General features: G+C 46.0%; 2 pseudogenes; one reads left to right on the forward strand and one right to left on the reverse strand.

Annotated features, from left to right (window-relative positions):
• Nucleotides 1-13,529: 13,529 nt before the first annotated feature.
• LOC136460428 (putative laccase-19) lies at nt 13,530-50,296 on the reverse strand (annotated as a pseudogene).
• On the forward strand, nt 26,713-28,130 carry LOC136457987 (NAC domain-containing protein 20-like; annotated as a pseudogene).
• Nucleotides 50,297-63,660: the final 13,364 nt, after the last annotated feature.

Genomic DNA, 63,660 nt, shown 5'->3' on the forward strand with positions numbered 1-63,660 from the left:
TGAGGAAGCATCACTATCCCAAGTGACTACATATGAACCACCCTTCTTCTTCTTGAATGCCATCTTGTCCTTCTTCTCTTTCTTTTTCTTCTTGTCCTTCTTGTTCTTCTTGTTGTCATCATCATTATCGCTATTGTATGGGCATTGAGCTACAAGGTGATCTTTGCTTCCACACTTAAAGCACCTTCTTGACTCTTCCTTGTTCTTGGATGAAGACTTCTTTCTTCTAGCACGGTAGCCTTTCTTCACCATGAACTTGCCAAATCTCTTCACAAAGAGGGCCATCTTCTCTTCATCATCATCATCCAAGATTCATCTTCTTCACTTGATGTTTCTTGCTTAGCTTTGCCCTTGGATGATGTGGCCTTGAATGCCATACTCTTCTTCTTCTCATCTTTCTTTTTCTTCTTTTCTTCCTTCTCATCTTCATCTCTATATGTATCATCAGTCATGATGTCTCCCAACACTTGGTTTGGTGTCATGGTGTCCAAACCACTCCTTACTAGAATAGTGACCAATGTGCCAAATCTTGAAGGTAAGCATCTCAAGAACTTATGGGAGAAGTCCTTATCCTTCACCTCTTCTCTAAGTGCTTTGATATCATTGATAAGCACTTGAAGCCTATGAAACATCTCCGGCACACTCTCATCATCCTTCATCTTGAAGCTTGCAAACTTCTCTTTGAGGATATATGCCTTAGCACCCTTCACGGCTTGAGTGCCCTCAAATAATTCTTCCAACTTCTTCTAAGCTTCATGTGCCATCTTAGTATTCTTGATTTGCTCAAATGTTCTTTCATCAATTGCATCATGAATAGCACTTAGAGCAATGTCATTGTTTTGGAGAAGCACTTCTTCGACCGTGGTGGGATTCTCTGGATCTTCAATCTCAATTTTAGTTTCTACCACCTTCCACACCTTCCTTTTGATTGACTTGATGTGTGTGGTCATCTTTGACTTCCAATAAGGATAATTTGTGCCATCAAATTGGGGTGGCTTCTTGGTGTTGCTGATTTGAGCCATTTTTACACCGAAGGTTGTTAAGTCTCAAATCACAGTGACCTAGGCTCTGATGCCAATTGAAAGGTCCTAATGGCTAGAGGAGGGGGGGGGGTGAATAGCCTAATAAAAATTTCTACAACAACACTTAACAAAATGGTTAGACAATTATGAGGCGAAGCAAGTGTTGCGCTAGCCTACTCAAAATGCAAGCCACCTACCATAATTCTAGTTTAGATAGTATCTATTCACACAATAGCTAAGACACTACCCTATGTTAGTGTGCTCTCAAAGGCTAACTAAAGAGCCACACCAACCAAGCAAGCAAGCTCTCACAACTAGCTACACTAAAGAGCTTGACAACTAGTTTGCGGTAATGTAATGAGAGTGATCAAGAAGGTTATACCGCTGTGTAGATGAAGGAACCAATCAATCATAAGGATGAATAATAATGAAGATCAATCACCTTGGAATCAATGATGAACACAATGATTTTTACCGAGGTTCACTTGCTTGCCGGCAAGCTAGTCCTCGTTGTGGCGATTCACTCACTTGGAGGTTCACGTGCTAATTGGCTTCACACGCCAAACCCTCAATAGGGTGCCACACAACCAACACAAGATGAGGATCACACAAGCCACGAGCAATCCACTAGAGTACCTTTTGGCTTTCCACCGGGCAAAGGTCAAGAACCCCTCACAATCACCATGATCGGAGCTGGAGACAATCACCACTCTCCGCTCAACGATCCTCGCTACTTCCAAGCCATCTAGGTGGCGGCAACCATCAAGAGTAACAAGCAAAATCCACAGCAAAACACGAACACCAAGTGCCTCTAGATGCAATCACTCAAGCAATGCACTTGGATTCACTCCCAATCTCACAAAGATGATGAATCAATGATGGAGATGAGTGGGAGGGCTTTGGCTAAGCTCACAAGGTTGCTATGTTAATGAAAATGGCCAAAGGTGTGAGCTTCAACCGGCCATGGGGCTTATATAGAAGCCCCTACGAAATAGAGTTGTTGTACCCCTTCACTGGGCACAACGTGGGCTGACCGAACGCTCCGGTTATGTTGACCGGACGTTGGACCTCAGCGTCTGGTCACCCGACGACAGCCATGTGTCTCGATCTCAACGGTCACCTGAGTTAACCGGATGCTGCGCTATAACTGACCGGACGCTGAGCCACCAGCGTCCGGTGGTTTCCAATAAGGTTCCAGAAATGCATTTTGCCCACTGGACGCGTCCGGTCAAGCACGACTAGACCTTGCCATCGTCCGGTCAGAGACCCTAGCCTCTATATGCTACCCGACAATAGGACCTGACACACCCATCCAGCGTCCGATCGCTGAGTGACCTAGCATCCGGTAGTTTGGCCGATGCCAGCATCTCTGCTGTTACAACTGACCGGACACACCGATTCCTCTGGGACCAGCGTCCGGTCACCTTGTGACCAGCGAGACTAACTCCTTTTCACCTCTAACTTCTTCACCCTTGTTCAAATATGCCAACCACCAAGTGTATCACCTTGTGCACATGTGTTAGCATATTTTCACAAACATTTTCAAGGGTGTTAGCATTGCACTAGATCCTAAATGCATATGCAAAGAGTTAGAGCATCTAGTGGCACTTTGATAACCACATTTCGACACGAGCTTCACCCCTCTTAATAGTACGGCTATCAAACATAAATGTGATCACACTCTCTAAGTGTCTTGATCACCAAAAACAAAATAGCTCCTATGGTTTATACCTTTGCCTTGAGCTTTTTCTTTTTCTCTTTCTTCTTTCCAAGTCCAAGCACTTGATCATCACCATGGCATCATCATCATCATGCTATGATCTTCATTTGCTTCACCACTTGGAGTGTGCTACCTATCTCATGATCACTTGATAAACTAGGTTAGCACTTAGGGTTTCATCAATTCCCCAAAACCAAACTAGAGCTTTCAGCCTCGCCCGACGTTTGAGGGCTGGCTCGACCTTGGCTGACCCCCAGGGATGGGCTCTGCCTCATCCGATGTCTGAGGGCTGGTTCCGCCTCACCTGGTCCCTCGGGCATGGCTCCTAACGGAAGCTCACGCAGTCGCCAACCACTACTAGGCCATAAAGTACAACCCAAGGTCAAACTTCTGGCATCGTGTAGGGAGTGGTCACATCTCAACATGAACCCATCCCATGACATGTCATTCTAGGGAACTCACATCGCCCACAGTATTGGACGTGTGATCACTATGCTACCTACTCCCTGTACTGGTCGCTGATCAGCACGCTGGTTCGCCGCGTCACCCACCATGGCGGAGTGGGATGTCATGACCTGCTGACAATGCCAGGGCATGGCATCATCGGTGGACAGACGCCCAGCATGGAGCCATCCCTATCATGACCTGCCGTGTCAGCGAGACCCACGCAAAGGAAAAGAAAGGACCGACGACCCTAAAGGACTCTCTCTCTCTCTCGTTCTCCTCTTTTCTCCCACTGTAACCCATGCCCTCCCTTGGCCTATAAAAGGGAAAGCAGGGCGTCCCATTAAGAGGCATCGCACACCAGATCGGACCACAGAGCTAGCATCTGAACACATCCGAGATCAAACTCATCCGAATCGATCGAAAACTCATCACAACACACACCACTAGATACTTGGGACCAGTCCCTCTCTCGATCATTTGTAACCCCAACTATGAACTTTCAGTGCTAGTAACACGAGTAACAACAATGAACTAGACATAGGGACATTCTACCCGAACCAGTATAAACCTTGTGTCCTCTTAGCACACCATCCGGGCCAGACGCGCAATAATATAAATTTTCTCATTGGTGTTTACTCGAAACACCGACAAAGATGGAGAAGAAATATCTCCATAGCTCGAGGTGGGGCTCAATCCCTAGGTACCCCTCGCACATCATGATGAAGGCCACGATGTGCTAGATCCCATTAGGGTTCAAGTGCTACAACTTGATCTAATAGTGTTGCAGTAGACCCTAGAAGAATGGATGGGGTGGAACCATGAGTCCGCGCTCATGGAATGGTGTGAAGGAGACGATGTAGCCATCGGGCAGCATCGGCGCATCCTCATGGCCGGGCACAAGCCACTCCGCCGCATTGGTCCTCCCGCGGAGAAGACCACACTTGACAAGGCCCTCCATGCATGTATGGGTAACATCAGAGTGGTACCACGAATCCATGGAGGATGGAGGCGGCTGCGAAGAAGTAAAGGCAGCGGCGGAGAAGCGGAAGCTACAGATCTAGGGCTCCGGTGGCGGATTAGCAAGCACGGCAGATCCGAATGACGGAGGTGGAGAAACAAAGAAGGTAAGGCTATGGTTCTGGTGTGCAGAAACGTGAAGGGGGAGGCTGCTATTTATAGGACGGAGTGGGGTGAAAAGGTGAACTGTTCGCCTAGGTTCACGCGCCCGCTGTGCCATGTCATGTCACCTCCTCTGAAGATCATGCACACGCTATCTCTGGTAGTGCCCTCAATGGACATGCCGGATGATGGTTCGCCTGGTCGATGGGCCAAGAACCATCGCTAGTAAGGAGGGATACAGAGCTAAAAATGCTCCTATGGCCCATTTAGGACTAGGAGTTCGAAGGCTGGCCTACCGACAGGTTCACAGCCGCTCCAGGGCACCCTTAGAGCAAGGGGTGGAAAGGGATGGGCCCACTAGCAACCAGTACCTAGGCGCACTGAATGCCGTGGGCATCCCAGCCCATGTTCAAGTCTTGGTCGGTTCTCAATCCATGGTTTTTCCTTGAAGAAAGGCAACGAGCCCTTGAGATCGGCCGAACGGACCCAAGAACTATATGGATTGGCCACCAAGAGTCTAGAGTTGGTCACCAGCTGACCCATGCTAGGACCCCCATGAACAGGAAGCCGGGGCCCCACTCGGAATAGCCCATTAACAGCTCTCTGAGCACCATGTTTTGTCCATCGGGGAAAAATGTGGCACGGCTCAGCCTCTCCATTTTATCAAAAAAGTACTTGAGGGATGACGATCTCAAAGATGAGCCGACCCTTGACTGGACCCCTGTTATGCGCAGGGGCTCGAGGGAAGTTGGACTCGCAAGGAGACCGAACGCGCAGGTCACAGTACGACGGCGGGCCGATCGGATCCTAGGGGATCGAAATCAAGTAAAATCTTTCTAACCTCCTAAATCCTACGGTTACATGCCACAAGAAGACCGATTATGACAAAAGGGAATCGCCGTCCTACTAGGACACGCCACAGGCTACAAAAAGAAGGCCAGGGCCCTCAGAGTCCTTCCATCTAGGAAAAGCCTCCAAAGGAAGTTAGTTCCCACGCTACTGTCGGGTATCGATATTAGGGATACCCAAAGCAAGGAAGTTAGTGCCCACGCTAACTTTCCCAGATGGCTCAAGACGTATTAAAAGGTCTCGCCCGATCCCAAGGCCACGAGCTCTGTCTCGCCCGATCTCGAGGCCACGGGTTCCGTCTCAGCCTAAGGCCGCGAGCTCTGTCTCGCCCGACCTCAAGGCTGCAGGCTCCGTCTGGCCCGACCTTGAGGCCAGTGGGCTCTATCTCTCCCGACCCCTTGGGTGCGAGCTCCATGTTGAAAGCTCTAGTTTGGTTTTGGTTAATTGATGAAACCCTAAGTGCTAACCTAGTTTATCAAGATGATTATGAGATAGGTAGCACTACTCTAAGTGATGAAGCAATGGCGAAGATCATGACAATGGTGATGGCATGGTGATGGTCAAATGCTTAAACTTGGAAAAGAAGAAAGAGAAAAACAAAAGGCTCAAGGCAAAGGTATAAAATGTAGGAGCCATTTTGTTTTAGTGATCAAGACACTTAGTGAGTGTGATCACATTTAGGATAGATAGCCGTACTATTAAGAGGAGTGAAACTCGTATCGGAATGCGGTTATCAAAGTGCCACTAGATGCTCTAACTCATTGTATATGCATTTAGGATCTAGTGGAGTGCTAACACCCTTGAAAATGTTTGTGAAAATATGCTAACACTTGTGCACAAGGTGATACACTTGGTGGTGTTGGCACATCTACAAGGCGAGATTCGACACTTTCGGGAAAATTGAATGCCTATTTTCTATTGCGCCGGATGCAAAATTCTTGGTGGTTGGCACAATTGAGAAAGGGTGAAGAAGTTAGAGTTGAAATGGAGTTGGTCGAAATGATGCTGGCATCCGGTCTACTGACCGGACGCTGGGTCACTCAGCGACCGGACGCTGAAAGGCTACGTTCGGTCGAGCTGTCAGACGGCACAATGGCTAGGGTTAAGCACCGGACGCTAGTCTGTGTCCGGTCAAGGTGGACCGGATGCGTCCGGTCGAAGAATTACGCCTCGGGGAGCTTACTGGAAATGACCGGACACTGGGGCTTCAGCGTCCGGTCAGTTTTACCGGAGCGTCCGGTTAGCTTCGTAGATGTTGAAATCTAACAAACAGCGTTTGAAGTTGGTGACGCATGGCGTCCATCGGGCGACCGGACGCTGAGGGCCAGCGTCCGGTCAGTATGACCGGAGCGTCCGTTCAGAGCGCGTTTTACCCAGTGAAGGGGTATAACGGCTCTATTTGATGGGGGCTCTATTTATAGCCCCATGGCCGGCTCAAGGGAGAACTCTTGCACATTTTCATTGACATAACAACCTTGTGAGCTTAGCCAAAGTCCTCCCACTCATCTCCATCATTAATTCATCATCTTTGTGAGATTGGGAGAGAATCCAAGTGCATTGCTTGAGTGATTGCATCTAGAGGCACTTGGTATTCGTGTTGCACTACGAATTTCGCTTGTTTCTCTTAGTGGTTGCCACCACCTAGACGGCTCAGTGCAGCGGTGGAGGATCGGCACGAGTTGGTGATTGTTCGTGGCCATCTCCGGTGATTGTGAGGGGAGTTGTACCTTCCCTGGCGGAGCGCCGAAAGGTAACTCTAGTAAATTGCTCGTGTCTTTGAGTTACCTCACTTGTGGGTCGGTTCTTGCGGTGTCCAATCGTGTGGACGAGGTTTCTGAAACACCTCTTAGCCACCGAACCACCAAGTGTTGGTCGACACAACGGGGACGTAGCGTGTTGGCAAGCACGTGAACCTCGGGAGAAAATCAATTGTCTCTTGTCTTTGGCATTCTCCCGGTGATTGGCTATACATTCATCTTGTGATTGATTCATCCCCTACACGTCGGTATAATCACTCTACTCACTCATTTACATTCTTGCAAACTAGTTGATACAAGCTCTTTAGTGTAATTAGAATTGAGAACTTGCTTTATTATTTACATTCATCTAGTTGAGCTCTTTAGAGTAGCAAGGTTGAGAGCTCTTAGTGAGTAATTACATATCAAGTTTGTGTGCCTAAGTAATCATTGTAACTAGAATTATTGGATAGGTGGCTTGCAACCCTTGTAGAGCTAGAGCAAGTTTGCATTACGCTATTTGTCATACTAATCAAATTGCTCTAGTTGATTTGTAGATTTTTAAATAGGCTATTCACCCCTCCTCTAGCCATATTAGGACCTTTCACATGTCACCCGACCCCAAGGATGCGGTTTCCATCTCGCCCAAGGTCATGGGCTCTGTCTCACCCGACCTCGAGGATGCCAGTTCCGTCTCGTCCGACGGGGACCCATACCACCTCCAACCACTCTAGGTCTAAGCGTATGGGCCTAGGTTAAAACTATGACGCCAGGGAAGAGGCTGGCACGCCTCGATGTAACCCATGGCCATGACGGGTCATACCTGGGGATTCACATCAAGAATAATGTCGGGCGTGCCGGTGCTGTTCTACCTAATCCTCGTACGGACGCTGACAGGCAGCGTCAGTTCACCACGATGTCTGTCGGGACGGAGTGGAACGCCATGATTGGCAGATGACGCATGCGCATGGCGCCAGTGACGAACAGGGCCACGACATGGAGCCGTCCCTGTTGACATCTACAGGATCGGCGGGACCCACACGAAGGAGAAGGACCCGACAACCCTGAAAGCCTTCTTCTCTCTCTCGTTCTTCTCCTTTTCCTCCTCTGTAACCGGCACTTTCCCTTCACCTGTAAAAGGGGAAGTTGGGCGCCCCATAAAAAGGGGATCTGAACACAAGAGCACGCCACGAGCACATGTCTGAGCGGCAAGCGAGCTCTCAGCACCCGTTTACTCCTTTCACCAGAGAATTGGGATCCTCTTTCTCTCTCGCTTGTTTGTAACCCCTGCTGCAAACTAAGTGTCGGTAACACGAGCAGCAACGGACTGGACGTAGGGACGTTCCGCCCGAATCAGTATAAATCCTTGAGTCCTCCGAGCACACCATCCTAGCCAGACGCACAAATACAAATTTACTCGTCGGTGATCCGAAAACACCGACAGGGCCGCGCGCACGACATGCAGCGCACACGACGGGGCACGCAACAGCAGCGAGGGTAGTGCGTGTCCGCGTCTAGAACGGGGCAGTTGCAAGGCGGTGTGACAGGGGAGGAGGAAGCAGAAGTGATAAGGGCTGGATGATTTTTTTAATAAACTCGTGGCCAAAGTGAGCGGCGGGGTAAAAGTGCAAGCAACGAGGCGGTGGGCCTGCGGGAGCGTCTGACGATTAGCTCGTGTCGGACGTAAGATGCGTACCATTACCGTAAAGTATGTTAGGCATCTTCAACTATGACCAATGTTTAGAATTGATTGTAATCCCATGATAACCTAGCTTTATCATCCTTTTCCAAACCATCCACTCCTGTATAAAGTCATAGAGCTGAAGGTAAGAATATATAATACATATATATAATCCACATTAAACCGGGTAACCAAACCGGGTATATATATCCTACACTCCTCCTCTGCCGCTACAATCCTCGTCAGCAGCCAAACATACAGTCCTACAGCGTGTTTGTCTGGTCGTTTTTGTTTGATAAGTTATGGCTTATCAGTCCAACTGAATAGTATTTTTCTCTCATACCAAATTAATTAATAATATTTTAGCCATGACTTATAAGCCAAACCAGCTCAAATGAATAGAGCGCTGCTGCCTTTGCCATGGCCCACGCCCATGACAGCGGTAGGCCGTCGTAGCGTTGACGAACTTTGCCAGAATCCAAAACCGAGCTTATTCTAGTAGCGGTGACCAGTAAGAAGGTTGGTGGATTAACCATCAAGATGATGTTATATTTACTTCTTCATCATGCAGAATTTATACAAGATAAAAAACAATTCAAGAACAAAAAGATCATCTATGTAAACGCAAACCTTTTGTATTTCACGTGTTTAAATCAGAAAAAAATACAATAATCAATTTATTTATGAGTTCTACTCCGGTGGCCCCTCTTCAAAAATTTGCACGGATCTTAAAGCACCAGGATGAATTAATTATAATAAATTTCGTCTTTGATCTGAATTGGGCCCCTTGGCATACCGGAGCCCAGATTCGTGCAGTCAGCCAGTCACGCGACTCTGGTCATTTGTCTTAGGAACGGGAGGGCGGATGTTGGCACCAGCCACCTAGGTGCCTTCCGTAGTTCCATGCCTCGCATGTCGCATCCCCCGCTCTATCGCTGGTCTCGTAGAGTCGTAGTGCTGGCGCAGCTCCCATCGGCCGTCGTGACTCCAAGCCAGGCAGGCGCCCGCGACAACCGGCCCTGGCCCCGGCCCCGCGCGGCCACGCCCCCGCCGCGGCGATCCCGGCCATCCCCGGCGGCCGTGCCGCGGTCGCTGCCATGCTGCGCCGCTGCAGCCGGGCCTGCGCGAGTGGCTAGCAGGCCGCGGCTCGGCCGGAGGGCCGGCCCTAGGACCGCGGAGGCCCGTCGCAGCTCGCCGGCCGGCCAACCGTCGCCGCCGTGGCCTTCCCTGGATGGATAGACGCCGGCGTCCGCAGTTCGCACCGTGCGTGCGTGCGTGCGCCGCTCTGCTGAGCCGCCTGCGCACGTGGCCCGGTGGTCACGAGCTACCCATGGCAAGGCTCGGCCCACCTGCTGGTGCGGCCGAGCACCCCGCTGCCCACACGGCCCTCCATCGTCGTCGCCTGGCGACCACGTGGACCGAATCGTCCGGAATTGGCCCGTCCCCTCCTCTGCTCAACGCTCGTGGAAGAGGAAAAGAGAATTAAAGCTTTTCTAGGGTTCCCAATACAAAATCTCCTGACTCATATTAACAGTTGTTGACAATACATCAGAGCACGCTGAGAATAAGAAAAAAGTACAGAAAGCGTTTGTCCTATTAGGTTTACCTTTCTTTTTATTCTTTAAATCGGCTGAAAATTGATAAATGCATAGTAATTTATAGAAAAATCCAAAAATGACAAAACGAATTTTGTTCAGCTCGACATATGTAGATTCATGCAGTAAACACAAAATATCAAAATTTTTGTTGTAGATGCTTGCCTATGCTTTTTGTGTAAAATTGATATTTGTAGTTATCTTGCTCCAATTATTATTAAAATTTTATGGTAGCCTATTCATGTGATGCTTGATTTGTGGTAAAAAAATTTAGCTCCATTCGTGCATATCTCACTTAGTTACTGATTTACCTAGATTTATGCTTGCTAAATAGTTTACAATCAATTTAAGTATGAAAAAATAAAAAAGTTGCTTCCACTACCTTTGCATGATGTTGTTATGTCATATGAACACTTCATATGGCCACGTGTTCATAATCTACACACATATAATTGACATATCACATTTCATAGACTACAATATTTGCTTTCTAACGAAAAAAGGACCGGATAAAGATCCATAACATGTTCACTATGAAAATATAACAAAAACTATAAGGTACCCAAATCTTCACGACACAAAAGACTTCTGATAAAAATTAAAATTTATTCATTCAATCCGAGAACAATTTCCCTTTATTTTCGAAAAATACAAATGCTGCACTTCTACCAAGAGACAATAAGGAAAAAAAAACTTAGGGTCTGTTTGACAGAGCTCCTTCTCAGCTCCGGCTCTGGCTCATGCGGAAGAGCCCTGCCAAACGTTATTCCGAAGGATCTATTTTTCGGTACCTCCTCTGGAGGAGCCCCTCAAGAGGAGCTATGCCAAACACCAACTTAGTTTACAATTTTTAGAATCTAATCGATACAATGCAACTTGTACTACTATGACCCATAAATTTACCCTTAGAAAGTAACAATGCTAGGATACATAATGAACATAGACTGGTCTAACAAAACGTGAGTGATCCACTGGCACACTGTCCAATATGGGCCCAACACTTGAATTACAATCAATTTTGGGTATCCATCATTTTCAGAAGGTCAGAATCACATCGATTAACCTTTTTTAGTATCTATTTCAAACAGTCTGCAAAAAATAATTGTTACTACAAAGTTACTCAACTTTTAATATAAAAAACTGACATTATCATACATAGCAGCCCATACTCCTTGTTTCAAAGACGTAACGGGTGCCACGAGAAATGAACTGGCCCGATCTAGTATGGCGCGGCAAGGTCGTGCCTATGTTTCTAGTCTGTCATGGAATCACGCTTCACGCAAGCCAATCAGACAGTGACGTCGCCCGTCCTGTCGTGCCTTAACGCAGAGTCCACCACCAGCCGCCGCCGTCGGCTGCCGTCTTCACCGTCCACCTCGTCCGCCGCCGTCGCCATCCGCACTGACTAGGAGACTAGCGCCAGGGCGGGGATGCAGCGTGGGGAAGGCGCCTCGATGGCTCGTGCCACTACCTGCCCTACCGGCTATCGAGTTGACGACAGATCGAGTTGGCCTCCGCCCTCTCGAGAAGGCAGGTCTGTAGCAGAAATGCCCTGCCACGGGCAGATGAGAGATCGTCAGGAATCTGGGCTGTGGTAAGCGAAGCGCTGGGTTTTCTTTGGGCATGGATAGGACCGGCCCAATCCATATCTAAAACAAAATTAATTATAATTAAACACCCTGATGCTATAAGATTCGTGCAAATTTTTTTAAAAGGACTATCGAAGTAAAACTCTTTATTTAAAACGAGACTGCCTTGTGTCGTCACAAGAATTACTCAAAAATAAGGCAATTAATACAATAGCATTTCTCCAATGCAAGATACCTTAACCAGCCGTAGCGTGGATCTTCTTTTCATTTTAAATATAAATATGATGTCCATCTTTTCCAAACTTCCTCGAATATAAACATATACTAATACTGTATTACACTTCCTATATTCTTATTCCTTCTTTTTTTAGAAAAGACAGCAAAAGTTTTGCCGCGATTTTTATTAGGCGAAGAAAAAAAAGGTAGGTGCCTGTCCAGTTTTTTTGAATGAAAACTAGGCCTAAAAACTATATAACTGAGGAGAGTGCTCCACTCATCTTACACAACTTTAGTAAAAACGGACAACTATCAAAACTCACGCCACTAATTCCTCCAACTTGATCGAATCGACCCAACTAACAACTCAACTAACAACTAACAAGGACTGAAGAAACACGACGACCCGCTAGCAGACACCAAACAACACAGCTTTAGGCACAACCATGGCCGGATGGCAAGGAGCAACCGTGGAACTGGATTGCCTAGCAATACCTCCAAGGAGGAAAAAACGCTAAAAACGTCGACAAGGTAGTCCGCCAAGGGAAGGCTTTCACCTACAATATCCAGTACTGGTAGGAGAAGAGGTAGGAAATGACGCCTCCAAGAAGGGAACGACGTCCGCCGACAGTCGTCGTCCAAGCTTTCACCCCGACCTCAATCAACCTCCAAACACCATCGCGCCGGAGACCGAACCCTACCAGGGAGATATGGTGCGCTGAAGGATCAGCAACAGCCCCGCCCGACAGTCGGCCCTAGAGGCGCTGGCCTGGCCGCCAGGGGAAGCGCTGGGAGAAGGTCGTCTAAGAGTCCGCCCCTCGCCGGAACCGGCAAAGCCGGCCAGCAGCAAGCAAATCTGGTCGGCTCCACCACAGAAGCCAGCCCGAGGAAAGAGAAAGGCATGGGGAGAAGAGGGCTATGATCAAAAGAAGCCCAAGTCGCTCAGCCCACCAACATCCCAACCCCTGCTGAGAAGGCCCCGCATCAACCATGCCATGCGAGGCCTCCAGCAGCCTCCGCCGGCCCCACGCCGCCCACTCCGCCATGCCGCACAGCCACCATCGCCTCGTCATTGCGGGCCATGACCCCGGAGCCTGTCGCGCATGCAACACGACCGCACGCCAAAGCCGTTATCGGCCCTCGTCGCTGGCTCTGGAACTCGTTGCCGACGTTGCTGGCTTCCGCCAGCCTCCACCGGGCGCGGCACCCTTCCCAGGGGCCGCCAGATCCGGCCGCAAGGCACTGCACCCGGTGCCTCGAGCCTGCGCCGTGCCTCCACCATTGTCGCCGTGGAGAGCGTTGTCCATAGCCTGGGGGCGTCGGATCTGGCCACCAGAGCCTCGGATCCGGCTGCCCGGGCCTCGGAGCGGCCCCGGCCGGCCCTGCCGGTGTCGTCAGGGGCGTGGAGGAAAGAGGCAAACGGAGGAGAGAGGAGCTCCTCCTCCTCCGCCTTGCGCTTGCCCAGGTCCTGGCCGGTGCCGCCACGTGGGGTTGACGCGGGGGCAAGTGACACAGGGACGTGGACTCTCGAGGCTCACAAATAGCGGAGGACTTTTTATTCCTTCTTGTGTATGCACTTTGGAAGATCTGACAGTGGCTGGGGCAGCGTGTCTTCCGGCGTGGCTCTGTTTGGCCACCTCGAACACCATGGCCATGCCCACGGCGATGTGGAACTTGAAGTGGCAATGTATGAACCTTGCCCCGGGGTTGTCGGCGACGAACCAGACAACTGCCCATTCAAGCCTCGGCACCTGCACCATGTTCTTTAGCAGCGGATCCACCAGGTTGTAGCTCCTCACGTGCTTGACCGGGTCGTAGTTGCCATGTACCTGCACGAGCACGAAGAAGTCGTGCCCGTGGAGGTGCATCGTGTTGGAGTCGCTCTGCATCGTGGCCATGCTCTAGAACACGACCTCGACCGCTGGTACTGTGGGCGAACCACCGCACCCTCGTGGCCTTCCGCGTCGCCTCGATCTTCTCCAGCGGCGCGTCGGGCCGACCGGGATCGGCGCCGGGTCCGTAAAGCTGAACACGCTCGGCGGCCTGGTCTCGGCAGCTCCTGCACCGCCATGTCGTTGTCGCCGTACTGCCGCGCCTCCAGCAGCGACTCCTCGGGGAGGCGGAAGGAGACGTTGTTCATGTACGCCACCTCGATGGCCTCGTCGCTGCCTGCAGACAGCAGACTTCTTGCTGTTCAAAATCTTCAAATGCCCTGTTTATTTGGCTAATAAGTCATTGCTGAAAGTACTGTTGACTGATCTGTTGTGAGAGAAAAATATTATTCATTGGCTAAAAAAGTACGACGTATAAGCCAAGCGAACTGTGCAAAAATCGTGGGTCATCAGATTCTAACTCTTTCAAAATCTTTCCAAACAGCAGACTTCTTGCGACGTTTTCCACTAGGCTCATCCTGCAGCTCCACCTCTGCTTGGCCCCCCTCTTCACGATCATTTACCACTTCGATCGACCGGCTCATCTTCCAAGCTCTATACGCCCTTACAAATGTTGCATTGTTAGAGCAAAAACTAAAACTCTGCAAATATTTAAATAGATCTAGAGGAAACACGTGACCTTTCTCTCTCAAGTCTCAACTCTAGATTAAATATGAAAACAAAGCCTACTAATTAGTACGTATATTTTATAGAGCATAACATCGAAAGTCTACGAATCTACAGATGAGTTGAACAAACACGAACCCCACCCTACCAGTAAAAAAGTCACGAACACAACTAGATGCTGCTCTCACACGGCAGATCTGCTCGACTATATCCTACAAGTAAAAAACAATCTCGAGCACAGCCAGATGGAGAGGATTAGAGGGTTAGAGGTACGGTCGTACCTGAGATGAACGCTCTGCTGCCAGCTAGTGCCTCCAGAGTTCACGATCTTTTTCTTGGTGACTGCCTTGTTCAGCCGCCGTTGGAACGAGAGGCTCTCGGAGAGTGAGAGGAAAAGCGAACAGTGAAAACCTAATCTCTTCAGCTCTCATTTATACACCAGAGATAGTACTGATCGACTGTCTGTTGGGAATTAAGGCTATGTTTGGGACTGCTCCACTCCATTTTTTCTAGCTCTGCTCCAAACTTGGCTAGCTAAACAGGTCAAACTCCATAAACTCTGCTCCAACAAAAAGGTGGAGCTAGAGGTCAACTCCATGTTTTTCTCAGAGCTCCTCAAGGGGTACTCTAGAAAACAGCCTTTTGTATGTCCTCCTGGAGTTTGTGGGGAATTACCCACCACTGCCGCTCATTACACAAGAATACCGGTTCGTTCTGTTTCTCCCTCCACCGAGTCCCCGTCCACCTGCCTCCTCCCTCGCGACTTCTTCCATAGGGCCGTCCTTTCTTCCCCATGAACCCTAGCGCCACCACCCGCTATTCCGGCCACCACGACGAGCGTTCCGGCAAGGTGATGGATGGTACTGATAGATCCAGCGACGCTGCAGCGGTTGATATGCCTGTTGGGCCTATCGTGCTTTTAACAAATAGTCAGGTCGGGCCAGCCCAGCCCATTTTTTCCTCGGGCTATGAAAACTAGCGCCAACCCGTCTGGTAAGCAGCCACGGGCCGCGCTTAGCCTGATGGGCTCAGGCCGGACCGCCGGGCCGGGCTAGATTTGCTCAGGTATATATACTGCCTCCCCTCCTGCAGGACGGCCTTCCCCTTAGCAAATGGTGCCTTTTGCCGTGCGAGATGAAGAGGTGCTCGTCGACGTGGCCCTGGAGCTGCGGCAGCATGCAGCGGGTGGTCTTTTGTATGGTGACAATTGTATGTTACTTATATAATTTTTATACCAACATGAAATTAGATCTTGCTGATGAGACGAGTGCGCCAAAACAGGAAAAAGAGTGATGTCAAGTATATTTCCTGATACTATATCTAAAGTGTGGCTGCGGTAGCTTGTGTGGTAGTTGGGTCGATTTGTTTTGGTTGGGGCACTCCCATATGATGATTACAGAGGATTTCAGCCCCATTCAGGTTAAGCAAATTGATAAGCATGTGCATTTACGTATACACACCAAAAGCCGCTCCTGGATGAGATGGCACCCATGGGCAAGCACACGTTGCCCCTACTTTTCTAGGGAAAGCTAGCATGCCATGCCATTTTAATTGCACGTAGGCATGTGTCCTGTTTGTTTGGACTTGTTTGACTTATAAGCCATGGCTAAAAGTACTGTTAGCTTGATTTAGTGTGAGAGAAAAATACTATTTATTGACTGATAAGCCATGGCTTATAAGCCAAATATGACCCAGCGAACAGGCTGACTCTTGTCGTCTATATGCATGCACAATGTGTGACGAATCAATATGGATCAGAACACAACTTTACTAAATTAATTCCTTAGAAAGTAAGGAATTGAAAAGGAAAATATCCCCTGCATGCATGCATGCATAAATCAAGCGGTCGTTGCCACCTGTCCCTTGGCTGGCTCAATAACAGGCAAACTGACCATGGTTTCCAGGGCCGACGCGCTTGAACGCACACTAAATCTATGGACGGTGTTTGAGTGACAATGAGCACATGTTATACACACATCATGTCGTCCAACAAATAGATACGTCGGGGTGTGTCTACATACACACACAACCATAGACAGCACACTGCATCGGTACAATGCCGCGCGCGCAAGCGTTTCTCCATGCACCTGAAACTGATCGAGTAGTGAAGAACACGACGCTCCGGCGCCGCAATGATTAGCACCAGATCACGACAACCTATCACTGGCCTGCTTTTCCTCGCTGGTTGACTACATCTACAACAACCCCTGCACTGCATGTGAGACAACATGGACCCCGCGCCGGCCATCCTGTCCGCAGCCTTGCATCATGAAGGCCTTGTAGCATATAGCCGCAGCAGCCCTCATTCGATAATGCGTGCACATCTCCAGCCGTGCAGCCCTCTTCTCCATGCAGACGAGACGAAAGCCGAAGCAAGCCTACAAGCATGAGTGGCGTGCGGTGGACGCATACGTCCACAGGAATCGCAGGCCAGGGCAGGCAAACCGGAGGGAGGTCACCGGCAGTCTGCACGCCGCACGCAGGCAGAGACATTCGAGAACCCGGGCGCCTCTTGCCAGTAGCAGCCGAGGCCCTGGTGGGAAAAGCGAGCCCGGGTGAGTGAGGACAAGTGTGGCACAGTTGGAAAGAACAAGAGTCCAATGCCTAGTAGAAACAGACACCACCGGAAAAGAGGGGAGTCAGTCAGGGGTCCGAAGCTTCAGCGGAAAGGTTCTTGCGCAAACACGCCTCCTGTCTATTTAATCCGCGCTGCAGCGCCCGGCTCACTGCACGAAAACAACCCGTCCTGCATCCGTGACTGACCGGTAGGTCAAGAAGAGTTTGTGCATGTACGTATGCTTTATTTTTTGCAGTACTATCTGGAGATTGTTCCTTCGCTACGGGTGACGCGTGCTTTGGCGAGTGTAATTACACTCGGCAAAGAAGACTTTACCGAGTGCTGTACTCGGTAAAGAGCTGTCGGTATATCCCCTCACGATAAAGGCTTCTTTGCCGAGTGCCGCGTGTCAGGCACTCGGCAAAGGATTTCCTGAGTGCCACGACGGCACTCGGCAAAGAAAAGCCGCCGTGATGGCCAGGTCACGGTGACGACCCCTTTACCGAGTGCCACGCGTCGGCACTCCGCAAAGAAATGTGTTTTTTATTTTTTTTAAAAAAATGCTTTGTCGAGTGTCTGCATCTGGCACTCGGCAAAGCTTGTTTTCTTTTTTTTTGGATTTTCTTTACCGAGTGCTGTAGGTAGGCACTCAGCAAAGCAGTTTGTTTGTTTTTTTTATTTTCTTTGCCGAGTGCCTTGACCATGGCACTCGGCAAAGCTGGGAAGCTCAGTGTCCCAGATTCCCAGCTTGGTCATAACACTCGGCAAAGAAGTGAAAAAATTTAATTTTTTTTTGTTTTTAGTCTTTCATCGTTGCAAACAAGATATACATCATATATATAACACAACTATATATCACACACACACACACACACACATATATATATATATATATATATATATATATATATAATACAAATGTATATCACAATCCACCATAAACATAAACATAGCATACAAGTATCACAATCTCGACTCCCAAGTCCAAAGTCCAAACACACAAGCATAGTTCACAAAGTTCACAAGTGCATTATATCACAACGACTGCCATTTGAAGCTCACGGCGACGGTCCGGGTTGGGATGGCCCAAAGTGCGATCCCCGCGACCCTCCGATGTGGTTTGACGCCGCCCCTGATTGATGCTACACAAAATAGAAGAGATTGCACGTGAGTGACAAGAGAAGAGATAAATATGCAAGATAAATATCCGCCACTACCACCACCACCACATCACCGTCATCACCAACACTTCACCACCACCACCACCACATCACCATCATGATCACCACCACCACCACACCACCACCACCATGAGCACCACAACACCGTGACCACCACCACCAACACCACACCACCACCACCACACCACCATGACTACCACACCACCACCACGACCACTAGGTTTCACTAGGTTTCTCTAAGTTTCAGCATGGAAAGTAAAACTTCGTACTTATACTCACCGGAGTAGAATCAGGATGTTGTGGAGGTGGATCTAGAGCAAGCAGCGTCTGTGGGATCGCCCAACCTTGTTGCTGGCCAATTTGCTACATGAACTTGATCATCTCGGCCATCTGCCGCTGATCTTGCTCCCGCTGGGCCTCCAAAGCCTGTAGACTTTGCCGCTCGACCTCCCGCTTGGCCTGCAGTTCCTGCACCTGGGCCTACAGCATTTGACCCCAATTTTTCAATAATGCATAGGTAAGGTATGTAAAAGTCAAAGAACGATGAATGAAACAGGAATGCTTACCTGGAGTGCCGACACCGTGGTCGGCCGTTAGCGTATGGTCACGCTTGAGCTCGTGCTCGATGCTCGGAGCTGGTGGAGAGGAGGAGTAGAGGCCGTGTCGAGGACACCGTTGCCAATCCAGAACCGTCCATGCTTCTTGTCTTGCCCCACCCTCATCACGAGCTAAGGATCAAGGCGCTCCTCGGTTCTCGGATCATAGCCTAGCCCATGGACTGACCTTGCCACCTCTGTGTACGAAGAGAGGCGGGTGTGGACGCTGGAGTTGGTGTACGCCTCAACCAGGACATCTGGGTCATACTCGATGTCAGCCGTCGCCTTGCCCATGTGAGCCAGAGAATATGCCTTGAGTTGACCAACTGGCTGGCCACCGTGTGCATCCGACTACGAGAAAGACAACAACATGTGGCTAGAAATGATGCAGAATTGAGTGCGTGGCTAAGATTAGAGCAATGGTGGAGACTTACATATGCCTTTGCATATTTGCTGAGGCTGCAGGCTGCCCTGATGGTGAGGTACACCTGGCATCTGCAAACGCCTATCGCGGGCCTCCTCGTGCTTCTTCTGCCAGTCCCCTGTCCAACCAGGTGTTCCGCAATATATTCCCAGCAATTGGGGTGGGTGGCGCACCAGCTTGGAATCGCCTACGGGACATCAAGTAGACGACATATCAGAAGATCAAATTAGGCATACTTAATCTCAAAAGAAATGAATATTTATGTTTTGTATTTACCTGTATGTACTGCTCCCTTGTCAGCATCATCCGTCTTTCCTCCTCTTTGTTGACACGCCTGAGTAGGAACTTAGCATTGTAGTCTATGTGGGCCTAGATGCGGGACTCGTAGTGCAAGTCTGTGACATGCCTTTTACAGGAAGCGTAAGCCACCTGATACGCACTTTCCTCCTATCCCTCCTAGGATTCTGAAGAAGTCCTGCATAAAGACACGAGGTATCTATTATTTTATTTCAAGAATGTCCAATGAATGCGAGGAATTGAGGAATGTAGTGCAAGAAAGACTTACCCACAACTCCCTAATCACCCGATCTGCCTTGTTTCTACAGCGGATGCCATTATGATCTAGAGCATCCTGCACGAGGGCATAGTGGTCGAACGTCTAGGCTGGCTCTCAATCCTAATCTCCTTTCCTAACCAGGCCAGGGAAGTGTTCCTTGCACAGAAGTCCTAGGATGCCATTCACATTACGTGCCAGGGCCGCCTGGTCCACAAGCACCCAGTTCCTGCACAAGTGGTCCACAATAGTTATTACTTGTTATTATGATTTTTCAACATATCAAATAAAGAACATATGAAGTTACTTACTTATTGCCCTCAGGTGCAATCAGTGGGTGCCTCTCAACAGGTATCGGTCGCTTTGGGAGCTTTGCGGGACCTCGTTGGTAGGGCTTCGACGTACCAGAGGAAGTGGAACCCCCTACCGTCGCCACCTCCTCCGTCGCTAGAACCACCTCCTCGTCCTCTGTTCGTGGACCCTCGTCCCCATCCACCGTGTGCTGAAGGTTATCGTCGTGCATAGGGTTGCGTGAGGAGCTGCACCCATGGTCAGTCAACGGCTCCCGCCTAGGCCTGCCTCTCGGCCTCCTTGGCCTCTCTGATGCCTCCGCCTCCTCAGTCGCCACCATGTCCCTCCAGTTGGCGTAAACCAAGGGGCAGCTCCTCCTAGTGGGCCCCATCACCTGCAATTAAAAAGAGTAAACCAGTAAGTATAGATAAACGAGACGTACTTAATTAGAGATGCAAAATAAAGAAAATATAATTACAAAATAACATAGTATTACATGTATTTCTAATATTCTTTATGATTGGGATTATCTGGACGATAGGTATCGTCATCACTATCAAGATTGTCCAAATCCTCAACAGCCTCATCTTCATCGTTGTCATTGCCTAGTCGTAGTCCGTCAAGCATTTCCAAGTCCTTTGGATCATGCACCTCAGTTGCAGCGTCCTCATCAACAACCCATTCCTCGTCTGCTTCCATTTCGATCTCTCCGGTTAAGTCTATCTCAAGCATCCCTAGGTAGCCCCTCTTCTTGTTGATAGAACTCTTCGTCATGCGTGTTTGAGTTCAAGTTGTAATCATCAGGGTTTGGGCGAGGTAATCTACCGTGTGGTGATACCTTGTGCACAATATACCAACCCTGAAGATGTGGGTCGGTTTTGCAAGCATATGGACAATAATAAACTTGTGTGGCTTGTTGAGCCACAATATAGACATCTTCTCCTGGATAGAAGAAATCCTATCGAGTTTCGACTATCCCAAGTTGATGGGACTTTCTTGATACTGCAGGATCAAACCACTGGCATTTGAATATGACAGGATTAAGTGCTTTGGAACCACGGTAGTCGAGCTCGTATATTTCTTCAACTGTCCCAAAATACTCCTCTTGATCAGTGCTCGGCGTAAATACTCCGGTATTCGTGGTCCTTGGATTGGGACGACTCTGCTCGTACCTTGTTGTGTGGAAGCGATATCCATTCACGTCATAAGCGTTAAATGACAAGACCTTATAGTCAAAGCCATTGGCCACCTGTCGTAATTCAACACTTATAGACACATCCCTTTGGCACTACAAGTTCAAGTAGGAGAGAAATAAAATTAGGCAACTTGGAACGTCAAACTTAGTAAGAGCTAAGTTGGCCGGTACCTTTTTTTGGAACCATGTAATGAAATCAGGCGAACCATGTTGAAGAAGGGTCTCTCGTTCATGGTCAGAAGGTGGCCTTGAATGATGCCAGGATTCATCAAAAAATTCTCTACACCGACAAGGAACAATGTTGTTGGATGTACAAAAGTTACGGAGTATGTAACAAGTTCGTTGAGAACTTACCCCAGATACGTTTCCACTTCGTCAAGGTTGGTCAACACATAGAGCATGATCTTGCGCCACTCTTCATAGCTCAAGGTCTTTGTGGTCGCTCCACTTGCTCTCCCGCGTGGCCCTTTGAAAAGGCTAAGGGTCGATTCATTTTCGTCCTCATTGTACCGATCGGGTGGATTATGCATGCTAGGAAGGTTGTCATTATAGTATGTTGTTGTGAAGTTTGATGCCTCCTCATGAATGAATGCCTCAGCAATAGAAGCCTCAATCCTGCCTTTGTTTCCACATTTTTTGCGAATAGTCTTTAGACATCTCTCGATTGGATAGCACCAACGATTCTGCACGGACCCCCATTCATGCCTCCGACGGGAGGTGCAAAATCAAATGCTGCATCGATAAGAAAAAGCCAGGTGGAAAGATCTTCTCCAACTTACAGAGCAACAAAGGTGCCGCTTTTACCAACTCCTCAACCACTTTCACAGATACCTCCTTGCAACAAAGCTGGCGGAAGAAAAAGCTCAACTCTGCCAGCACCTTCCAGACATTCTCAGGGACGTAGCCTCGAACCATCGATGGAAGAAGCCGCTCAATCCATATGTGGTAGTCATGACTCTTCATCCCTAAGACTCAGGCCAGTCTATGGGTTTGCTCCCCTCCTCAGATTCGCTGCATACCCATCCGGGAACTTTAACAGTCTGCATCCATTGTATCACTTCCGTCCTGTGCTTCTTTTCTAAGATGTAATCGGCCTTAGGCCTTTTCCATGGCTTGCCTGTCTCTTGTAGGCAGCATCTCTAGCTTTGGTCTATCGCATAGCTGTTGCTAGGTCCACTCTAGCCTTAGGGTTGTCCTTTGTCTTGTCAGGAAATGTCCATGAGTGTTGCCCAAAGTGCTTCGGTGACTATTCTTCTCAGTGTGCATTACATCTATATTATGTGGAAGAAGAAGGTCATAAAAATAGGGAAGCCTCTCCAAGCTAGACTTATGAGTCCACATATGTTCGACACCATATTCCACAAAGCAATCTTTCTTTGGATTATCTTTCTTTTGACTATCTTTCTATGGATTGACCACGAGAGCATCTATCTGAGCATGAACCTGGGTACCAGTCATCTTCTGAGGTTCAGGGTCAGTCACCTTGACACCTTTCGTGAAGTTCTTGGTGTCTTGTCTGAATGCATGGTTAAGAGGGAGGAACTGTCGATGCTTGTCGAACGACAAAAACTTGCCACCCTTCTTCAACCAAATGAACTTCCCATGGACACACCAGGCGCTGAATATCCCATATGTCAGGAAGTCATGCATGGAGTACTGGTACCAAACATATATTTTGAAGTTTTTCTTTGTAGCTCGGTCGTAAGTCCATACCCCTTCATTCCAAGCACTGATCAATTCATCATAAACAAGCTCCATGTACACACCCATTTTGTTTCCTGGGTGTCCAGGAATTATCAACGTCACGAATATGTTTTGCCGTTGAAGGAGGACCCCGGGGGGGGGGGAGATTGAGGGGGATAGCGAACACGGGCCAACAAGTGTATGGGGCTGACATCATTCCATAAGGATTGAACCCATCTGTTGCCAGCGCAACACGTACATTACGGGCCTCAAGATCTTTGTCACGATGCTTGCGATTAAAGCTTTTCCATGCTTCACCATCAGCTGGATGTACCATCTTATCAGGATTGTATCGAATGCCATTCTTGTGTCATGTCATCTGTTTCGCGGACTCCTCGGTCATGAATAGCCGTTGGAGCCTCGGTATGATCGGAAGGTGCCGTAGGACTTTCATGGGGATCTCAAGCTGCTCCTTCTGGCCATCACCTTTGTCTACCTCTACATACCTAGAGGATTTACACTTTGGACAGTACTTTGAATCCTTGTGATCTTTCCTAAATAGGACCCACCCCTTCGGACAACAATGTATCTGCTCATACGGCATCTTAAGTGCATGAAGGAGTCTCTATGACTCGTAGAAGCTGCTCGGTAGAATATGACCCTCCGGAAGCAGCCCACCAATAACTGCCAACATACCATCGAAGCAGGCTCGACTCATGTTGTACTAGGACTTCAACCCCATTAGGCGTCTAATGGCATCCAGTTGAGAAACCATTGCCTTCTCATGTAGGAGCTTCTGTGCCGAAGACAACATTTGGTAGAACGCCTTTCCGGTTGGCTCTGGCTCCTCCTCCTCATCCTCCTTCTCCTCCTCCTCCGTAGGTCTTTCAGCGAACGTTGCTTCGTGAAAGTCACCTAACCATCCTGCTACCCTACCATCAGCATCAAACGCCTCCAAGCGTGGTCTCACCACCTCCTCTCTCAGTATGATGGGCTTCACCATGGAACACCCACCGGGTATAGTTTGGCGTAAATCCATACTTGCAAAGATGTTCCCCTATGATCTTCCTTGTTTTTCTTTTCCTATTTCCGCATTCGCTATAGGGACATAATGTGTCTCTCGCTCCATTAGTTGCCTTGCCAAATGCTTGGTTCAAGAAACCCTCGGTCTTGTCCATCCATTCAGGGGTGAATTTCAGCCTGACTTGGGCGGCCCGTGTACATCCACTCACTGGTTATCCATCCTCTAGCATATACATGAGCGAGTAATATAACCACCAATTGCATCTGAACGGCGTGCCTACTGTCTAATGGGTGAGGATAGGTCCTAATCCCACCCGCAGATGCGTAGATGAGGTTAGTTTACATGCTCTACTCCGATCCGAGATAGAATTTCGGTAGCACCTCCCTGTTGTTCTCCCGATACACGTCTTGGAAGGGAGAGTGTGTATCCGGAGAACAACAGGGAGGTGGTGCCGAAACTCTGTCTCGGATCAAAGCAGAACATGAAAACTACCTCATCTACACATCCGTGGGCTGTCCAAAAAAGTAGACAATCTGAAACAGATACGGTCTTAGATATGCTAAGATCCGCATACCTCCAACCGTATCTGTTTCGAACGGGAGACGCCTAACTAGGTTACACCGATCTACGACAACAGATAAGGAAGAGAGGTTATTTATACCTAGGGACTGGCGGTGGAGTCAGGCTAGCGGGGCAGTGGCGAGGCGACGCTGTGCAGGCAGGACCGTAGCACCGACGAAGACGATCGGGGTCGCCTACGTACTCCGGGTCCCCTCCGACGAGTCCTGCTCTGCAAAAGAAGAATTATAATACTATAAGTTAAAAATTTCGGTAGAACCTCCTATATGGGGAGGTTTCCAAAACCTGTAAGAAAAAAGCTGGCACGATGGCCGACAGCATATATACGGCACGAAGGCCCACACATCCACGTACGGCACGAAGGCCGTCAATGACATACAAGGCATGAAGGCCGACAACCGTGGGGGGGGGGCTTTATACCTTGGGTGGCGGTGGAGTCGGGCGACGCAGTGCCAGGGTCACCTTCGTCTCCAGTGAGGGGCGAGGACGACGGCGGGGACGAACGACGAGGGGCGTGGCCTAGGGGCCGAGGCTCCTCCTCCTCCCTTCTCCTTCTCCTTCTCATCCCTTCTCCTTCTTCCTTCTCCCTTCTCCTCTCCTCCACATCCCTTCTCTCCTCTACTGGATCCCCTGCTCCTCCTCTCCTCCACTCCGGCGGGTCAGGGGCGGGGAGCAGCCGGGTAGGGCACCACCGGTGGCGGAGCGGGGCTGGGGCGGGGCCGGCTACGGCGGCGGAGCAGTGGCGGAGCGGTGCCAGGGGCAGGGGCCGTGTCTGGCTGGCGGAGCCGGACCGGGGCGGGGCCGGCTGGCTACGGCGGCGGAGCCGGGGCCGGGTCGGGGTCCGGGGCGGGCCTGCTTCGGTGGCGGAGCGGGGCCAGGCGGTGCCGGTGGTCGCGCGGCGGCGGTGCGGGGCCGGGCGCAGCGCGGCAGTGAGGGGGAGTGAGAGAGTGGGAGCGGGCCTGGCCGACCCGCTAGGGTTAAGTGGGGCGGCTCTTTGCCGAGTGCCGAGATGCGGGCACTCGGACAAAGAAATTCAGGGATTCTTTTAATCCGAAATAATAAAAAAAAAATTTGAATAGTCTTTGCCGAGTGCTGCAAGCCTGGCACTTGGCAAAGAGGGTTCCTTTGCCGAGTGCCAATTCCGACACTCGGCAAAGTATTTTTATTTTTATTTATTTTTGTTTTCAAATTTTTTCTAGTGGCATTTATACTAGTACCTTGAAGCACATGTTCCAATTTGGAACTTTTCTATGACTTTTTGGTATATTTTTTTAATTTTGTATATTTACTTGAATTTTTCTCGAAAAAGTAAATTTGAACTACATGTGCATGAAATATTAGAATTTAGCGATTCAAAAAATGGTATTCATGTTTTTGAGTGTATTTTGAGGCCATGTGCGGGGACATTCATGAAATTTCGAACATCTTGCTCGCTAAAAAAACATGAATACCATTTTTTGAATCGCTAAATTCTAATATTTCATGCACTGCAGTTCAAATTTACTTTTTCGAGAAAAATTCAAGTAAACATAAAAAATTAAAAAAATATACCAAAAAGTCATAGAAAAGTTCCAAATTGGAACATGTGCTTCAAGGTACTGTATAAATGCCACAGAAAAAATTTGAAAACAAAAATAAAAAAATAAAAATACTTTGCCGAGTGTCGGAATTGACATCGGCAAAGGAACCTCTTTGCCGAGTGTCAGGCTTGCGGCACTCGGCAAAGACAGCACGTTTATCGAGTACTAACGGCCAGCACTCGGCAAAGAATGACGGAGGGGCCACCGGCGTCGGCTGAGGTATTTTGCCGAGGGTTATTCTTTGCCGAGTGTCTGACACTCGACAAATAGGACGTTTGCCGAGTGTCCCTCTTTGCCGAGTGTTTGACACTCGGCAAAGACAGCCTTTGCCGAGGGCCGGATTTGCCGAGTGCGGCACTCGGCAAACTGCCTCTTTGCCGAGTGCCCGTGTTTCGACACTCGGCAAAGCACCGAGCACTCGGCAAAGAGCGCGTCTCCCGTAGTGCTTGTTGCTTCATATGGTTGTTGGTGCTTCCTGGATCTGATATTCTTATCTCAGTTGAGGAGCAAGAGAGCCATGGCGGACCAGCAGCAGCCGCAACCCCAGCAGGACGAGATGAATGCTGTTCGTGCCGGTGGCCACGAGCTACCTCTAGGGTTTTGCTTCTACCCGAGTGATAATGAGATTGTGAGACACTACTTGATGAACAAGGTGCGCAACACAGACTTCACTTGCACCGCCATCGGAGAGGTCGACCTAAACAAGATTGAGCCATGGGACCTCCCGAGTATGTAACAAGCAGCCTCGATCTGTACATACATATACGCCTTGTTCTTGTTTGATCTGTGCATGCAGTGCCATGCTAGTGATCGACTAATATATGTTGCTTGATTCGCATGCTGCGGAGGAAGCAAAATGGGGCAAGAAAGAGTGGTACTTCTTCCAGAAGGACCGCAAATACCCGACGGGCCGAGGGTGAACCGGGCCACGAAGGCCGGTTATTGGAAAGCAACTGGCAAGGACAAGGAGATCTACAACACCACAGAAGGGGTGGTGCTGCTGGTTGGCATGAAGAAGACGCTCGTCTTCTACAAGGGCAGGGCTCCCAGGGGCGATAAAACCAACTGGGTAATGCATGAGTATAGGCTCGAAGGCAGTGACAGGATCTCCGGCCCTGCATCCGCATCCAGCTCAGCCGCCAACGCCGCCGTGGCCATGAAAGCTTCAGCTTCCAAGATGTGTGGTATTGGTAACAGCACCGCATGATGCATACATCCATATGCTACTTGCCTTATTTGCTTACCCTAATCTGATTTCAGTCTCGACTTACCTATGAAATTCACACAGGATGAGTGGGTGGTAAGTCGTGTGTTCCACAAGACCATTGGGATCAAGAATACGACTGCACCGGCATACCAGGTGCCCATGGCCGGCGCTGAGATTGATCAGAATCAGAACAACATCCCGCCCATCCTCATCCCTATATGCCCCTACAGCTGTCGCTGCCCGTGCCTGTGCCCGTGCCCATGCCGATGCAATTTCCCATCCTGCCAAACTTCGCCATGGACCTAGTGGCCCCCTACTACCCCAACGTTGGGGCGGGGATGCCGCCGATGATGCTACCTATGGCAGGCATCGATGGTGCCGGCGGGCTCTAGATCAACGGCGCCCTGTTCGGCCTTCCGATAGTCGTGCCGCCACAGATAAACTTCTACCACCAGATGGGCATGGGGGCTGGAGCTGGCCAGATGGACATGGCGGTAGCCGTTGGCCAGATGGGCATGGGAGTAGCAGTTGCCCAAATGGACATGGGAGCAGCTGGCGCTGGCGGCTTCGATGGTGCTGCAACAGAGAGTAGTCCATCCTCGATGGTGTCACAGAAGGACAAGGAGGCTAATGCCACTGAGATCTCATCGATGGTGTCCGTGACTGGCCCTGCAGGTTCCGCGACCACCACCATAGAGATGGATGGCATATGGAAGTACAAGTACTGAAGAAGTGAACATGGAGGGTGGAGGCAAAGACATAAATTCGCATAAATATGCATGTTATATCTATATCTGCATTGCATTTTGTGAAATAATGCATGGTTTGTATATTTCCATAATAACTATTCGGTAAGCTATATATGTGTGTATGCATGTACTAGTATATGCACCCGTTGCATGTGTGGTATATATGTGTTGTTTGGTCTTAGTAATCTGGGGCATGATGGTATGCATACCTAGATATATAACACCTGCTTGGTCGTGTTGATGGTTGTATTGTAAGAAGCATATTGGAGTTTAGTATAATATTATCGTGAACCTATATATATTATATATATCTATGAAATATGGTATGTTGTTTAATTATATAAACTTGATTGCCAAACTAACCATTAAACTGTATGCGTTTATATTGTGATCATTTTGTTACGGCTACTTACCGCATATGCAAGTGTTATCAGTTGTCACGTTTGCACACATGTGTGGCTATCAGATAGGTATCAAACAAATCCTGCGGTGCTGGCTCAACCTTATATTACTTTCCTATCAATAACAGCTTGCAACACGATTTTCTCTCTCTCTCTCTCTCCACCTCCACCCCCCAACAACCCCCACCTCTGATCTGTGCACTCCAGATCTAAATCGTTGGTGCCTCATGAGGTAACTTGTCCTCCTCTATATTTAAGCATGTCGGGGCTAGGGATCTTGTGGTTAGGGACTGCATATATAGTGAACTTCAAGTAGGCCAGTTCATTGGTAGTTGAAGAGGTGGCGTGAGGGGGGTTGAGATTTGAAGTAGTTTGTGTTGGTGTCGGAAGAGGCTAGCAGTGGTTTGCCGCTAGAGTACGTTGTTCGTGATCGAGTTGTGGTGGATTGCGGCAAGTGGTGAGCGGCCTCCTTGGTTAGTGGATTGGAGGGCAGTGTGAAGGGCCTATGGTAGGCGGTGGCAGAGGCCTCCAGCAAAAGGAATTAATGCCAAAAATGTTTCTAACAATACTATTTTTATCCTACTCATTTCTTTTTTTATAAGGTGTGCGGCTATGCGTTGTAGGTGTTAAGAATTATTATTTAGTGATCAATTAGGGATTAATTCAAAGAGTGTCTTTTCATCATTCTCTCTCTTTCAAAATTGTAACCTCCCACATGGGCCATGTATATATATACACACTGTTTACGAGGAACACACAGACATCATTTTGCATGATCGATTTGTCTCGCTCTCTCTATTGTTAACACGTTATTCCAGCTGGTTAGAGCGACCTGGCGGCACTCCTCAGGTACTGGGTTCGACTCCCCGTGGGAGCGAATTTCAGGCTGGGGTTAAAAAAATCCACTCGTCTGTCTCACGCCAAAGCATAGGTCTAAGGACCGGCCCACTCTCACAGACACTACCGGAGACTGTGTAGTTACCGAGTGCCCCGACAATTACCGAGTGTCAGAAGTCGGGGCACTCGGAAAACAGTATTTACCGAGTGTCAACACTCGGAAAACAAAAACACCCGGTAGTAGACCGCTTTACCGAGTTCACACACTCGGTAACTTAAGACAATCGGTAAAACTACAAGTTTACCGAAGGGGCGCACTCGGTAAAAACAGACACTCGGTATTGAGGTGCCACGTCACCTAGGATAGCAACCGTGCGCCGAACGGCGTCACGGCATGACATGTTTACCGAGTGTTATGAGCGTACACTCGGCAAAAATCACGGTAACAGCTCCGCCCGTAAAGCGCCCATAGCAAATAAAAAAGACCGAAAATGTTTACCGAGTGTCACTGCACAACACTCGGTAAACACTATCTTTTACCGAGTGTATTGGCGCAACACTCGGTAAAATTCAACCAAATTTCTTGTTTTTCCCTTCATTCTTTTTCCTCTATCCACATATGATATTTAGTACTCCATTCCAAAATATGGTGTTTATTTCGATTTATTTACTATATTTCACAAAATTTTCATTCTTTATGAAAATTAGGTACATATCGTGTAAATTTAATTGTAATAATTAAAATCGAACTCGATAAATCACGAGATTGGAAGAATTAACATTGAAGCATACATCTATGTTATAGAAAAATTTTCATAACGTTTTGGAAGTATTTTTACATTCGTCGCTGTCGAACCGGTACATCTCCCAAAGAGACGCTAAACATTCATAATGACGAGTAGGATTTCTATTAAGAGTGAAATTCAACAATATGATTTGAACTTGGAATTTTTTAGATAGTAAATAGATGACATGAAATAGTTCATGTGAAAGTTTGGTGAATTTTAGGATTAAATTGGCATTTTTTCTTTTTTGTTTTGCATGAAATAATGAATACTTTTACCGAGTGTGACCTGAAACACTCGGTAAAGGTTAGCCACGGCCCACCTGTCTGCCACAGTGGGCTGCCATGCTTCTGTTTACCGAGTGCCGTAGATCTGGGCACTCGGTAAACATGTACCAGGCTTATATTTACCGAGTGCCGTAGATATGGGCACTCGGTAAACATGAGTTTACCGAGTGCCGTACATCTAGGCACTCGATAAACAGAAGCATTCAACACAGCCGTTTCTCCCTCAAATCGTGCACAGACGCACACACACACACCGCACACGCCTCCCCACCGCCGCGGCCGCCTCCTCCCCTCCACCACCGCCGCCACCGGGCGGTCCCCCACAGCCGCCGCCACCGGAGAGACGGAGAGAGAGACAGCGGCACCGGTGCACCGGACGACGATCCCCTCCGCCGACGCCGCCCCGTGCTCCCTCCTTCGCTCCCGTTCCCGCGAGGTGGGGTGGGGTGGGCCCCAGCAGCAACGGCGGCGGCGAGCACTCTCTCCCCTCCACCACCACCGCCACTGGGCGGTCCCCCATAGCCGCCGCCACCGGGGGAGGGCGGTCACTCGCCGCCACCGCGGGACTGCTGCCGCCGTGGCCGCCTCCTCCCCTCCAAGCTCCGGACCTGCTCATCTGCTGACTGAAGCATTGCTCTCAAACGCTCGGTAATTTCCTTGCAATCGTACAATAGATCCCTTGCTTTTGATAAAACTTGGCCCATTGCTTTGATTCTATCCGAAGCACTGCAAATTAGAGAAGAGATAAATCAGTAGAGAAAGAGAAAATATTCAGTGGTTGATGGATGCTGTTATCTTGTTCAGTGCTGTTGCCCAATTGAATAGTCGCTTCACAAAACAAACTTCATGTTCAGATCCTCTGAACTGTAGGATTTCTATTTCTTGAAGGTTAATCAATGAAAGTTTCTCGATTTTCCAGTTTGATTGTTGAGCACAAACACAACCCGGTGGGCATGAAGTTTTACCCTGACAAGCAACATATTAGCATCATAAGTTTAACATATAACACCGTATGGAATAAAAGGAGAGGAACCTTAAAATTACCAGAATCCCTAAATACTTAGGCCCCATTTGAACCATTTGGATTCTGAGAATCCACATAGAAAAATTCCCAAAATCCTAGTATCTCATCAAACAGTCTTGATTTTAGAGGGATTTTCACTCATAGATATTTAAAACACTCAAATCCAATAAAACTGTTGTGATTCTTTTTATCTAGATTCTCAGAATCCGATGGGATTCAAACAACACCTTAGAGATGTGTCATCAAGACATCAACATCTGTGAAAAAATTCTTCTACTGAACACTCATCTTTTCTTGACATACATGGAGTGTGATCATGTTGTCAATAAGTTAACCGAAAAGCCTTGCGACCAAATCTTGCTAGGCATTTTGCTCCCATTTCTGAATTGAGGATCTCCAGCATGGAGTAGAGTTGTTGGAGCATGTGCTACAGCTGTGCTGTGCAATGTGCATCTGCATCCGAGCCGAGACTGCTTTGCGCCTTTGACTCCAAAGTCCAATGTCCAATGTCCAAAGGGGGCCAACTGGCCATAGTAGTATTAGTATTTAGGAGTACTCCATTTATAGTATATATAGTAATATAAATCCGGCATGCATCAGCAAAAGGAATTGGAGCAGCAAAGAGCCTGCGTTTTTTTTTTGACATCCATCACTATACATAGTAAGTACATGCATACGTACTCCTCCGACTGGCAGTAACCAAAAGGTTGACCACTGTTAGTCTATTACAGTAACCATCCGTGTTTACCTTGTCCAACCGAAATCATGAGACAGATAGGCACTCACGGATTGAGAAATGAGATAGGCAAGCAGCAGCAGCTTCCGGGCGGTACTGTCGGAGATCCCCTCCCCTACCCGGATGTTGACGTGACGGGTCCAGGGTCCCGGGTCCGTCCGGTCAAATGCGTGTTGGTCCATGAACATGGCTCCAAATGCAAGTGCAATTTAGATTTCAGGGACGTCCATAGTCAGCGAGGCTAAAGTTTACCTCAGGGCATAAGGTTATCAAATGAAACTGAGGAAAGCTTTGACAGAAGACATACCAAAATCTTACCTTTTCCTAACTTTTATTGTGATATCATGATTGAGCCTGCCCTGCTAAAATTCAATGAACTTGCAGTACAATATACCATATATTTCAAACAGACCGACTAACTAAAAAAGACGCTTATTTCCAGCACAGGTACTAGAAAAGAAGTGCTTTGATAATGAGATACATATACCATATGTTTACCACGGTTAAACTTTGAAACTAACAGTATGAAACCAGCACCTAGAGCAAATAACAACTCATCAGTCTATGGCATGGCAGGAAACGCAAGAGCATATTTCTTTACATTATTTATTTCCATGGCAGCTTCGTACTACCTGTAGTACCAAAAAAGTAGCATATCTTTACAGCTAAAAAGACGCAAAGGGGATTGTCAACCTGCTGATGCTCTACCTCAATCTTCGATAAATCTTGCTAGTGATGTTTGTGGCTACAAAAAAATTGGTTCCATGTATTCCTCCATCTACAAGTGACATAGCGGCCTTTCAACCTTAGGTAAAATCTCATCATCCAATCTAGCAAACATCTTCTATGTGAATCGACCAAGAACATGAATGTCTCTTTATCATCTCATATGGTTTTTCTCTAGCACTACTACTCTATTGCTCTAAACTGCAATATCGTCTATATGTTAGGATGGATGACCGTCAGTGGATGTACACGGGCTATCAGAAGAGGGGTCAATACACAAATGAATGGATTGAGAAGGCCAATGATTTCATGACGAAGGCATTTGCAAACGGACGGCGACATGCCTGGTGTCCCTGTAGGAAGTGTAAGAACAAGGCAATGAAAACATATGAGGAGATGACTAAAGATCTTGTCAACAATGGATTTGTAGAGAACTATACCCGATGGACCATGCATGGTGAACGCCATCGTGCGAGAGAAGAGGTCATGAGACAATGGATCGAGGAGTTTGATTCTGAAGCCGGGGTGGCAGAAATGTTAAATGACCATGACATGGCTTTCGATGAAGGAAGTGCAGAGCAGGAGCCAGAGCAAACTGCAAAGGCGTTTTACGCCATGTTGGATGCGGCACAACAACCCCTTCACGGGCGCACCAATGTTTCTAAACTGGATGCCATTGCACGTCTAATGGCTGTGAAGTCCCAGTTTAGCTGGAGTAGAGAATCCTTCGATCAACTGTTGACAGTAGTTGGCACCCTACTTCCGGATGATCACGTTCTGCCAAAGAACACGTATGAGTCAAATAAAATCCTTCGTGCACTCAAGATGTCGTACGAGAAGATACATGCTTGTCTGAACAGATGCATCTTATTCAGGGGAGAACATGCTGACGATAAGTACTGTCCGAAGTGTAAGGCATATAGGTACATTGAGTTAGAATCTGGTGATGGTCGGAAGACGCAAACAAAAGTCGGCGCAAAGATCCTGAGGTACCTTCCTTTCATACCGAGGATCCAACGGCTTTTCATGAGCGAGGAATCCGCAAAACAGATGACGTGGCACAAAACTGGACGTCGATACACTGACAAGATGATACATCCGTCCGATGGTGAATCATGGAAAAGCTTCGATCAGAAGCATACCGACAAAGCTGACGAGGCTCGTAATGTACGCATTGCACTGGCAACTGATGGGTTCAATCCTTATGGAATGGGTTCTTCACCATACACATGTTGGCCCGTATTCGTCATCCCTCTCAACCTCCCACCTGGCGTCGCCTTTCAACGGCAAAATATTTTCTTGTCACTTATAATTCCAGGACACCCGGGGGCTAATATGAGTGTGTACATGGAGCCTCTGATAGACGATTTGGTCCGTGCATGGGACGAAGGGGTAGTGACATACGACCGATTCACAAAGACAAACTTCAGAATGCATATTTGGTACCATTATTCCATGCATGACTTCCTGGCTTATGGGTTATTTTGTGGCTGGTGTGTTCACACGAAGATGCCATGCCCGATATGCAAGTCAGCTATGGAGTTCTTTCGGTTGGAGAAGGGGGGCAAGTTTTCATCGTTTGACAAACATCGACAATTCCTCCCTCTTGACCACCCATTCAGGAGAGACAAGAAGAACTTTCGAAAAGGTGTCATAGTGGAAGACTCTGCACCGGAAATGATGACAGGTGCCCAGGTTCTTGAGATGTTAGATGGTCTTGTGGTCGACAATGAAAAGGGAGGCTTCGTGGGATACGAAAAAGAGCATGCCTGGACACACAAGTCGTGCTTGTGGAAGCTTCCTTACTTTAAGGACCTCCTTCTTCCACATAACATTGATGTAATGCACACTAAAAAGAATTTCGCCGAGGCGGTCCTTCACACAATCATGGACTGGGAAAAGTCAAAGGACAATGTCAAGGCTAGATTGGATCAAGCAACGCTGTGCGATAGACCAAAGCTAAACATGTTGCCTCCCTTACGCGGGAAGTCATGGAAGAAGCCTAAGGCCGACTTCATCCTAACGAGGGCTCAAAAGAAAGAAGTTCTTCAATGGTTCCAATCATTGATGTTCCCTGACGGGTATGCAGCGAATTGGAGGAGGGGTGTGAACTTAAGTACCATGCGAATCACAGGGCTCAAGAGTCATGATTACCACATATGGATTGAGCGCCTTCTTCCGGTGATGGTTCGTGGCTATTTCCCTGATCACATCTGGCGAGTGATGGCAGAGTTGAGCATGTTCTTCCGCAAGCTATGTGCTAAGGAGATATCTCGGACCGAGATTGAAGAAATGGAAAGAATGGCCCCGGTGTTGCTCTGCAAGTCGGAGAAGATCTTTCCCCCCGGCTTCTTCAATCCGATGCAACATTTGCTCTTGCACCTACCATATGAGGCAAAAATGGGGGGCCCTGTGCATGCCCGTTGGTGCTATCCAATTGAGCGATGCCTAAAGGTTCTTAGAACAAAATGCAAAAATAAATGCAAAATTGAAGCTTCCTGTGCAGAGGCATCCATTGTGGAGGAGGTGTCATACTTCACAACAAGATACTATGCCGACAACCTTCCTAACGTGCATAATCCACCCCCTCGTTACAATACTGCCGACAATCAGTCGACCCTCAGCCTTTTCCGAGGGCAACTCGGAAGTGCAAGTGAACCTACCTTGAAGATGTTGAGCCTAGAAGAGTGGCGCTCTATCCAGCTGTATGTGTTGCGGAACCTTGAAGAGGTTGGCCCATACATTGCGTAAGTTTTACACAAACTTGTTTCTTTTCTTGTCAATATTTCGCATGCACCCATCCAACCCTCTTGTTAATGGCCATTACAGCAAATTTGTTCTCCTCTACCATCATCCATCACGGAGGGAACCCACCGAAGCGGAAGTTGAAACCCTTCTAAGACATGGCGCGGGAGAACGAAATCCCACTTTTATTTGTTGGTTCAAGGAGGAGGTACTGTTCAATTTCATTTGTTGTTTGTACTTAACTCTCAACTTGACAAATATATAACGAATCATCCTACTTGAACTAGCAGGCCAAAACTAACGTGTCTATGAGTGCCGAGTTGAGGCAAGTTGCCAATGGATTTAAATTTAGGGTCAAGTCATTCTCTGTGTACGATGTCAATGGATATCGCTTTCACACAACTAGGCACGAGCAGAGTCGGCCGAATCGAAGAACCACAAATACCGGTGTTTTCACGCCAGGCACAGATGGGTTGGACTACTATGGAATAATTGAAGAAATATACGAACTCAAGTTTCCTGGTTGTGTACCTCTTCGTCCTGTCATATTCAAATGCCATTGGTTTGATCCCAAAGAAGTGATAAAGACCCCTGAGCTTGGGTTAGTCGAAGTTCTAAAGTCATCCGTCTTGCTAGGAGACGACGTGTACATTGTGGCCCAACAGGCCACGCAAGTTTATTATCTCTCATACCCGTGCCAAACCAAAGACCGTCTTAAGGCGTATGATGTTGTGTACAAGGTATCACCGCATGGTAAAGTACCCGTCCCAAACGATGATGATTATAACATCGATGCAAACACATATGACGGAGAGTTCTTTCAAGAAGAAGGATTAGAAGGGAGTTTTGAGATTGTCTTAGATGTAGATCTCGCAATGGAAGTAGACAATGATACGGTCATTGTTGACGGGGATGATGGAGAGGAGGTTCACAACACGAAGGACTTGTTATTACTTGAGCAACACCATTCAGGCAGTGTCGCTAGTGATGAGACTTTGAGAGACGATCATAATTACGTCGACAATAGCGATGATGAGATTTTTGGCCCACCTATCGATGATCTTGATGATTATTTCTAGTACATGTAAGATCTGTAGTACTTATGGCAATTTTATACATGTATGATACATTTACTTATTTTGCATCTCTTTTATACATGTATGATACATTTACTTTTGTATATGTGTACTGATAGTTTATTCCTTTTGTTGCAGGTGATTGATGGTGGGCGATGGAATCAGGAAGATTAGGTCGGTTATGACCTTACTGGCTGGTGGCGAGGGGTCCAGCCAGGGTGGAGGAGGAGGGCGTGCACAGACTGAGGGTGGAGGGCATGCCTAGGGAGGAGGAGGAGGACAACGACGAGGGCGTGCCCAGGAAGGTGGAGCCCAGGGTGGAGGAGGAGGACGGCGACGATGAGGGAGTCGAGAGCTGACACCTCCTCCATAGGACGACGACGACGAGTTCGTAGCAGCCATGGAGGAGGATGAGGAGGAGGAGACTAGGGAGGAGATAGCGGAGGTGGTGGAGGAGGCACGAAGGGAGGATGAGGCCGAGCGGGCTGAGCGCGAGGAGGATGCCGACTTGCTGGCAGAGGAAAATGGGGTGCCTACGGTTTGGCTGCGAGGGTCGTCGCGCCTCCCAGACTTACCCATACAGAGACGGCCAGTGATTCGACCCTCCGGAGCTAAGTAAGTAATTTTTGCATGTTAACACTACTTCACAGGTTTTTAAGTTATAACAGAAACTAATATTCAATCTCAATAACTTTGTGCAGGGATTGGGAAATGGTGATACTAGGGAGTCACTCTCGCCGAGTAAACGGGATCCTGGGTCTTCTGTGCAGGGCAAACTACCCCGGGATGGTGAGGATCGATGGTGTTGTGCAGCCCGCCATGAAGTGGTCCCACTGGCACGCCGCCAGCGATCAGACTGATCGAGCTGGCAGGTGTTATAACAGCAAGGCCGACCGGGTGATGAAAGAGCTGTGGGTACGTGTTCATCGCACTATGCTAATAATAACATCACATTAATTGTATATTACTGACTGTATTTGCTTGTAGGATTACTACACCTTGGCAGAGGGAGTACGTAGGGAGGACGCGGATGACGTGGTGAACAGAGTCTGTGTTCACCGGGTGCAGGACCTCTTCTACGAGACAAAGCTCATGTGCAGAAGAATTTACCATGCCCGCAGAGGACATAGAGTCACCAGAGCACAGGCAGTGCACCTGCCCCTGACTAAGGAGCAATACTTGACGGTAAACATGAGATTACATCATCTGCGATTAATTGCACTGAAATTGATTTATGATTTGTCATGTGCTCGTGTACGTGCAGGTGCCTCCTGCTTGGTGTGCGGGGATGGACAACTGCTGGGAGGCCATTGTGGACAAGTGGTTGAGTGAGGAGTACGAGCAATATCACGCCGTACGCTCACGTTGCCGTGCGATGATGCAGGGTTCCTCGCACAAACAAGGCCCCACTACCCTCAAGGAATATGCAGCTAGATATGTACGTGGATTTCATTTCGTTGTTGCTATGCTAACTCCTGAATGCATAATATCTTATTGTTGTGCTTCTTCCTGCAGACGCGGTTCCACCCCGGCCAGGAGTGCGCCTCGTTCAAGGCATATGCCTTGGCACACAAGGGCAAGGCAAAGGACCCCAACCTTGTCTACAACGCGGAGGACCCACCCGAGGCATATAGCAACCCGAGCGTGCACAGGCGCCTCGGCGAGTACACGGCGATGGCGAGAGAGATCCATGGGTCAGAATTTGATCCGAGCACCGCTGACCTCGAGGGTGACATCGTCATGAGGTTGGGACCAGGTAAGCCACACGGGCGGTACTATATGGGCAACAGCACCATAGACACGGCCAACACTCAGACACTCGCCCAGATTAGAGCCCGGAGCACGAGTTCGAGTCCAGCCATACGCCCACACTCACAGCCCCAGGTGGTAGCACTCCAGGTTAGTTCTGTTGCATTCGTTGTCCATTCATTTTCTACTCGTTCTTTAGTTGCATTCTAACTATGTGATAAATAATTGTAGGCCCAGATTGAAGCCCTGTAGGAGTCACAGCAGGCCTCACAGAGCCAGCTTCAGGCCCTCGAGCTGTCGCACCAGGCCGAGTTGGCATAGGAGAGGGCGCGAGTGTAGGCCCAGCTTGAGGCCTTCCAGCAGGTGCACAAGAACTGGTACGAGTACATGGCCCGTTTTTCTCAGAGCATGGGCCAGCCTCCACCGCCTCCGCCGCCGCCGATGATACCGTTGGTGCCTCCACCGCCGCGCGACGGCACTCCTGTGAGTCACTTAGATGCACTTTTCACTTTCGTGTCATATAGAGCTACCTTCGACTTATACCTTAGTTTGACCTACCATAGCTTAGACCTTAGAATTTGCTTTGATCCAGATAACTCACATGTGCAATCTCATTCTAGGGACCTTCTACAGCTGGATCGAACAACGATATGCAGGGTGATCAAGACCTGGACTTGACTCCGTTTCTCCGTAGGCCTCCGACCATGTGACAGGCCATCCGACCTTGTTTGATGGGTTTGTATGTTGAACTGTGGACTTGGTTGAACTTTGGACACATGTTGATGGTGTTTGTGGACTTTGCATGGTGCTTATCGACATATGTTGGTTATTGTGAGTGGATGTGACATTTGTGGATATATATGTGATATATATTGGCTATCTGTCATGTTATTCTAATTTCCTGTGATTTTGTTGCTTATTGTGACTGGATATGCACTGAAACAAACAAAAAAAAAATTCTGTGGACATATTTTACCGAGTGTAGCACTCGGTAAAACAGAGATCCTGTCAGTTTTATCGAGTGTAGCACTCGGTAAAACAGAGAACAGAACCAAATTGGTTCTGATTCTGTGAATTTTGCCGAGTGTGCCATTTTTTACCGAGTGCCGAAACCCCACTCGGAAATATTTGACTACTTTTTACCGAGTGGGAACACTCGGTAAACATTATTTCCCGAAGTTTATTTGCGGAATTGTTTTAATCACGAAAATGGTTATTATTTTACCGAGTGTTAGGAGGTACACTCGGCAAACATTATTCAAAAAATTTATTTGCGGAATTGTTTTAATCACGAAATGGTAATTTATTTACCGAGTGCTGGTGGTGACACTCGGTAAAAGTCGCCGTTAACGGTCAGTTTGGAGGCTGACGACCGTCAAGTCATAATTGTTTACCGAGTGTCATTGAAGCACTCGGTAAATCCATGCTCCGAGTGCGCCGATATTAGACACTCGGTAAAATAACTTCACCGAGTCGTTGTTTGCCGAGTCCACTTTACCGAGTGTGACACTCGGTAAAGAATTTGCCGAGTGTGTAGCACTGTTTGACGAGTGTTACTCACACTCGGTAACTGCACAGTATCCCGTAGTGAGAGCGACGGTGCCGCTGTGTAAGAGTAGAGCAGGGGTTTAGGGGTTTTCTAGGTCTACATGGGATGATCTTCTTCTTAATGCAAGGGTGGTCGTACCCTTGCAGGTCCGGTTATCAGACACGTGCTCTCCGCTGATGCTAAGAGGAAGAAAGAAGAGCAGTGCGCTGGAGAAGAAGTTGCCGGTGTACTGTTGAAGAAGTTGCCAGCGTTGCTGTTGAAGGAGGACTCGCCGTAGTCGAGTTAGCCGGCGTCGCTGCCTCCACTGCAATCCACGCTGCTCTCCGCTGGGAAAGGCAGTTCGCCGGTGCAATTGCTGTGAATCAAGCACGGGATCGAGACGCTACTGGCTAGCTCTCCTCCGACGAGGATGAGGGTCGCGCCTTCACCGGCCTGAGAGCCATAAAGGGGAAAAGAGCGACGAGGCTCCGTGCGCGGGCAGGCGCTACTGTGCAGCCAGCGGCCTGCGCCCGGCTCCCTGTGGCCTCCGCGCTCCAGCGGCCGGCGGCCCCTGCAGCTGACGAGCCTGCATCCTGCAACCGTTGCCACCTGCGCCGCGGCCTCGCGCGGCTGGCGGTTCGCGCTTGTGGCCTTGCGCCGCAGCCGTTCCCGGTCCCGTGCCCAGCGGCTTCGGCTGGAACGACCCGAGCGTAGCCCCAGCGCCCGACAGAGGCGGCCCTGCCCCTGTGCCTCGCGCATAGTGGCCGGCGGCTCCTGCGCCGCGGCTGGCGCCCCTGCGCGGTGTCCTCGGCCCAGCACTCGTGGCCCTGGCGCAGCACCCACGCCCGCAGCCAGCCCGGCGGAAGGAGGCCCTGCGACGGCGGCTTCCCGGTAGGGGCCCCCGCGGCGTGAAACGCGCATGGCCCCGTCCCCGCACCGCCTGGCTAGTGCTCCCTCGGCGACTGGCTGGTTGTCTGCCGGCTGCTGGCGCCTGACCGGCGACCATGCGACGGCGGCTCTCGCTCTCGCGCGCTGTTGAACCATGGTGGCGGCGGCGCCCATACGGCATCAAGGCCAAGCGACGCGACGTAGTCTGGAACCGTCTTTTTCCACCATCGGAGGATAAGGTCATAGACTCATAGCCTTTTGTGTAAAGAAACTTATCATTTTATTCAAATCACATTGTACGTCTTTGTTGATCATTATATGCATGCTTTTATGTTTTAACTATCTTGTTTTAACATAAATTTTGTACTGCAATATATTGCATTTATACCTCATATAAATGCTAGTTTTAGACCTCATGACTAAATAAATGATGATGCAAATTATGGCCCCGTTCGCGTGCCCTTAAACCCGGCATGACCCGCTTCTTTTTTCATCCGAAACAGTATTTTTCTCTCACAAATTCCTCCAGCATTCCTCCAAACCATCCAAATTCCTCGAGAATTCCTCCAAAATTTTTACTCCTATACATTGTTTTGTTTTAGGACCACAAAAATGTTCATATATAAACATACATAGTTTGTCGATTTTATTATTTGGCAATTAGTCTTAATTTCAATAAAATCAAATTCTCTTAATTAAGTATTACTTAATTAATGATAGATTATGCAAAACAAATTCAATGCATATCTTGGATATGTTTGGGATTATAGCACAAGCGATGGAGTCCTAGACATTGGCTGCGCTTAATCAATGTCGGATTATTCGACCCAGAGACCATGCCTACGACAGCGATTATTCGCCCATTGCTGAGAGGTATACATCATGTTTATTTAAACTTGATGATTACTTACATTGTGTTGCCTCAAATAAGTGTTTTGGAAATATGTGAATGGTACACCTTTACGGTGTCTACCATCTTCATTATTAAAACCTACACATAGGTAGTAGAGCCTTAGGCATTGGCTACGGTATATTCACAAGAATATATAGCCCAGAGACCATGTCTATAGCAGTAATTTATTTACCTATTGCTGAGAGATCTACTCTATGTTTCGGACATAGAGATTATCTACAATGTATGTACCAACATTAATAATGATTGTTTGTGAGGTCTACACATCTTGTAATTATCTCTAATTGTTGTGAGGTTTACAATTTTGTTGACTACCTCCAACTATCCAAAACCAAGTGACAAGATATAGAATCCCCTAGAATTTTGCATTTGATATTATAACATTGCCATATTAATTTTTAATTTATCATTGTCGTAAATTAATTAAATCAATGGTTTGTCTCGTGTTGTGGATACTGACTTTAGAGGAGTATGATGAACTCGCTCTAGATGGCATCACTATCCCACATGGACAATGGACATTAATATTGGTTTTATCCCATGGATTAATGGAAGAATTTAATAAACCTTAATTAGGGGTTATTTGTTATAGATCAAAGGAAATTGTGCCTTACTGCCGTTAAGGTACTACGTCCATAAAGATTTTCGATAAGACTATCTTGTGGAAAGAAATGCACATCCTTTGTGGCTCACTCTTTAGGGGTATTATGAACAAAAACATGAACTCATATAGCTTGAGGCTAATCATGAGTTGATCATGTCGCTAGTTTTTCAAACCATGAAAGACTACGATCATATTGTTCATACAATTCACTTCCAATGGTGGAAGCAAAATGCCTAATGTGCAAATGAGTCATGACAATGTGAACACAAGAATGACAGAGTAATGTCATATATGTGGTTATGTTTAGCATAGCGCTACCATACTTTTAATTTTGCAACTGATCTATATCAAAAGTCTATAAGGGAAGAAACAGGACCCAAAACATAAGATATGAAATATGTTTCAATTTTAAATCTGAAGCTACTTAGAAGGTTTGTTGTTTTTGCTGGATCTTATGGGATCGTGTAACAACACTCCTCTTTTCTCCATAAGAGAACCCCAAATGCATGGACGACATGATCATCGAATATGATTCGAATGACTTGCTTTGAGATTTGGAATAATCTCATGGTCCATTGATATTATTTGATAATGTCTATCAGAATATGTTTTAATACTTGTTGTCAATGCATAACTATTGGGGGTATCATATTGATGTATTTGATACTCGATAATATTTATATACTTCTATATATTATACAAGAATTTCATTGAATTCTTGTTATATATAGATTGTACGGGAATCATTCCAATAGCTAATGATATGTGCCTAGTGGGCCCTTTGTACCATAAACTCTATAATTAGGGAAGCAAAATATTCTTGGTTCTTAAGACAAGAAGAGGGAATATTTTGGCCATCGTTGATGCGACGAAATGATAGTTTAGGCCTATGTTGCCACTATCATTCTTCCTATGGATACCGAGCTAGCAATTAAGGATATTTAATTATGTCCTAATTACACTCATATCTTACCAAATTATAGAGATATCCAAATGTGTTTTTGTATGGAAACAAAAAAAGACAACATTGGAATATGGTATATAAGTAATAAGATAAGTCTCGTTTTGGTTGTATTATGCATACAACCATCCCCGTACAACATGTTGCATTGTTGTGAGCTCATTATCCTAAATACTACTGAATTTTTGTGCCTACAATAACGATTGTTTGGTATAACAAGGATTTAGTTACATATCCAAAAGGATAAATGGAATCTATGAGTATGACATCAAGGTCATAGCAGGACCATTGTTAGTGAATTTTTATTTGCCAACTTAATGTCGGGGTCAGGCAAGATTTACACTCCTGATTTGAGGTTAACTGTATATCCCCTATATGCATTTAGTACTGTGGGAATCCATGAAGATTTTCTATTTGCGTAAGATTGGGTTACGTTGTATACGTACCAATCTCACCACCACAGCATACATTGGTTGGTACACATAGGACATTGGGGATCAATGTAAGATTTCAATCTCCGTCGATTGTTAAGTATCTAGAACCTCTAATGGAGGATCTATTTACGGCACTGTACGCTAGGTTTATTTTGATAATGAGCTTTTCCAGGCATTAGAGGGAGATTTGAAGTACCATATATAATGCCAAGAAATCATTTAGAATGCATAGGCGACAAATGATCTATGATGTTAGGCATCAGTCATAGAGGTAGCACCTCATTTTCAAACCGTCATAGCACCAGTCATAGATTCTGTATGCTGATGACAGTTTCAAAAACCATCATAAGGAAACCATCATGTATCAACAGGATTCTTGTAGTGACCTTGCGAGTAAATATTGGTTATTATCCAGTGGATGGATGTGATCCACAAACCTAGCTCCGAGGTGTGCCTAATATTGATGCTAGGATATCGGAAAGCTCTGACTCTCATTTTGGAAAGTCAAGATGAGTCATTCAGGGTACTTTGAGTTTTGATAAACTGGAGAACTATATGATAGAAAGGCTATATGTGTCGACACATACTTCTCTGAATAAATTATATACAACATTTCAAGTCATCCAGTGAATAAGACCAATGCAGAGTGCTTTGTCACTCTTACTGGAACTTGTTGAGTGATGTAATACATGAAGAGATAGTCTTTCTCACCAGAAAAGAGATGTTTTGGGGCTGCGATACCAACACCTTGAGGTATCTTTATTGTGTGATACAAAAATGTTTTCATCCTAGAATGGATTGGGAACAATATGATGGTGAGATTAAAGCAAAGACTAGTTGCACAAGGTGTTTATGCAAAGCCCAAGCATTGTTTTTCAATGCAAATTATTCTGGATAGTATGTGTTATAAATTTCCAATACAATCTTTTGATTGGCAGTACAAAAGCATCTATCTTTGCAGTTGATAGTTGATAGATATAGTGATTGCATATATTTATATGATCACTTGATTTGGTGTATTTGTGAAGCTTTCGGGTTATATGATGGTCAATAATCTTGACATCATTGGTGATGAACACATGTTAATAACATGTAGTAATCTAAAGACGGAGTTTCAGATGGAAGATACTGGACTAAACCAAAATTTCATTTTGTGTTTATGATCTAAACATCTTCTCCCATGATTTTGTATAAAAGCTATCTATATCCAGATCATATTGAGTGATTCAATATGAAGGTATCCTATGGTTGTTCTACCACATGATAGAGGAAGATTGTTTTATGCCATAGTGATTGAGATGAGATATTGGGACATGTGGTCCATTATCTCTGTGTTATTGATGTGCTACTATATCTTGCAAAAGTTCTCGATCGAATGCTATTTTTGCAATTATTTGCTATCTAGTAGCAGCGCTACTCCTGCCAAATGTCGGTGGATTGAAGATAAGAATATCTTTTGTTATCTTAATACCACAGGTGATTTTGGTGTTCAGTTTGGAAGAACCCATGACCCGATTGGATATAATGAATTCTGGTTATCTATTAGATCCCCAAATTCTAGATCGTTAAAAGGCTTAATGTATATCTGGAAAGACCATTTTATGGAAGTCTTTAAATAGACACTAATGGTCACTTCCACCAATCATTCTGATATTGTACTCTACAAGGCTTCACATGAATGTGTATACCTTGTCAGAATGATATATCACATACTGAAGTTATATGGTGTTGATTCTATGAATAAATGATCATTATCTATAAAGGTAATACAACTTGTGTTGTGTAGATGGAGACAAGTTATACTTAATGCAATATATTACACTAAGATGGTTCTGTTCCATAGGTAATATGGGCATATGAACATTTGCAAACTAAGTCTTGTGATAATCTTGCAGAGATATTCACAGAATCTACCATACTCCATATTTCTTATGTGTTGTGTGCATTGGTATGCATTTACATTGTGATTTGCAAGTATCAGGGGAAGAGTCTCTCTGATTAATAACTTGTTACAAACATTATATTGCACTCTTTTCTTTGTATGAGTTTTTTTCCTTTGAATTTCTCATATAAAGTTTTTAATGAAGCAATATGGACACAAGGTTATGTCATATTATCTATTTTTCCCTCACGGAGTTTTTGATTGACGATATTGGGACATACGATGTATTGTACTCTTTTCTTTATGTGAGTTTTCCATTTATGGTTTCTCATATAAAGTTTTTGATGAGGCAATATCAACACAAAGTTATATACTATATCATCTATTTTTCTCCATCGGGGTGTTTAGGAAGATGATATTTGACGCATATTGACCATATGGTTAAGGTATTTTTAGACTAAGGTTTTGAGTTTACCTCAAAGGGTCTAATAACATTAGTGATTGTATATGATCGTGTTTCTCCTTATTTTTTTCCACTGGGGTTTAAGGAGTTTTGCCTGGTATACGCTATTACTTTGGTTTTTCCCACATGGTTTTTCAAAGATTAATAATGATACATAATAGATGAATAGTGAAAATTACAAGGAGCTAATTGATCAAGGGGGAGCGTTGAGAATTATTATTTAATGATCAGTTAGGGATTAATTCAAAGGGTATCTTTTCATCACTCTCTCTTTCAGACTTGTAACCACACACACATGGGCCCTGTATATATGTGTACACACTGTTAATTGGAAATACACAGACATCATTTTGCATTCGATCGATCTATCTCGCTCTCTCTACTGTTAACAATAGGTACATCCATTATAGGAAAGGCCAATTGTTGGGGGTTGTCCGTTTTATTTGTTTGTCCTCCTCGGTCTATCTTTTGTTCCATTCGAAGAGATGTTGCAGCCAATGCCTATGAAGCGTTGTACGCGAACCGCCGCACCCTAGAAGTCATGCCCGTGGAGGTGCATCATGTTGGAGTCGGTCTGCATCGTGGCCGTGCTCTGCAACACGACCTCGACAGTAGCGTTGTGCGCGAACCGGCGTACCGTCGTCGTGGCCTTCCTTGTGGCCTCCAGCGGCACGCCGGGGCCGACCGCGATCAGCGCCGGGTCGGTGAAGTTGAACACGCTCGGCGGCCTGGTCGGCAGCTCCTGCACCGCTATGTCGTTGCCGCCGTACTGCCGCGCCTCCAGCAACGACGTCTTCTCGGGGAGGCGGAAAGGCCGAAGGAGACGTTGTTCATGTAGGCCACCTCGATGGCCTCGTCGCTGCCTCCCCTCCTGCAGGACAGCCTGTCCCCTCGGCATATGGTGCCCTTGCCGAGCGAGATGAAGAGGTGCTCGTCGACGCGGCCCCGAAGCTGCGGCAGCAGCGGGTGGGTGGGCAGGCTGGACAGGTTGCCGTGGAAGTAGAACGTCGTCATCGTGTCGTGCTGGTTGGGCATCTCCGGCATGGGGGGCGACCGGTCTCTGCACCTGTCCGTGTCGTCGCGGGGATGTCTGTGTACTGCACTATCCCTCTGGATATGAACACCGGGATCTGGGGATCCGGGGCCGGCGGCTGGTTGGCTAGCGCGGCCGTGTAGTAGCGGCAGGGCGGGGCGTCGGCGACCATGAGGACGTCGAACGTCTCGCCGGGCGCGACGTCGACCATGTCGGTGGTATAAGGTGTGTAGCGTGATGTAGTTGGCGACAGCGCCGACCTACCGTGAACTTGTGGCCGGCGACCTTGAAGTAGTACTCGGAGAAGAGCGCCCCGTTGACTAGCCGGATGAGCATGTACATCTTTCCATGCTCCACGTTCAGAACGAAGTTGTCTTCTACGTTTTTTTTTTTGAAGAGTAGTTGAATTCTACGATGCCTGCAGCAGAACAAGGCATGCAGACGTTATGTGTGTGCCTGTCTCTCTCTCTTTTTCTTCTTCTTTTGCTTTCTCATATATTTTATAAAACGGACTTTCTATAGATCCCCACCAGTGATCAATTATTCTCGCAGTGAATAGTTAACGTTCCAGTAAGTCCAACGTTGATTCTTTCGGACGTGTCAATTGGACAAATATGTCCATAGTGACTTGGATGAATATCTTGGCTACAAAAACTTGTAGTTCTCCTTGTCAATCCTCTGGGACTCAAACAACTCACTTTTCACCCATGTACCATTTGCATGGCGAATTGGTTTGATAAAAAACTTGAGCTCCATGGTCTCGTCTCACGTGTACATGAACATGACACGGATCGAGCGGTGAAAGCTTTTTTTAGTACTACGAGTGTATAACAGGATGCGGGATGTGAAATTTATGGGCAACCAGGCCGCCCTTCTGTGAAGGCAAAGCTTTATTTAGCTGGAAGTAGAGCTGCAACTTGGGCATGTGCCATTTGAGGGCGGGTCATGGCACGGTCTTTAGGTATGACCCGAAGCACGGCACGACACGAAATGTTTTGAACCATGCCGGCACGACATGAACACGAGGGCCGTGCCATGCCTAGGATCTCGACACAGCGGGCTACATGGCCAGGCCCGTATTTTGGGCCATGCTTAGGCCGGCACGGCACGAAAATGGCATGTAGATACTTCTACGACTATACAATGTAATTTTCTAGCATTTATTATACTATCTCTCGTCTAATTCTTGAATAGATTATGAAAATGATTAAAACTTTCATTAAAATAGTACACACAAAATATATATACTTCATGTCACGAGTGAAAAAACAAAAACTAGTAGATATATTTTGAGGGCCGTGCTTGGACCGGCACGACCCGAAGGCGTACTGGCGTGCCACGGGCCATGCTTGGGCTGAAGAAAAGATTTACCGTGCTATATCGGCATAGCCCGACGTGCCTCCCATGCCTAGAGAGCACGACCCAAAGCGGCACGAAACACGAGAGGGCCATGCCGCACCGGCCCGACCCGGCCCGAGTCCCACCTCTATCTGGAAGTACTAGTCTGTAGCAGGCGCGGTTGTGGTTGCTGCTGGTAAAGGAAGCGAGCTTTTCGTGTTTTGTTGGCATTGCTCTCTTTCTTCTTTTGGTTGAGATGGGTTCTGTCAAAAGATATTATTACTGGAAATGGTTATAAAGTAGTTTTTGAATATTTTAAAGGAAAGGATAACGACTTACCTGACATATTCTCTCGTGCATCTATTTTACAGGAACGAAGAAAGGAATGAGCTTCACTGGTGTTGAACATTTCACTTTTGGGCCAGAAAATAATCTAAGAATATTTCCCCCAAAATTCATACAAGTTCAAACCCAAAAATGTGGTACTAGATGATGTCCAAGAATTCATTTTGGATAATTTCTGGTATCAATATAAAAACAGAAGAGAAGAAAAAAGGATGCATGCTCTCAATATTGAACAACCTAGCTGAATATTTCAATATGATGAATGGAAAGATTCATATACCAGAAGAGGATAACCTGCCAGAGCATAGACCCTTATATTTAATATTTAATGGAAAGCAGCTAGGAATATATATGCATCATATGAAGAATAGTAGCTTTAAAATTAAAAGGAACGAATCAGGGAGAACTAAGTGTGGAAGAAATATGAAGATATCGATGAAATATTAACACTAGCAAGAAAAAAATGCAGTATGAATTATTATATAGAGCCTGCCTGCAAAAGAATATATGCAAAAGCATAGGAAATCTCAATTCTGAAATACCAGACACACTAATTAAATAATATATTAATATAAAATATATGGACGGGACTATGCAGGATCTATGTGGCTGGCGAATCCATCAAGACATGTGGTTCGTGCAGACGCAGTTGTGTTAGTCCTACTCGGTACTCACCATATATTTTGTGAGTCTATATTTTATAAGGAATGGGTTGCTTTTCCCTAATATTCTTTAGTCGTGGCACACTTCGATGATCGACTATCGTCTCCCCAGGCAATTCCACCCAAAGGGAACACTTCTCTACGATAACACTATGTCCGGCTATAACAAGAACAAAAACACATGAAGATGTTTCTCCTATAGGGTCCCTTACTAGCATAGAGACTCATCTCATGAGACCAGACTAAAGAACAATAGGGATTTTCAAAGATAAACTACTCTATTAAAATAGACAAGCTTCGCCTTTCCCTTTCGGGAGGCCCCAAACACAAGAACAACAAGAGCGGACTTACCTCACTACAGGCGAGGCACTGCTCCTGCTCGGGACTACAAAGATTACAAGTTGGAACAGGAAACTAGGACTACAGCACTCGCTCTCACACTCAGCACTGCTATCCTGGACTCTTGCTTCCTCCTGTGTTCCTGCTGCTCCTTCGTTGATGTTGCCTTTTATACCAGCGTTGAGGGGTTTATTATTGTTGTACACACCTGGTGAACAGCTGTCGCGCTCCACGGCACCACCGCTTGGCAGGGCTCGCATGCGCTCTAGGCGCAATCTACTGCTGCTGCGTGTACTTAGGGCCTGTTTGGTAGGGCTCTGGCTCTTCTGAAAATAGCTTCGGCTCTGGCTCCTCTGAAGGAGCAGCTCCTCTGGAGGAGCTGAAGCCATTCTGGAAAACGTTTGGCAAAACGGCTCCTTCGCACTAGACAACGTGAACCCACAGCAAGGAGCCGCGCGAAGATCGTTTTTTAGGCTTCTCCTACGTAGGCAAAAAATGGCTCCGGCTCTTGACCGGCTCCCCATACGGAGCCCTTTCTAAAACGGACGTTTGGCACAGCTCCTGCAGGAGCCGAAGCTGAAGCCCCTGCAGGAGCCCTGCCAAAGAGGCTCTTAGTGTTCTGCTAATCGCGTGGGATCGGATGACAATCACGCTTTGGGATTCTTGGGATCGATTGATGACCACGCTCTGGATTCTCGCTTGCGCTTCCTCGTGTCCTGTGTTCGAGGAACACCACTGTGGGTGTGCGTGTGCGCGTGTGGGCGTGCGTGTGAGTGTGCGTGTGGGTGTGGGTGTGCGCGTGCGTATGCGTGTTTGTGAATTATAGTATATTGTTTAATTATATAAACTCCATTGTCAAATTAACCATTAAACTATATGTGTTTATATTGTGACCTTTTTTTTTTTGTTATGGCTACTTATTACCGCATATGCATGTATTAGTTATCACGGCTGCACACCTCTGCGGCTATGAGATAGGAATCAAACAAATTCTACGATGCTGGCTCAACCTCATATTCCCTTCCTATCAGTAACAGCTTGCAACACGATTTTGTCGCTCCCCCGCTCCACGTCCACCCCACCCCCAACAACCCCCACCTTCGATCCTTGCACTCCAGATCTAAAGCATTGACGCCTCTTGAGGTAGGTTGTACTCCTCCAGATTTAAGCATGACGATCTCGTGGTTAGGGACTGCATATAAAGTGAACTTTAGGGAGGCTTGTTCATCAATAGTTGAAGAGGCGCCATGAGGGGGGGGGGTTGAGATTTGAAGTATTTTGTGTTGGTGTTGGAAGGGGCTAGCAATGGTTTGCCACTAGAGTCGTGTGGGATCAGGTGTGGTGGATAGCGGTGAGTGGTGAGCGGCCTCCTTGGTTAGTAGATTGGAGAGCGGTGTAAAGGGACTATGGTGGGCCGTGGCGGAGGCCTCCAGCATAAGGGAATTAATGCCAAAAGTATTTCTAATAATATTATTTTTATCATAATCATTCCTTTTTTGTTGTAAGGTGTGCGGCATTGTGTTATAGGTACATCCTTCTAGGAAATGCCAATTGTTCGGGGTTATGTCATTTCGTTTGTTTGTCCTCCACGGTCTCTCCTCCGTTTCCATTCGAAGAGATGTTGCAGCCAAAGTCGATGAAGCTGCAGGCACCAACAATGACCGCGACAACTAGAATTGCGCCTCCCATTCCTCCGCCCAATTCTTGATAGCATAAATTTAACATGCATCAAAGAAGGTATTGTGCTAATGGAAATTGAGGCAAATTGGAATGTCAACACCAAAGCACTTTGATGTCGTCCAATTGCACATGAAGATGAGATATTTCAGAGTCATGTAAAGATATTTGATTGAATATCTGCATGTGACATAATTTTGTATCTTTTTAAAACTATCATATAATGTTACCTCTTCTGAAACACAATGCCCCGTGTGACCGTGTCCATACTTGAAGAATTCAGCGTGACAGTGATAAAAATAAAGGGATAGCTGCTCACAAGAAGTCAGGCCTCTTTAATTCTGTTATCCAAACTTACTAGAAAGGGCAGAGAAAGGAACGAATATCAATCTAAAATAGAGCTTCCAGAACACTTGAAAGAAATTCTTGATCTAGTTCAGGAACAATTTACTAGAAAGGGCAGAGATTCAATAAGAGATTTTTAAGTTGTTGGAATATGAAGAACTCTAGTGCCTTAGAAGATCACATAAAACCTGACTTCTCATAGGTGATATGAATTCTGAATTCTTTCACAAAATTGTCAATGTAGAAAAAGAAAGAAATATATCCTATTTTTCCATGATAATGAAAATATAACTTGGGAGAAGAGAACATCATTGCTCATGCCACTGAATATTATAAAAAATTATTTGGGCCAGCACCTGGAAACATATTTTCAACTAAACAATCACTTTGAGAGACAAATGAAGTGGTAAATTCTCAGGATAATGAGGATTTATGTAAACCTTTCACTGAAGTGGAAATAAACGATGCTCTGTTAGAAATGGAAACCAACAAAGCTGCAGGACCTGATGCTATTCCTATAGAGTTTTATCAGTCTTGCTGGAATATAGTTAAAGCTAAATGGCAGTAGAATTAACTATGTGATCATTACCGTGCTTCCTAAAACAAAAGATGATTGTATTGTAAGATTCATCGGTTCAGGCCTATATGTTTGTTGAGTTTCTTATACAAGTTCATTACAAAAACGACTCTGACACTTTGAATAGAGAAGATAGCTGACAAGCTTATTCATAGAACTTAGTTTACTTTTATGAAAAATAGAAATACTAGGAATGAAATCCTTGCTTTAGATGAAACTAAGAGAAGGAACTCTCCTGAGCTCATTTTGAAGCTAGAATTTTAAAAAGCATATGATAAGGTCAATTGGGCCTTTCTTTTTTAGGTGCTTAAGATGAGGGTATTCTCCAATAGATGGTGTTCTTGGAAAGAACAGTGTTACACCCTAAGTGTTAAGCACCTATTAAAACTTGATCATGTTCATCATCATGCATAAACATCAAGCATTGTGACCTCTATGCATTTCATGTTTCAAGTATGCAATATATGCTCATGCACCAGCAAAATGCAGAAGTTAAACATCAAGAAAGCTTTTTAAATTTATTCAAAAAAGAAAGAATATCTTTAATAACAAAAAGTCCACTAGTACACAACAAAACTTTGTACTGGCGCCTGACGGTCCTAGAAGCATTTTCACTAGCGTTTTAGGCAACCGCAGTGGCGAATCTAGGATTTTGTCTCAGGGTATGCCGCCAAAAAATTTTCATATACAATTCGGTAAATCCATTTTAGCAATTCGGTAATAATTATAAAATTGACAACATGATTCGGTATATATGCACTAAATAACACAATAAGGCTTAAATTCATGGATTAAGTTCAAACCATCCACTAAGTATAGTATAAATAGTTCAAAAGCCATATCAATAATTGAAATAAGGCATAAAAGAGAACCAGAGACTTACAATGCTATTTTTGTGACTATTTTATTCGACGTTTTTGAAGGGACATAAATGTATTGATTATATCATCTCCAATCGACTTCAAAGAAATTATCCCGCTCGATGAAAGTGACTAGACAGTTATCCAGAAGACTATCTCCCATCTTATTTCTTAACTTTGTTTTCACAAAAACCATTGCAGAAAATACCCTTTCAACACTTGCCGTTGCCACAGGTAGAAGCAATACCAATTTGAGGAGCTCATAAACCATATCGTACACTTTGTGCCTCTTTGTTTCAATAAGCTTAACTGAGAGATCAACAATATTGTTTAGACCTTTGAAGCTATCATCATGTCTCATGTCATCAATATAATTATCTAGCTGCAACTCAAGTTTGAGCAAATTATTATTTGAGAACTCCTTTGGGTAGAACTCAGCTAGTCTACGTAGCTTCTGTGCATCAAAAGAAGCAAATGACTTGGAAGGACTGAAGGCCGACGTACAAGACAACAACTCCATATTAATCTCATCAAACCGATTATCAAGTTCTTGACTTATTTGATCAATGACACCAATATATACTTCTCTTCTAAAGTGGTCATCATTGGTTTGCTTTTGGGCACAAGCTTTCCTTGCTGATTTCCCATAAGGAACATAATCACCATCCATATAGCAGGAACTTCAACACCATGTTTATCGCAAAATGAAGTGACCTTCTCAAGAAAATTATCCCAACCATCATACCTCAATTCTTGCATTCTTTTCTTTGCCACATTAACAAGTGATATTGCATTAAGAATATCTTGGTCCCTTCTTTACAAACACTCAGATAACTCATTTGTATATCTAAGAATAATATACATTAAGTGTGCAAATAAAACAAACTCAAAGTTCTCAAACGCTTCGGTCACAAAATGTATTTTGGTCCAATCATCCTTATATGCAGGATCATCCCCAAGATCAACCAGCACTGGTAGAGATCGAGCTTTACTCCCGGTGGGGAACCCCCTCTAGTCCCGGTTCCCCACCCGGGAGCAAGCATCCGGGACTAAAGGGGGGTCCTTTAGTCCCGGGTCAGGAATCGGGACTAAAGGAGGACCTTTAGTCCCGGTGGGTAACACCAACCAGGACTAAAGGTGCCTCCTGACATGCCACGATGGCCGGCACCTTTAGTCCCGGTTGGTAATATGAACCGGGACTAAAGGTTTTTTTCTTTTTTCTTTTCTTTTCATTTTTTTGTTTTCTTTTCAAAATAGGTTTTCGAAGTCGTATTGTACGCTGCTAATTATACATTTATACGCGCGTATAGTATGTTTTGGTTCAAGCACAATGAACGTATTAAATCACACAATTCAAGCATAGAAATATATATATATATATGCATGCATGCATCATATATATATTTACATGCATGCATGCATATGTGTATTTTACATTATATTATTTTATGTGCATATATTACAAAAGATTGCATTACAGTTGTTGTGACATAACAATTTTTCTCTCATCCTCTAGCTTGGCTTCAATGGCAGTGTTGGGTCGAAGTAGAACTCGCCCTTGGAATCGATGACCTGCTCATTAAAAAATCCGGCTATAGACTCTTGAATTGCTTTGATTTGGTCTTGCCGTTTGACCTTTTCCTCCAACCATCGAGTCTACAGGTTTGAATTAAAGGAAAATAAATTAATATATGTACATACATACATATATATATATATATATATATATATATATATATAAAGACATAGTAACACAGTCAATAATAATAATTAAATGAATATATAGTGTATTTTTAACGTACTTTGAGTCTCTCTGTAGGAGTTCTTTGGGAGAGCACCTTGATAAACTTGCAAACATAGTAACCACAGTAGTTGTTCCCCTGTTTCTGCCTCAGACACCACTTTACGAGAAAAAGATTTGTCATCTAATCTGGTGATCCGGTGAAAGCTATATGTTTAATTAATAAAGATGATGCGATTCAGGGGACTTACTTTCAAAGGGATTACATTCAGTGGCGCTTTGCATTTTTCCATGTGTTGCTTCTCAATAAAGGTTTTCCAAACACTGCCCAATAAAAAATTTGCCACGTCATCAGATATAGTTAATCATCATGTTTGTGTGTATATATAGTTGCTAGAGATCCCAAAATTACCTCTGGATAATATCTATCATATCTTGGTAGTCTTGTTGTGGTTTTCTCATCGAGTCATAGATTATCAAGTGCTTTTCACCAGATCGATGTCCATCAATATCCAGTGATTGCTGCATGTGTTTATAGGATATAACACATAACACTCATTAATTAACTAGAATCAACATATGAGCCATTAAGGATGATCGACATGATTAACACTCACTTGAAGTTATAGGGAAAGAGTATATCCTTCTTGTGGCGTTGGTTCACTAAGAAGTTCATGAGGTTACTCTCTGACTCATTCTTCCAATTAGTCTTTGGAGTAATTGGGTCTTTGAATACTATATGGGGATCAACAAAACCAATTTCATTACAGCCTTCCTTTCTGAGCTCTATCATTGTAAATCTGCATATATATAGTACTTGTTAGGATAATTTATATGCATATACACACATATGATGAGTTTAATAATAGATCGAAAGAATTATTACTTACAGGCAATAGCAGCTAATGATAACTTTATCCAAAGAGGCAGGTGGCATAGTTGATGAAATTCTGCAAAGTCAACATACATAACATCATCGCCACGGAACCAATGTTCGTCTCTAATTCTGACACCAACGCAGAAGTCTCCACTGGTAGACGCCTGCATGTACCACTTGTTTAGCAGGTACATTTGCGTCCCCAGATCAGATAAGGCTTGAGGGTTGTATAGACTCTGACCTAGTACAAATTTTTTCTTCCAAATATCAACCTCCGCCGCACTCTCAATGTTTCCATCACCAAACATCTGGTAAAGGTCAAGACCAGTCTCATCAAGAAATTCACCAAGGTGATCCAAATCGACATCCGGAGGTATGTTTGCCTGATGCATTAATCCTAAATTCGAACCATATTCATTACCAACAACTAGCGGGGGGATTGATTGGTGCGCTTGTTGTCCGAGTTGGGCAACTCCTTTCCCTGTCCGCTTCTTTTTCTGTGCCGCCTCAATTGACTTGGTGAGAGTGCGGTCATAGTCCGATAACGTTGATTTGGACGGCTTATGAGATTCCCGCTGTTGTTGCTGGTAAGAAGTCACCTTTTTTCTTAGAATATCTGGAGCTACGAAGAAGTACGGTTTCTCCGGGTTTCTCCTTGCTTCTTGATTCATTTTAAGTTTGTCATAGAATCTAGACATGTCTTTTTTATATGCATCAGTTCCTTCTTCCTTCTCTTCAGATATTATTTTGGGAATAGCCCTTGGTTTCACGGTGGCTTTCTTTGCAGGCGGGGACTGGTTCTTCGTTTGAGGGGCTGGCCTCTTGCTAGGCTTCTTGGTAGGCGGGGGCGGGGGAGGCGTTGGAGACCTCCTTGGAGGTGTTGGCAGCGGCGTTGGAGACCTCCTTGGAGGTGGCGGTTGCGGCGTTGGAGACCTCCTTGGAGATGGTGTGGATGCAGCCTCGTCTTCCAACACAATGTCATCGTACAGAGCACTATAATGATCTGGCGATTGAGCAATTGGATTTAGGTTGGGGGAGGATCTGCTACAAAAAAAGAAATGACATATTATTATGAGCAGATTGTTAATTATTTAAGCCAATACAAATTAATGATGTGTTTTCATCCGCACGTACCTATGGTGAGATAGTTCAGGAGGAGGTGGAGCCGACATCCCTGGAATGATGATGTAGCGCTTGCGCCATAGAATGAATGTCTTCTCCACTTCTCCTAGAGTCTTCTCGCCATCACCTCCAGGAATGTCAAGAGGCAAATCACTAAAACCTTTTTCAGCTTTATCTACCGAGATGGTAGCATATCCTTCTTGGATTATATTCCCATGAATCCTTGGTGTCTTGGTTTGGTCGATAGGATTAACAAGACCGATAGCCACCTTGATTGTGGAATTCTCCTTCGGAATGTGTAGCTCACACGTTGTACAAGGTTCAGTGACGTCATCCATAGGAAAGCGCAGTCCTGTGTCCCCTTGATTTGGTATCTCCGTGGAAGTGCAGCTGCTTTTCAACTGAACAGATTGGCTAATGTTGATTCCTGGCTCTGATGCCTGCTTGCTTGCACTCACTGCTATTTGCACTTGCCTTCTGATTTCCTCCTGCATTCTCGCTTCAAGGTTTTTTTCCCGCTCCTGTGCTTCACGCACCGCTTCCTCCAACCTCTGGAGCTGCTGTGCCTCTTCTTCCTTCTTTCTCTGGCGACTTCTATAGGAAGGTCTGTCCTGAGGGAATCCATGCTCCCACGAGACACTTCCTTTGCCTCTAGTTCGGCCACCATGTTCAATAGTCCCGATGGCGTATGTCAGCTCATCCTTCTCTCTGTTGGGCCTGAACGCACCACTAGCAGTAGCTCTCTGAGCATAAAACAATCTTTCTGCTGCTTCTTGCAGTCTTGTGCCATAAACGCACTTCCCTGTCTCCTGGTCTAGTGTTCCCCCATGAGCGAAAAATCAATTATTTGCATGTTCTCCCCACTCGAGTGATTTTGGTCTGATACCCTTGGCAAGAAGGTCTGCTTCCATTTTGTTCCACTTTTTAATGGCAGTCGGGTAGCCACCTGATCCCAAGGTATGGTGGTATGTCTTCTGTTGGGCATTACGTTGGTTCTTTATCACTCGACTCACACCCTCTTCCGAAGTCTTGTACTATACAAACTCATCCCAATAGGGCCTCTGCTTTGAGATCAGGCCTGGGACAGTAAAATCTGGTGCTATGTTCTTCTTCACATACGTCGTGTATAGGTGTTTCTTCCAAGTCTGAAATTGGGTGGCCATCTTCTTCATTGCCTAATCCCTAACTCGCTCCTTCAATTCATCACCATCTATTATATTATCATAACCATCTGTTTGGAGCATAAAATGTACTAAGACATCTTTCCAAATTAACGCCTTGTCACGATCGGAGACAAAACTGATATGAGGAGCATTGGTCTTCTTCTTCCATTCACTGGTACTAATTGGGAGCCGGTCCCGTACAAGGTAACCACAGTGGTGCACAAATTTCATTTTATTCAGCCCCCTCGGTTCTCCTGTATCCACATTGAACTCCGAGATGATGAAGCGGCCCTCCAATGGCTTTTTGGGACCTCGAACATTTTTACTCTTCGTTGTAGTTCTTGATGTCGATCCAGAGGGCTACAAAACATAAACATTATTTTTAATGTCATGAGCACACATAAGACATATGATAATATATATAGCTAATAATAAAAAATATATACTTGGCCAATATGTTGTTGCTCATTTTGTTTAAGAGCTAAGTACTGACTCCCGTCATCTGCATCCTCTTGCACGTTATTTTTAGCACCATCATCGCCGGCAACTTGAGTGCCAGTGTTGATCAAATTCATCATCAACTCCTCCTCATCCATGTTTCTCGGGTCGGCCATCTAGCTTCAAAAAACAAAACCAATATATAGTACGTCAAATCTTTGCTTACATGGTAAAATCTACGAACAATATGCATTATTAAATCTTGCCCCTCGGTCACGGACGCAATTCGCCACACTAGGGCGAACTACGTCAGTACTAGGGCGAATTAGGGCTATACATAAACGGCCGAGGGCAAATTGCGTTGGTGACTAGGGCGAACCACGTCGGTGACATCAACAGCGCGATTCGCCCTGGTGTGATTGTTTAGCATTAACGATAATGATAATACGAATGTTGATCAACTAGGCCACGAGAAAGGGCGGTGTGACAAGAGTGGCGGTGCTCCACTCCGCCATATATATGTCTGTACACATGGGTGAACGAGGGTGGCGGTGCTCCGCCGTATACATAGAAACACATGGGCGAACGAGGGCGGCGGTGCTCCGCGACGTATATATACATGCATATGAATACAAATGACGTATATATACGTGTCGGCGGAAGGAAGAAGAGGGCGGCGGTGTTCGATGAGGAAGAAGACGAGCGGATCGATCTGCGCCAGGCGCTGGAGGTTATATATCAGAGAGAATTACTCCCGGTGCCAGCCACCAACCGGGAGTAAAAACCCTTTACTCCCGGTGCGTATTACCAACCACCGTATAAACCATGTGAACCATGTAGTCATTCATCATATGAGAAAATTCTATGCTGATAATGTAAGTATAAGTCATTATGAAATGTAAGTATATGTGTCTTATTGCTAATATAACCAGAGAGAATTACTCCCGAAGAGGTTCACAACAACATGCCAAAAATGATCGAACGAGGGCGGCGGTGCTCCGCCGTATACATAGAAACGCAATAATGATAAACTAACATATATGCAATAATGTACCCCATTGGCTAAAAAGTACCTTATATTGTTTAGTCAAAATTAAATTGTTTAAGTTTGATCAAATTTATAAAAAAATACTTTGCTATTTATGATATCAAATTAGTATCATTCAGTTTATTATCATGTAATATAATTTCACAGTATAATCTATTTAGTATGATAAGTGATGATATTTTTCTCTATATGAACTTGGTCAAAATTATCATAGTTTTTTTTAACTGAAATCATGGAGCATTGCTTCCCAGCACTTTATTAACCATAAACAAAATACAAGAAAGTTAGCGAAGTGCTAACTATTTCGACCAAACCTATAAGATCTTTCTTTTTATGATGGACATCACTGTTTTTTATGTTCATTGAAGTGAAATCTTCAATGTCAACTACAGTCTGATCAAATGTTTGATCGGCAGATCCAAGATCGAGCAAGCTAGCATAGCGTGCTCCTCATCATGATCGATCTGTTGGTCACGGTGTAGCCTGGAGATGGAATGGAGCAAGCAGCTAGCGTACCTTGGGAATGGAGGAGAGGAAGTCGCGCGCGCGCGTTGGCGGCCTCGTCGTCGCGCTGTGTCAACGCGGCGAGGGTACGTACGGTACCGGTGTGGCCGCGCGTCTGGCGGGGGCGGCCGGGCAGCAGTGGCGCCACGAGGTCGTCGGCGCGTAGGGTGGCGTGGGGACCGCGGAAGCGCGCGAGGCGGTGGCGGCGACCGACGTCGGGCGGGGTGGCGGCGACGTCCTCGGTGTGGCGGGCCGAGTGGCATGGGCGCAGGGGAGAGGAATCGGCGAAGAGCGCAAGGAAGAAGATGGCAGTGGTATATATATGCCACGCCCCTTTACTCCCGGTGCCATCCCCCCACCGGGAGTAAAGGTTTACCTTTACTTCCGGTTGGTAACACGCACCGGGAGTAAAGGGTTTTTTTGGTGGGCCACGAAACTGCAGCCCACCTTTACTCCCGGGTGGGCTTCCCACCCGGGAGTAAAGGTGGCCTGCAGTTTCGTTTCCCGCCTGTTTTAAGCAATAGTCTTGTTAAATACCATAGAAATGCAATAGTTTTTGTTAAACACATAGTAAATTAAATAAAAGGCATAAAATTATTTTATTAAAAATATGAATTTTCTTTTTGTTTATTGCACATAGGAAAAATCTATAACCTAACTTTTTTTATTTTTTGTTAGAATTATAAAACATAATGTAACTAATATTTATTATTTCATTAATGCAAAAATGTAGTGTTTAATTAAAATTATTAAAACTATTGGTTTTGGACAGGAAATTTGTTTTCACATCATTTTAACGTTAATATTTTAATTTTTCATCACTCAGTATCCTAATTTACCTTTTTGAGAGAGAAATCCCACCAAATCAAACATTGATTTAATTTGAAACATGACATAATAAACATCTGAATTCACAATTATTACATAATATCTCAAACACACACTATATTAAATCAATATATCATCAAGTGGGCACAGCAGTGAACTTCTTCTTTACGTATGTCCCTTGGTTATGATCGCTTTGTAACCATGGAGTGTCCTCATCATTTACCAAGATGCTAGGGTCTTTGTTCACTTTGAAGGGCGGAATTCGGTCATCCTTTTCATATTCTTCTGACATGTCTGACTTGTCCTCAATTCCCACGATGACTCTTTTCCCTGAAAGAACTATGTGGTGCTTTGGCTCTTTGGTTGAGTCATTATCGTTTTCCCTCTTTTTGGTTTGGTAGACATATCATTGACATAGAACACCTGATTCACATCCTTGGCAAGGATGAATGGTTCGTCTTTGTACCCAATATTACTAAGGTCTACTGTTGTCATTCCATACTCGTTGTCTACTGTTACCCCGCCTCCGGTCACCTTGACCCATTGGCACTTGAACAATGGGATCTTCAAAGTAGGTGTATATTCTAGTTCCCATATTTCATCTATGCGTCCATAATATGTCTGCTTATTCCCATTCGGGTCTGTGGCATCTATGCGGACACCACTATTTTGGTTGGTACTCCTTTTATCTTGGGCTACTGTGTAGAATATGTTCCCATTTATCTCGTACCCTTTGTATGTGACGATATGCCATGATGGTTGCATAGCCAATAAATATAGTTGCTCATGGATGCTCTCATCACCTTGACATTTTTTTCGCAACCAACCGCCAAAAGTTTCCATGTGCTTATGCATAATCCAAGCTTCAGTCTTCCCTGGAAACTCGGATCGTAAGAGATCCTTGTGTGTCTCAATATACGGATCTACCAAAGAAGAGTTCTATAGAACTGTGTAGTGCGCTTTATTAAAATAATCATCATCCGTACCAATATATGTTTTCCTCCCTAGTGTCCCCTTTCCGCTTAGTCTCCCCTCATGTCTCGATTCAGGAACACCAATCGAGTCAAGGTCAGGAATAAAGTCAACACAGAACTCAATGACCTCTTCTGTTCCATAGCCCTTGGCGATGCTTCCTTCTGGGCGAGCACGGTTGTGAACATATTTCTTCAGGACTCCCATGAATCTCTCTAAGGGGAACATGTTGTGTAGGAACACAGGACCGAGAGTGAAAATCTCCTTGACTAGGTGAACTAGGAGGTGTGTCATAATATCAAAGAAGAAAGGAGGGAACACCAACTCAAAGCTGATGAGACATTGAACCACATCATAGCTTCACGGTGGCTAGACATACATTTGGAGGTAGAATTCCTCTTAATAGAACTAGAAGTAATTGCGTCATGAGAACGTGACAGTCATGGGACTTTAAGTTACAAAATTTCTTCTCTGGCACATTTATAATACCCTTTATATTCGAGGAGAATCCAGATGGTACCTTGATGTTGTTTAAGCATTCAAACATGATTTCCTTCTCCTCTTTGCTTAGAGTGTAGCTAGCAGGACATAAGTAATGGCGTCCATTATCTGTCTTCTCTGGATGCAGGTTGTCTCTTTCTCTCAAACAACACAGGTCCTGTCGTGCTTCAAATGTGTTCTTAGGCTTTCCATACACACCCATAAAGCCTAGCAGGTTCACACAAGGATTTTTCGTCAGGTGCATCACGTCGATTGAGCTACGGACCTCTAGGACTTGCCAATAGGGTAGGTCCCAAAATATGGACTTCTTCTTCCACATGGGTGTGTGACCGTTAGCGTCTTTCGGAATAGGTTGGCTTCCATGTCCTTTTCCAAAGACGACTTTCACATCATTGACCATATCGAGTACATCCTCACCGGTTCGGTTGCGAGGCTTGGTCAGGTGGTCTGCCTTCCCTTTAAAATGCTTGCCTTTCTTTCTTACGGGGTGATTTGCAGGAAGAAATCGACGATGGCCAAGGTACACGACCTTTCGACATTTTTTCAAGAATACACCTCTAATATCACCGAAGCAGTGTGTGCATGCATTATATCCCTTGTTTGACTGTCCTGAAAGATTACTTAGAGCAGGCCAATCATTGATTGTTACGAACAACAATGCTCACAGATCAAAGTGTTCCTATTTGTACTCATCCCACACACATACACCTTCTTTATTCCACAAAATGAGAAGTTCGTCAATAAGTGGTCTCAGGTACATATCGATGTCATTGCCAGGTTGCTTCGGGCCTTGGATGAGCACAGGCATCATAATGAACTTCCGCTTCATGCATAACCAAGGAGGAAGGTTGTAGATACTTAGAGTAACAGGCCAAGTACTATGACTACTGTTCTGCTCTCCAAAAGGATTGATACCATCTGTACTTAAAGCAAACCTTAAGTTTCTTGCGTCATTTGCAAACTCCGGGAATTCTCTGTCGATTGCTCTCCACTGGGACCCATCAGCAGGGTGTCTCAACATATTGTCTACCTTACGGTCTTCTTTGTGCCATCGTAACAATTTTGGATGTTCTTTGTTTCTGAACAGACGTTTCAAGCGT

Source organism: Miscanthus floridulus, chromosome 6 (genome assembly GCF_019320115.1).
Source record: "Miscanthus floridulus cultivar M001 chromosome 6, ASM1932011v1, whole genome shotgun sequence".
In the NCBI taxonomy this organism is placed as follows: domain Eukaryota; kingdom Viridiplantae; phylum Streptophyta; class Magnoliopsida; order Poales; family Poaceae; genus Miscanthus; species Miscanthus floridulus.